Source organism: Megalops cyprinoides, chromosome 8 (assembly GCF_013368585.1).
Source record: "Megalops cyprinoides isolate fMegCyp1 chromosome 8, fMegCyp1.pri, whole genome shotgun sequence".
Taxonomy (NCBI): Eukaryota; Metazoa; Chordata; class Actinopteri; order Elopiformes; family Megalopidae; genus Megalops; species Megalops cyprinoides.
Genome location: NC_050590.1, coordinates 9,446,740 through 9,502,262, shown reverse-complemented (window position 1 = coordinate 9,502,262; position 55,523 = coordinate 9,446,740). Strand labels below are relative to the sequence as shown.

The window sequence follows — 55,523 nt, the reverse complement described above, 5'->3', positions numbered from 1 at the left end:
TGATCTGCTGAAGGGGTTGAGCTTTCCCACACTTGTGATTGCCATTGGGTGTCTGGCATTGTCATAGTACTACATATACATCGAAAAGGTGCATATGAAATCACAGTGTTAGACTGTTGGACTGTTAGGCTGTTGTTTCGGTAAGCAAATTTCATTACACGATTTCCTACTAGGATAAATGTGGTAATGTCAGCCATCAACCCATCAACACAATCAGGAGGAATACAGTGTACATCTGCGCGGAAACTGTTATGTTTTTTTTTTTCAAATAAATCATTTAAGAATTACAATAAACCGTGGACACTTTAAAGAAACGTAATTTTATATATAGGCAAAATAGCCAAGGTGCCTGTATTGATCTCAGCACGGAGAGGCTCATCCTTGACTTGTTACCGATATTGGAAGTTTAATACAGTTAGATCTATATTTAAGAATGTAATGTTATATCATTGATAATGAATATGATTATATCTCTGGAAGTACATGAGTTAGGCTACCGTGTACATTATGCTGTAGTGTATCGTATAATTTAAAGGGGGGTTGGGGTATCAGTAAATTAATTAATGACCACAATATCGCTCAAACATAACGGAGCAAAACTGGTGTTCACTCACCCTCTCAAGAACGCGTGCTGTAATGGGTATTTATTAATTATGATATACACATTTGAGTGAAAGGTCTTGCTGTTAGAAATGCAATGCTGCATTTTAGTGAATGTAATTTTATATACGCTGAATCACTTCACAGTCGTTAAAATAAGCGATGATCTCTGACTATCCTTGCAGAAATTATGACAAGTAATGCGCTGCTCAAAGTAAGTTACCTTGACAGTGTTTCTTGAGGAGACAACGGTTCAATACAGTCAAGCCAATAGGGAAAGAGAACCATAAAATGTATCATGTTCTACCTGCACTACATGCAATTTTCACCACAAAGGAACTGACTCTATTGCATGTCTGTTCGACTTCACTGTGGATAAATAACCCGTGATTATTGTATTTCTTTACACCACAACATATATAAAAACCATTAGGAAAATTCGTGACATTTTAACAAGTTTAATATAATTTGCGAAGAGCGTCAAAAGTTCTGAAGCTTTTAGCCTCGTTCAGAATACAATTTTAGAATATCAGGGTTTCTACCCCTGCCTCGTGCACAATCCAGTATTTTGATCTTAGTGGAGAAGAGGTAAAATGAATACCTTTGAATTGTTTCATTTAAAGTATGACTTTTAGGTAATAGAGGACGTTTACTTCTGACAAAATTGTAAATTTCCCTCAAAGGTTACATGTTGTCAAAACAGTTACGACAAGCAGTCTAGGAGTCTTGGAGGAATACGATGCACACGTCACGGATGTTGGGACAGTGGCAACATAAAAAAAAATAATTAAAAACAAATTCATATCATATTCATGTTTATTAAATTGGGTATGCTCTCAAACTAATTAACATTCTCAAATATATGGCAACCTTAAACACATTCAGGAAATGGTCTGCATGTCTTGATCTGCTTTAGTCAATTTAAATGACTAATTGGAAAAAAAAATGGCTTCATTTAGAGTTAGAGGTAGCCGAATGATGAAACACCTTTACCTTAATAACGCCACAACTGTAAATGTGATCTCCGCGGAGCTACAGGAGCGTGGTGTATTATCAACAGCACCGCGTATGGGAACGCGCCATGATGGACCGAGATGACAAGAATCTCATTTACTCATGCAAATGAACATAATTGAATATGCACACTCTGCACAATAAGTTTAAGGGCGCGTTAGCAATCGCTGCTAAATCGCAGGGACAACTTAAGTGTCACCACTAGAAATGTATTCTCAGACATAGCTAATTGGTCTATATGTGAAACTAGGCAAGGTTATTGGAAACTGTCAGGATCTTTGTTTTGTAAAAAAATATCTTATTTTTAGTTGTCAACACAAAATCCCTCGCTAACACTACATTTACGTTTACATGTATTCACTTGGAAGACGTTTTTTTCCAAAACGACTTACAAGTGAAGTACAGTACAACACAAGTGAAAAACCATACGGAGTCAACAATATTAGAAGCGCTGCATGACCAGGTTTCAATGGTTGGCCGAGAGGGACTCGGCAGAACGGATGGAGTGTGGGCACTGACAACTTTTAAGCTGAATATAGACCTAATACTTACGACCTAATGTGAGGTTTGTTGTATGTAGCTTTGAATGTATCTGTTTATAAACCCAGTACTTTTGGATTTACAATTTTTGGAGGTCCAAATATTTGTAGTCCAAGCCAGTCTACTGTTTTAATCCATCCTATACCTGGCATTAGTATAGAAAAGGACAGGGCTCAGCCCAGAGAGGAAGAAAACCATTTGTAGACAATGAATTATATCCTATAATGAGATTGCACGACAGTTTCACTTGCTATCGGCATTAGTACATATCAGCACAGTTGACTTCATCTGACTGAAATTATATTTCCTTACTTGTAGTTCTGAACCTATGCACTGCTCTGATAAAAATAAATCATGACATTATCATCAATAGACCTGAAAACCATGTTAGCCTAACTGGTTGTACACACTCCTGGTTTAAATCTTATCCATCAGAAGGATAACAATTTGTACAAATCCATCAGGACTCTTCCTATTTTCTAAAGTCAAATATGGTGTCCCAGATGGGTCAGGTTTAGGCCCTCTTCTAATTCACAATATCTCTGATGGCACTTGGAGATGTTGTGTGAAAACATGAAGCGAACTTTCACTGCTTTACAGATGATACCCAGTTCCATGTGTGATTAAAACTTGGTGAATTACTGGAAATTGCCACAGAGGAGCCTTGTCTAAGAGATACTGAACTGAATGGAATTTGTTGCTACAGTGATAAAACAGATATTGATTGTGGGCCCTGGAACTCTATGGAATATACTCAATGACTTCATTCTATATTTAGATTACTACTCCATAGCACCAAATCTGAAAGTCAGTAAGCTTGCTATTGTTACAGATTCAGATCTTTTTGTTAGTAAGAGCATCAAAACATTTCTAAAATAGCTTTCTTGCATAAAAGGAGTAATGCCAAACTCAGTCATTTTCTGTCCCTAAACAATGCGGAGAAACTAATTGTCTTGTCAAGACTTGACTGCTGTAATGCCACACTGTGTGCTTGTCCAACTGGCAAATTAAATGTCCTTCAATAGGGGCAAAATGCTGCTACAAGAATTCTTTGAAAAAAGGAAAATGGATTGGATCACACCTGTCCTGTCTCCTGTACCAGGCTGACTTCAGGGTGATGTTCTTAGCATATAAAGTTCTAAATGCTAGAGAGCTATTATGTCCTTATACATTGATTCATTTGGTAGACACTGTGAAAAAGGATCGTATGTAAGACTTGAGGGCTGCCAAATTACCCCCTTCATCTAGCTAAGTCGGACAGCCCACCAGCAATTGGTCACCACGAGCCTGAACTTGGCACCAATCAGGGCGAATTATTCATCTTCCCCATCAGAACTTCGCCAGCAGCAGAGTGAAGAAGACGTGTGCCATGGGCAGCTGCAGTTAGTTACGAAACTCACCTCAGTGGATCCTTAAGGAGGAGTGGGTGGTAATGCTCGATGACATGAAGCAAGAGAATGTGGAACTACAGCGCCAGACCAGCCAGCTTCCGGAGATCCTGCCCACACTCCAGGAAATGAGAAGGGAACGCTCTGCTCTGCGTGACCAACTAAGGAGCAGGTGAGCCTGGACATGAGTGTCCCATCCAAGCCAGTACGATCACCAGTGCCCTCTCCTTGTCCCTGCACTCAGCAGGGAACAAGCACCCAAGGTAAACACTTCTACCGCCCTACGCCCTCCCCACACGCCAGGTTACCACCTGTGCTTGTCCAGAGAGGTGCACACTCACCTCCGCCCATTCGTGATGCTGAGTCAGCAGGCAGATGGAGATGCCTGGAGGTGTCCACTGCAACGCAGGAAGGAGCACCTTCTTCTCCATCACATTGCGACCTCCCCCCTAATGAGGGACCTCAGTATTACCAACCCGCACACCAGCCAGTGTCCCTAAATCTACAATGGGATTACCATGATCCTCATCACAGAGCTCATTGGGCCTTCTACTCCCAGATTACATGAGCACCACATCTCTCTGGCCCGTCTACCCAGGAGAGAATGTACAGAGGGCCTAAACCTACAATCCCCAATCTTACCTCTCCAGACCCAAGGGAGTTCTCAAGGTTAAGACTTGCCCTGGAGAACATTCTACCTGAAGATGCCACTGAAAGACTCAAGTATCAAATTTTAACTGATCCTTTGAAGTTTGAAGAGGCTCTGCGTGTGGCAGACTCATATAGTAACTCCAGGTCTCCTTTTACAGATTCACTGGCATTGCCAGTCAGACACACTTTCCTACAAACATCGGCCAGTGGACTGTACAGTAATGACCATGCGAAATATATATAAGGTCCTGGCTGGTCAGTATGACCCTTTGGGTTATATCATACCCTACGTCACCAGAGCCAAAGTGCTAGTCTAGTGCCTTTGGGAAAAGAAAAGGGAATGGGATGACCCACGATTACCCGAAGATCTGCTCAGCCTATGGCAAGCTTGGGTGAGTGAGCTTGAGCTTCAACAGATTTCCTTGCCCAGGTGTTATTCCAGCTGAGAAATGGATCACCCAAGCAGCATGAGGGACATTCACATTTTTTGTGATGCCTCAGAACAAGCCTATGGCTCAGTAGCTTATCTGAGGACTGAGAACCTTGAAGGGAAGGTGGAAGTAACCTTCCTGGCAGCCAGGTCCCGCATCGCCCCCAGAAAGCAGCAGTCAATCCCACGGCTAGAACTGTGTGCTGCACTCACAGGTGAACAGCGGTGCAAAGTTCTCAGAACGGAACTGACCCTTCCTATCAGCTGTAACCCCCTTTGGACTGATTCTACCACTGTACCTACATGGCTGTTATCAGAGTCCTGCAGCTACAAGGTCTTTGTAGGCACAAGGGTAGCAGAAATCCAGGACCTGACAGGGTCTGGCACTTGAAGGTGCCGTCCAGTGACAACCCAGCAGACGACATAACACGAGGGAAGTCTCTCTGTGACTTAAGCAGCAAGAGCAGCAAGGGCCACCATTCCTTACGCAAAGAATGGACAGGTGGCCTGAGCAGCAGTACCAGACATGGAAGGAATTCCTGCAGGCTGTAGACCAGAAGATTCACAGGGCAGCCGCTGGAACTGGCAACCTAACTGCAAGCAATTACGCAGATTCAGAGCTGGCCGCCTTCTGACAAGTTCAGCTGGACTCCTTCTACAGTCAGGTAACCCACCTGAAGGCAGGGAAACCAGTACCAGCTAACAGTCATCTGGCTTCACTTGCACCAGAACTCGATACCCCAACTCAGTTCATCTATGTAGGTGGTCGTCTCTGATACAGCAATCATCTTGAACCAGGTGCCATTCATCCTATCGTCCTTGACCTCCATCGGGATCACCAAACTCATCATAAAGGATTATGATGACAGATTGCATCACCCTGGCCCTGAAAATGTGTTTGCAGAAGTGCAAAGGAAATAATAGGTGCTACGTGGACGTGAGGCAGTCCGCCGTCACCAACATGCATGCGCTGGATGCCATAAATGGCGAAGGCGACCAGATCCCCCAAAAATGGCAGACCTTCCCCCATCTAGACTAAGGGTCTTCAAACCAGCTTTTTACTCTACTGGAGTTGACTGCTTTGGCCCTTACAACATCAAGGTGGGATGCAGAACCGAGAAGAGGTGGGGGATCTTATTCAAATGCATGACTTCAAGGGTAGTCCATATTGATCTACTCACAAATATAGATTCTGACTCATTCCTGATGGCGTTGAGACACAGTCACCAAAGATGGAGGCACAGTCAGCTTTTAGCTGACCACTTTTGGAAACACTTTATTAGGCATTACTTGCCCAGCCTCCAAGGCCACCAAAAGTGGAGAACTAAGGCAGCTGACTTGCAAGTTGGTGATACTGTTATGATTGTGGACCAACAGCTACCCCGTGCCTTTTGACCTGTAGGAAAGATTACTCAGGTCTTTCCCGGTGCAGACAACCGGATCAGGTCAGCTAACGTGCAGGTAAAAGAAAAAACTTACACTTGGCCAGTGGCTCGGCTCATCAGCCTCCCTGCTCTACCTGATGGAAGCTAGATCCTGCCTTCCAGTTGCCCTCTGTTGTCTCATTGGTTCCTTTTTTGAGGTTCAACTTCACACAGTGAATTTGAACGTCTAGTTATTTAGTTTAATGTTGGAAGTTGTCTTTGAGGGCTGTTTGTGCGTTCATCTACCAAACCACACAACCACAATCACTCAATAAACAACACTTGAGTGAAGATCAAGTTGTGGTGTTTGGCAACCCCTCATAAGGAAACGGACATCATGTTCTAACTGGACATCCTACAGCGATTCAAATGATCCAAACCCAGCAAGTCCACATCCATGAGTGACCATTAGTTCACTCCAAACTCCACATAATTTTCATACACTTTTATCCAAAGCGACTTACAAGTGAGGCAGAGTACAACACAAGCAAAAAGCCACATAAGTAATCAACAATATTAGAACCACAGCATGACCAGGTTTCAGTTGTTGGCCAGACAAGGAACAAGCTAGCTGGTAGAGTTATAGGTGCACAGAGTATTGTTTTTCAGTGTTAGACATAAGAAGACATAAGAAATTGCTTTAGGTAGTGTTTTAGGTAATCAGGTGAGCATGGAAGAACTGTATTTTCAGGTTTTTCTTGAAGAGAGTGAGGGAATCAGTGGAACAGATGAAGTGTGGAAGTTCATTCCACCGTTCGGGGACAACAGCGGAGAAGGTTCTGGAAAGTGATTTTGTGCAGTGATGTGACGGGACCACCAGACGTCAATCAGTAGCAGACTGTAGTGATCGGGAGGGAATATAGACTTGTAGTATTGAGTTCAGGTAGGGGGGTGCAGTTTTGTGAGACGATCTGAATGCAACCATCAAGGCCATGAACTTCATGCAGGCAGCTACAGGGAGCCAGTGGAGCAAGACAAAGGGAGGTGTAACGTGGACCATGTTCATTTGATTGAAGACCAGACGTGCCCCCACATTCTCTATCAGCTGCAGAGGCTTAATCGTGAATACAGTTAGACGGGCCGAGAGAGCATTGCAGTAGTCCAGTCTTGACATGACAAGAGCCGGGGCAAGGATCTGTGCAGCATGTCCAGATCAGTAGGGCCTGATTTTCCTGATGTTGTACAGGGAAAATCTACATGATCTGGCAGCCATTGAGACGTGGTCTCTAAAGTTTAGCTGGTCATCAATCATTCCCCCCAGGTTCCTTGCAGACCTGGACAGAGTTAGTGTCATTGAGCCAAGCTGTACGGTGCCTCTCCATGACTGTGTTAAATATTTGAAACTTCATGTGTGTAAGAGCAGCGCCTCAAAGCCTGTCTGCCTGTTATGGCCTGTTATTGGAAGTTAACAGTACGGGTGTAATATAAGCAAATCTGTGTTTCTATTTTTCTTTTTTTTTTTGTAGCAGCACTTTGCAACCATTCACAGACGTCAAAGGCCTAAAGAGCTGCACAGTAATGGAATAATCTGTCCTTTTATTTTCAGGATTCAACCACTATTTCAATTTTTAAATCTAGAGTAAAAACCTATTTATTTAATCTGTCCAACAGCTAAACAATGTCAAGTTCGACTCAATGTGTCATTCTAAAACTGAGCTGGAGTCTGCATTACAGGGCTTGACTCAGCACGTTGTTCTTGTCGGGGTCTGACTCAGATGTGCAAATAAGTCAATGCCTGCAGGATATGACAAAATTCACTTTATCATGCAATAAAATGTAAATGTAAAATGTAAAAAGTAAATAAGCTAAAAGTGTCCGTTATGAGCCCTGAACTATGTGCATAACTTTTTTGTGGCCGATGGCTCCCCAGAGGTTGCACACACTGTGGAGGATCAGACCTAGCCAGTGACTATCAAGAGCAAAGGGGACCTAAACTCCAGACAATCCACTCATAGCCCTGAGGATATAAGGCTGACTCCACATTCTACTTCACCACTGTCAGCACTAATTAAACACTCATGTACACGTAACATGTCTGTCCTCACGTTCTTCTCTAAGTTTATCTTGATTACCTTTTGCGAGTGAACAGGGAATATTTAATTCTTCCCCCACTCAATCTCATAAATTTTCTTCTTTATTCCCTCTGGAAAGTGTGCCCCCAAAAGAGCTCTGTGACAATCTGATTGTAAAGGGTGCTATACCTAATAAAGATTGATTGATTAGTTGATATATTGTCATGTGATTCTGGTAAGTATTTAAGTTGGGTCATTGTAAAAAAAAAAAAGTAAATAACATGGTAAACACAAAGTATTCCCACGATGCCATTCATGCCTGTGGTACATGCTAATTCCTTCTTTACATTCCTTAAATTCTATTCTGTCTGCACGTCCTCGACATTGGCCATTAATGTACAGACAGCCTGCAGTTACCTTTTAAAGTCAATGAAACTACAACAAAACCCCATGGCCACATCTTTTACAATACAGAATATTTGGACTAAAAGGATGTCAACCATCCAGGATTCCATGCAATATTATGCAGGGTGTGAGATGATGAGGGGTTTACCTGGTATTATTTCATTTTAAACTGTGACTGCATCCCATATACTTCACTGCATCCCTAGAATTCTAGTAGAGTAAATGTCGAGGCAGATGACACGTCTAACTAGAGGAGATGACCAGATAGGGATTAAAATTTGAGGTGCACAACAGAATCACCACAAAGAACCTCTGAAATCCAACACCACAGTGTCACACCGTTCAGACTGGAAAATCTGTATTTTTACATTTTTCTGTGCACACTTGAATCAAAGGTCAAGACTCTTCTCTCACTGTGTGTATGTCTGAATTCCAAACCTGTTCTTGTTGGGGTATATAAACTTAAAGCATTTTCTTATTCACCTGCAGTTTTTTTCCCTAACTTCATGTTCAAACTGTATAGCTACTTAATAACAGGCACAAACTGATGACAGGTTTTTCCTCATTGAACCCTGAGCACTCAGTAACAAATCCGTTATGACGCAGTCTCATCTTCTAGGAAGAGCTGTAACTAAATGGTATCTCAAACAAAAGGAGCTAGGGGGTGCTTATTGAGATGGGTCCACTAGTTCCTCTCTAATTAGTCCAAAAAACAGAGTGCACTTGTATCAACTGGCACACAGCCGATGGATGCTTATCGATCAAAATGTTCTTCGTTTTTATTTATGCTGTAGAGTGCAAGCGTGATTGAGTTAATGGCCAAGCTCAAGAGGTAAGTTTATGGGCTCACTGTGCCTTCTGCCATATAAAGCTTAAGAGGTAGCCTACAATCTTTGTATAAATCCAAGAGCTCCCTTTCATAAACCACATAAAAGAACGAAATAAACAAATCTTTTACCGTGTTCTAATAGGTTTCAGATATCGGTTTCAATCTTTGTTAGCATTATGTGGTGGCGATAAACCACTCACGGGAACTATGCTGGAAGTTTACATTTTGATGTGTCATGCTCTATCAATTGGCGAGAATGTGTATTGAGAATTGTACCACTTGCAATGTGGAAAAACTGCAATCACAACATTGCTGAACTGAATAGGATACACACACGCCTTTCTGACGTTTTAGTTTCAACTGTGTATCTCAGTAAGGAAGCAACTGGTAAGTAACACTGACACACTTAGACACCCTGCAGCAACTTTCCAGGGACTTTCAGAGGTATGAACTTAAATATGAGTTTCTTGAAAAATTATTGTGCTTTTTCACACATCTATATGAATACTATGTAAATTGATATTATGTTGCTGTGTATATTTTATCTTTTTATTTTAACATTAAAATATATTGCTTGTTATTTGAAAACAACTGCAGATATTTTAGTGACAACTACAGTAATACATCCATGTATTTTGAATGTGGTAGCATATGAATAGTAAGCCATTTAACATTTGATTGAAGTTAAACCATTTGAAATTTGTGGTACCTCAAGAAAGTAATCATTGAAAATCATTAAAAACTGGCACTAGATTGTTGCTTAAATTAAATGAGTGCAGAAAATCACTGTCACTAAACTAGAAAAATACCAGAGAGTTGGTGATTTAAAGGCATCTATGCAATAGACATTGACAGCACGTGATGGACAATTCCACATTTTTCCAGTTTGCTTTAGGGGCATGATGTAAGATGATGATGAAACCAAACTGTTCTCACTCTAGAAAAGAAACATACTATAAGGCATGGTATATTCAGGAATGAAGATGCCCTCATGCTGAACTCTCGTGTCAACCACACTTCAATGCAATGCCTGGGGGCAAATATGAGGTTACAACTTGTGTCACATTGTCCCTGTGTTTTAACAGTTCACTCTTGTGGATTAAAGCTGCACTCTCCTCATTGTTTGGGGAGGAAAACAGGATTCCAGGACTGAAAGAAAAGAAAAATCTGTTGCCATTATGTCTGGTAAGCTAGCACATGGTTTCCTCTGTGACAACCTCTAACCATTTCATCTAACCTTTTTAATATTGATGTAGCACATGACTACATAGACGAACATGTAATAACTTACACAGGATGTTGTAAATTGCTGCAAAATAAGATTGCTTTTTTGTGGCATATATAAAGCACTTGAGGTCCGTTAAACCATAGTATGAAAAAAATTGATCCGTCAGCAGGAAAACAGAATCCCATTCAGTCTACTACTGTCTGACTGACTGATATTGCCTGCCACTTGAGAGGATTTCAAAATTTCAAAACATCTACATTAAAATCACTAGACATCAGGCTTCAAAATATCTTATTTCACCATGCATTAAGGACTGATTTAAGCTCTGGAGTTGTATCATTTCAGTCCCATTCTGCACAACCCCCAGGAGGAAAATTTTGATGATGCAATTTGGTGCACCCAGAAGAGGCGTGCTCTTAAGAGGATAACAGAATGACATGTGTTTGTTGTGTAGAACATGGAGACCCGTGTGGAGCATCGGAGGCTTTTTATTGCCTAAACGGAGGGACATGCTTCAAGATTCCCTCTGTGTCCACACCCAGATGTGTGTAAGTCGCAAATCTCCAGCCACGCCACCAGTGGGGAAAACATTGCGGCACGGGGGGAACTTACAGCCCTTCTCCCCTTCTCTCAGCTGCCACGGCAGCTTCAAGGGCAGCAGATGTGACCAGTTCCAGCTGTTCAGAAGTTCTCAGAACTCTGAAGACGGGAGGCTCATTGCAGCCATAGTGATCGTCGTGCTCCTCATTTTGGTGGTTCTTGCAGTCATCATTTACTGTTCCTGCAAGTATGTATAACCTAGTGGGGTCCTGAAATAACAGCATCCATTAAGGTAGTGGTATTCTTCAGGTAATGTGAATGATGGTAATGTGGGACCATTTATAGCTTGTTTAGTGGCCTGGGACATGATTACTGTTCAAAAAATTAAGAAAAAAGAGTTCTGCTCTCAAGTGGAATATATGAGCATGTTCTGAAGGTTTTAAATGTGCACAGAAGCAGGCTTCCTTTTTCCATAATGGCCACAAAAACCTCTCTCTGAAAGTTTTGTGCATCTGTCTAACAATGATGGAAAGCTGGTTAAAAAGTTTATAGGGATCTGATGTTGCCGATGTTGTTATATATTACTAATGTCAGAGCAGCAGAGCAAACCCCAGACCTTTGCATTTGTATATGAAACCTCTTTCACAAACACTTGCTTAAAAACCCCCCGGACATCGTTGTTTGATTGTTATATCCTCTTTCAGAGTGTGGAGGGAGAGGTCCAAGAGCCTTCAGGGAAGAGCCCAGTACAAGACTGTTAAGCCACCAGCATGAGGATGGCCTTGGGGCAGCTTTTGGGGGGCACACAGTTGTAGAAGGGTCCTGAATGCTTTAACTGCTGGCTTTGGTTTGGATGCTGCTAACACTGATGTGGAGCGAACACCTCTGACCTACAGCAGCAGACAGTCTCCAAATCCATCCTTCCATGTGTCTGCCTTTCTGCTCTCTGCTTTATTGCTCCAGGTTTGCCTCAGCCATCTCATGTCTATGAGCTCTACTTCTTTTCATCAAAATCTGAGAGGGATAAAAAGCAGAGAGACCTACAAACTACACAACATATGGCCTTTCTATAGTTATGTACATGAATGTGTGTTTTATACCCATGAATGTAAGACAGACTTTGTGTCTGTAATCTACTATATATGAAAATGGATGAAAAGTATGAAGATTAATTCTACGGGAATATAAAACTATCACTCATATTCTGAGCAGGTTAAATCTGGAAAAAATGAACTCTTTTTTTGCAGGTTGATGTATTGCTTAATTGACTTTGTAACATATGTAAAATAAAGAAAACTTACAGTTTTTTTATTTAATGGATGAAGAGAGTCCTAAGCTTTATATTGGAATTATTCATGAACTGTGCATCTTACACAGCTATGACTCTTCTTTTAGTCTTGTACAGCCCTGTGATTCTCTCTTTGAGTCACGCACAGCTCTGACTGTAGCGCTTCCTCAAGTCTTGAAATATATCCTTTCCGTCACTAACAGAAATAATTTGAGCAGAGGAATCTGTTAAAACATTTAAGAATATGTTCTTTATTGCTTGGAATGAGGTCCAGCATTTTTTTGGCACCAGAGATTATTTAATAAACACATAGGTTCCTGTCTAGGACAGCCGTCTTAACAGCCTGGAGATGAGTCATTTTGATATGGTTTGATATTTTGATAAGGGCATAATCATATGACATAAAAGGGAAGGAGCTAGAGTAAATAATTTTATATTTAGAAAAAAGGTTGCATTTTAAATCTGGATTCACTCACAAAAGCAGTCATCTCCACCAAATACATAATTAGACGGAGGGCAGAGTTGATTAAATAAAGTGCTGTTTGCAAACTCATGCATTGAATATTCCTCTGCTTCATTTACAGTTTCTGAAATTTGCCTGAACAAGTACTACTCACTGGACTGTGTCATCATTTTGTAAAGAGGCAGTCAGCTGGACAATGGTGAAGTTTCCTCTAAAACTGACAGAAGGACTCTTAAGGAAGTAAAGCAGTGAATGTTCAGTGCAGGCTCAGGATCAGGTAACCCACTCTGTCACAAATAAATCCTGCTTTGCTTTTAACCTGGTCAAACGTGTGCCCCTTAAAACACTTAAGAGTACAAACCATTCATCTTGCATTCTGAAATAGAAAAAGTTAACCTCTGCTGAGCCATCTTAAAAGGACCATTATACTAGGTGTGTTGATTTTATGAAATAAAAAACGCATAAAATAAGACATTACAACATCATTGTCTTCCTTCCTGCTGCAATATAATTTCAACGTCAAGCAATAAAAATTCCAGCCAAATTATAATAACAAAGCAGGTGGAAAAAAGCTTTTATCATCTCCACTAAAACACAACCTGGCATCAGCTTTGGTGCAACCACTGTGAAGTGATAAGTACAGCACAGGGGCTGTTCCATACATGGGGACAGGCTCTCTTTCTGGGGAATGGCTCCTTTTTTTTGGACCAGCATGCCAGGAGAGAGAGATGCAGCTAACCAGCCTTGACTGATCAATGGGAAAGTAACAGCCACAGTTCACCTGAGTAACGAGGCTGCAAACTTCCAAGTGCAAGCTCCTAAATATGGATGTAAAAAAAAAAATGGTGGTCACATTCCATCCTCTGGGTCAGCAATGTGGTGACTAAAGGAGTCACACTTTCACTCTTTTCTTTTAAGCCAAACTCTCTGCTAGTTCAATAGTGAAGAAACTTCCAGTACAGGCAGGACAACAGGCTGAAGTCAGCCTTCTAAAAGATCAGTCTCAGCACTTTGCAGGACCTCCTCATAGTCTGATGGACTATCAACGACAAAGCAGTACATTCTACCTCCCGATTATTACATGTTTACAATTTTTACTTAAGATTGGGACCTACTGACAATTATTCCCAGCAATTCAGATAGGATGATGGGAGCAAGTTCCTCTGTCACTAATTTTACACTGTCCATGCACCCAGTCAACCAGGTAGCACTGACTCTGCAGAATTTTGATGCAACATCTTCTTTTCTGCTAATGGCTTTCATCCCCTCTTTGTATCTGAGCAAGAGAAGCCAGAACTTGTAAGATCTGGGACAGTGTAGTAAGTTTTGCCCTTTCCAATGTTAAAGACAGCTCTGAAAAATTTGATTTCCGGATCCCACACCCCCCAAAGAGATTAGCCCCCAGGGTGAATTGGCGCTTTTTCTCTCTTCTGCAGCACAAACTTCTGGATTAGCAGAAGAGAGCCGGGCTGCCCTGTAGCTCTCCCCCAAGGTCGACGGCATCCTTGCCAAGACACTTTGAAAGCGAGTTGATCTCTCCAGAGCATGATCATTTAATCAATTTGCTTGCAGGAGGAAAACTGGGAAAGTTCAGATGCCTACAGACACTAAGCTTCAAACCAAAGGTCTGCATGTGACCTGAACCTGAAACCTGAGCCTCACCTCACTCATGCATATTCACATCATGTTCTTGCCAAACTCTCTTCTTTTCATTAAAAACATAGCACATTCACTGAAAAAGGTCTGTACAAAACTAAATACATCAACAAATTAACAAAACACACCCTGTCCTTGTTGAGAAAATCACACATTACATGGTGAATAAAGACTGTACAAGTAAACATGAAAATGGCAAATTCCCAATCAACAGTTCAACAAAATGAACAGTCCTTTCTGCAGTAATGGAAGCATTTAACCAAAAAATAAGTTCTACCTGTCTAAATAATTAATTTAATCAATTAATTCTCCATTCAAGCTCGATATGTTCAGTAGCGTTAAAAACACTAATTCCCTCTGTGTAAATGTCATTTATTGCAAATATGCTTTTAGCCCAGATTTAAGACATCAGCACATTCAAATTTTGACATCCAGAAACACTAAGCCTGACTGGATCTGAATCTAAATGCTATAATTGTAATTATAGGCCTGAACCTGATGAGTTTCATCAGGCCGGGTTGGGTGGGGTTGTGGGGCATTACTTCAAACACAGTGCTCACAAAGAGAGGAGCTGACGAGGCAACTCCAAACATGAGCACCAAGCCATATTTTCAAACCAATATAGCAAAATGTATTACATCCCCTTATAACTGAATGGGACTTATTTCTAGTGGAAATTCATCAGAGAATGACACAAATGATTCAGTGAATAAAGGGGTATGTTGCATGAGTTTATTTTATTAAAGGTAGACAGAGTGAGAAGAGACAGTATCACAGTGACTATACTAGGTGTGTATAACAGCATGAACATAACAGGTTTGGGTGGGAAGTGATGTACATCTCCCAATTTTCTGCGGTTGTCATTGTACGGTTGAAAATATTCAATGCTAAAATTTCTTGCTCTCTCCCGAGTGAGATTTCTTTTCCACCACTAAAGAACCACACTTCTGAGTAAGGATACAAGACAAGGGTCTCTACTCAATCTAATCAAAATCTGCTCAACATAAATGTGAGCGTCAACTTTAAGTGAATATTCATTACTTTTTCCAATGCTTGAGCTACATCATGAGTGCAATAACGGTTGATATTGATCAAAACATTGCACAACAGTTGGAAGAAAAAAAAAAACAGTACTTGCTTAAATTATGTTAGTCAAAAGTTAAGGAGAGAGCAAACTGTGGTAAGATTGATGAGGCCCAAGTTTTAGATCTGGCCCACAAACTTTGTTTTACAATGGGACTGTCACTGACAGCCACAGCACGGTACACATTACATAACAGTCGTTACCCACAATTCCAGAAGAGTTCAGGTAAATAACACTCTCAGCCTGCAGTCATACCTATTCTGAAATCATTCAAAGCTCCGACCAAATCACCAGAGAAACAGAATAGGAAATTATTTGCATTTGGTGTGACATCAAATAAATCAAGACACCAATGGCCAAGGCGCAACAAGTTATGTTTGAACTAGTACAAAGGCATCACTGAGAAAGATTTCAGAAGTAAAACTGGCCTGATTGGCTTGCAACCTTCGAGTACATCAATGGAAAAAAAATCCCATTTCAACTGGGACACGAATGAAATACATTTAAAGAACATACACATTTAAGTCTTTTGCTCATTCCTGGTGAACAACCAAACCGTACGCATGATACATGTACGCTGTGTGACATTTCGTTATGCTATGTGTATAAACCAGAAAATAATGTACATACCTAAAAAGGTCAGTACCCTGGCCTTGTATGCAATATGCATCATAGTGGAAAATTGGTATCAGGTGCCTGAAGAAACAAGAAGCATATTGAGAAATCCACATTAAGAGATCAGTACAGTATCTGTACAGGTCCTATGAGACCCCTTTAAATAAGTTACAATTGTATGAAGGTGCTATGGGGGGTGAAAGCCTTTTCTCAATACTGCTGTAAACACACCAATAAGTATGGTTTAAAACAGTTTGTTTATGTATGTCATAAAAGTGATTACTGTTAATGCAGCTAAACAGAAATGAACCAATTAGTCTTCCAGTCCTATCCTGATTTTAAATATATCCTTGATTCGTTGTACATTCATGCCAAATTATACAAATAATCAGGTCTGCGAGATGGAGCAATACAATCATTCTCTATTCTAACATCAAAACAGCTGTAAATGTCTCGTCTTGTAAATGTCTTGTAAAAACCGTACAATGGCCATTTAGATGCAATAATAATCTCAGATGTGTAAAGAGTTTTTTTTTCTTTTTGTTTGTTGATTTCTGCCTACACTACTTGACAAAAAAAAAAAAACAGTGGGAATGACAGTTAAAAAAAAGCCTGCAGGAATGACGTTATGAGTTAGCACTTTGAGTCGAGGGTAACTACATTTTCTTAGAAAAATAGAAAAATGCGAATACTCTGCAAAGCCTCCTACAAAATCCTCCTCTCTTGTCTTTGGGAAGATTCGCACATTCTATCAGACAGATATAGCGCCTCAGGATTATATTCTAGTACAGACTTCAAATCAAAATGCGCTGAAATCACCGACTATTTCGAAAACGAAAGATTTCCCCAACACATGATCCCGGCTGCAATGATCCAGTTAGCCCATTCACACCCTTTGAATGCTCCTACTCTCCGATTTGCCCCACCGAGCTCAGCTTTATGGCCATCGTTCTGGCCTCTGTTCTTACAGTGCTATCCCAGATGAACCAGAGTCATGACTGTGGTGTAACCGTGTTGCAGGCTGTCTGGGTCTGTTTCGGTCAGCGTGTAGTTCCCGGTCACGATGCGATCGCAGCCGATCTCGCCATTGCCAAAGAAGCCAAAGAGCGGAGTGTTGGGGAAGACCTTGCGGAAGGTGTCAGCCTCTACATTGCGCTTGCCGCTGTAGTAGTTGTGGCCACGGCCCACGCAGGCAAACATGAAGCCCAGCGTGTTCCTCTCGGGGATGTTGGCTGACTTCAGCCTCTGTATGGCCGCCTCGGCCGACTTCTCACTGCTCACGTCCTGGTCCAACAGCACTGACGCCCCCTGGATCCTGGAGCCGCTCAGTGCCAGTCCCACCACACCGTACGAGCCCCGGCCGCAGCTTACAAGAGAGGACAGCACAGAGCAACATCACACAGCGTCACGCCTCCTCATTACCTGCCTCCCAGTCACACTCAAGAGAAAACGCGCAACATTTAACCCTTATTTTATGCTATGTAGTGTGCATGTTCCGTTACACGGTTCATTATGTTTCTATTAGCGTTATTAAGCTTCTCATAGTTTTCACAGCCGCATTTGCTATACTTTCTAACGTTAAATCACTGTTTCCACAAAGCTAACGTTAGCTAGAATTTTTCCAATCTAGTGTTCTGATCACACCAATTTGACCGTACATGCAAAAGGGCTAATCACACTGGTTTGACCGTACGTGCGAAAGGGCTAATCACACTGGTTTGACCGTACGTGCGAAAGGGCTAATCACACTGGTTTGACCGTACGTGCGAAAGGGCTAATCACACCGGTGTGACCATACACACGAAAGGCTAATCACAGTGGTGTGACTGTATGCGCAAAAGGGCTAACAGCGCTGGACTGCTTATGTTCATATTCATGTGGGTCTGCACACTTTTTGCTATGGTTTAGCAACAGGTCCACCAGCCTGCTTTTCAAATGTGACCCAATTAGCTGACATGTTGACTAGCTGACAAATCTGATTTGACAAGTGCACAGATGTTGACTTCTCGTTCCACGACTACAACCGATCAATGCCAGGTATGCCCCGTCTTGAAGAACTGCACATGGCCCACGAAACAGTGAAAGGGCGAAGATGCTGAAAGCTAATTACAGCTCCACAGGGTAATGGAGCACAGAAGATCGAACAACACTCACCACTCCCTTGAGTGGGTGAAGACATTCTCAACATGACCTCCTGCGATGAGGGCACTGCTTTGTGCCAGGGGCTCAAGGACCTTGTTGAGGAATCGAGCAGCTCCAGATTTGAAGGCTTCATACCCAAACAGAAGGACCACACGCAGGTCTGGGTTACCAATAAGCCCTGGTGGGGAAAAAATAACAAATAAGGGGAGATTTAGTTCACTGTACTTTGGAATATTCAGCGCCGTCTGCAATACATTAAACTGCTGTCCCTTCAAGTTCAGCTTCCATTTATACATTAATACCACCTGACTGCTGTGGCCTGATAGCCTTTGGCAAAGTAACATTAAAACACCAAGCCAATATGGCTACTATAAGGGATATCTCCATTAATCACTCAAGTCAAGTGGAAGGAGAGCTTTGTATCCATTCACTGGCACTTAACCATGTGACATCAACTGCAATTCTACCCATGACAGCACCCAGTATAATTTGTAAATGATCATTACGATTAAAAAAAGATTAGAGGCAATGGAGAAGGCTATTTAGCAGGACTAGGTGCTGTCACTCTCTGACCAGCAGGTGGTGCTGTGGGGTCCTCATGTAAAACAACTCCTGCAGTAAAAACGCAAGTACAAACAAACTCCTTTCATTCATCAGTTTCATTCTGCTCAAGATGTATATGGCTAACTGCAATGCCCCTAATCTCAGCAGTAATACAAGAGAAATCATGGTTAATTAGGTGTGAAGGGAAATGCCAATCCTTTAATAACAAACAAATGCATCTCACTCTCTGTCTCTCCCCATCTCATTGCAATCCGTTGATTTTGCTGAAAGGTTTGACCGGCACTGTACAGGCATTCACTTGTGGATGAGCTTAATGCATAGACCAGTGAGATAGCCTAGCTGTTTGTAATATCACACAGATACTGCTAGATTTATAGCAAATAACATCAAGCTGACAAGAATGAACTAAAAACACCTGTATATTTTACTCTGTCTGAGAAAAACTCATAACTTTCTTAGATCTTCCACGTCCAACAAAGATACCGGTATCTTTGCCCATATTCAGTGTTTTTTCTAAGATGAAAACATTTGAAAAGGTTTTCAAGAGCATTGGGAAAGCTAGATAGTGCACCCACCTGCATCTTCCAGAGCAGTTTGGGAAAGGCTCTGCTTGCAGAAGTGGAAGGGGCGAATGGTCACTCCATCTATGCTGGGGAACATGAGCGCAAAGCCAGCCTCGCCATCCTGGTGCTCTTGGGGCATGCTGGAACAGGAACCACTGGGGGTCACTAGAAAAATGTGGGTGGGGGGGAGAGATGGAGAGAGAGAGAGAGAGGGAGAGAAAGAAAGAAAGGAAGAAACTGTCTAGTTAAAGTATATACTACAGTAAGCAGAAACTATGTACAAAGTATTTTAAACACTTCTAATACTCAGAGATGATCAATTACTGTCAAAGTATAACTAAATGGTACACCTGTGCCAAGCACATTTTGGTTTCATGTATCATTAGTACGACAATTCAATACAGGTCCCTTTTCTCTTGTGTACTGCCACTCTGTTTGAACCTTGTTTACATTCCCGCTATCTGAATGATGATAAAAGGGCCCCTATTTTAAGATAAGGGAACAGTGCACTGTGTTCCCGAAGCCGTATCTGCTATCAGCAAGATGACCCCAACTGGGCCAAATTAATTTAATTCCATCTTTACTGGCAGGCTCTGCTACAACAGAAATACTGCTATGCACAGCAATTCTCCATTGCCTCAGATCTCACCATTCACCGAACTCTCAGAACATGGGACATCCAAAATCCCATGAAATTACTTACTGGTTTTTGAGGTTGTCCATGGATGCACTTTTCCGGAGTGCTGAGCAGTTATATGGCTTCAGATTAGGGCTGGGTGATATAGCTGTCGCGATATATAGAATAGCTATTTTTAGCGCAATAACAGCCATCCCTGGTACGTAGCGTTAGGTTTTTTCCCGTATTTTTTTCCCTGATGTGGGAGCACACCTCCAGTTTTCCAAGGCCATGTGAAATGCTTCCGGGGAAAAAAACACCACTCGTATCTATTCAATGTTGATATCACAGCAACAGCACTATGCTGCTTCTATGTGGTAGATAGAAACACATGGCTACAAAGATAAAGAGTGAAAACTAGGGCTGTCAAGCGATTAAAAAATTAATCTAATTAATTACATGCTTTATGATGAATTAATCTAAATTAATCTCATATATCAATATTTGCCGTGAGAAGCATTTTATGTTCAAACTGTGCTTTATACAAGTTAGTTCCAACCAAGTAATTTCATTGGACAAGAGGCATTCCATGAGTGCTGATATTCATAATAACAGCACTGGCACTTTTAACTATATATGTATCACTCTGTTTTACAGATGTTCCGATGCAATCGTTTATTACACCAATGTGAACTTAATTCGTATTTACTGTCAGTGCAAATGTTTATACGTTTCCATGTATGAAATAAAAGAATCTAGATAGCCTGCAGTTGGGTATGATAAATGCTTAAATGCACAGTGACATATGGGGTCAAGGGGCATCAGAGAGTGGGATTAATCTGCATTAATTTTTTTGATGCGTGATTTTTTCTATAATTAATCAATAGAAATTAACGCATTATTTCCGCAACTCTAATGAAAACATATGCTATGTGTTTTTCAAAGCTAATAGGTAAGTTAACCAACATGTAGATACAAGTGATATTTTTCGGCCCCGGAAGCATTTCACTGAACTTTGGGGGTGTGCTCCTGCATCAGGTATGACTAAAGGGAAAAAAATATGGGAAAAAACTTAACCAGGGATAGCTGTTACTGTGCTAAAAATAGCTATTCGATATATTGCAACAGCTATATCGCCCAGCCCTACTCCAGATCCCTATTGTAATCTCCACTGAGGGACTTTATAGCTTTTATTTAATTAAGGCAACAAGGCCAGGCCCTCATATGGCCACTTCCAGAAAGCACACATATACGACAAACACTTTCCTACACTGGTTGTCCCACAAAGCAGACAGCCACAGATCTGTCTGTACACTCTTTGGAAAAAAGGCATCGACTCAAAACTCTCCTGTATCTTTGCCAATGACCTGCTGCTGCCCTCTCCAAGGTACATATGTTATTCAGAGCAGTAAAAGACATGCATCCTTACAGTAGGATCAAAGGACAATCTATCTGAACACAAGGCATGTCATTTCCTTCCTCACAGCTCCACAACAGGAAAAGATATACGTCTTGGAGGCTACGTTGACAGGCAACTCGCTCGTCTGTGATACAGTTAAGTGAGCTGGTAAGGATTCAAAACGCTCAGCTAAATGAGAATGTCGCTCTCTCTCAGAATGGTGTATGCAATGTTCGCCTGCTCTGAACACACTTGTATCCTGCCAAAAACTGACACTGGCTCTCTAGTAACAACAAAAAAGACCCTGCTGAACAAAGACAGACATTTGAGGCCAACATTTATGCTTAGGTCAGCCATGTCAAGGACCGGTTTCCACGGCTGTTTCTGTGAACAGATATTTCTTGTTCTAATGAATGCAATATGAATGCATTCCAAGAACACTCACTTGATAGTTCTTCTCCATCCACTGATATCACCTAAGCAACTTGCAGGTTCCAGACAAATCACAGGATGCCTGATAGTGATGACATGAAGAAACCCTGTCTGACCTATCCAACCCTATCATTAATGGAATGAAGGGGTCGTCATCTGCAAATAACACAGCTGGGATTGAAGCCAGGCACTGAAGTCTGGGATTGAACCCCATCTGAAGAGCTCAGCAAATGGTTTTACCACCAAGCTAGTTAGGAGCTAAGTTTCTCAGTATGGTTAAGCTGGTTTCAATTAGCTGAGATACACAGGTGAGCCTTCACGGAGCTGAAGAGACACCAAAGCAGGAGGCTCTTACACACAACGCCTGGAGTGGCAATCCCAAGAATCTCGCAGCCTCTTGGAAACAGCATGCTCAGCTCCTCTGCTGGATCTACACTGTCTGCCTTCCTGGCTGCAAATGGAAAGAAACGGGTAAGGAATGGCACACACCAAAGGTCATGCTTTGCTCCCTGACGGACCCCTGCAGTTTTTTTCCTTGCCCTGAAGAAACAGCTATAATTGACTTCTGCTTAAACCTATCTGCTGCCACCCACAGTCAAGAATCACTATATATAGTGTTAGCGTGATCACATTTTCCAACAGTTTCAATACAGCAACTAACACTACCTCCCTCTGTCTCTCAGTAGTGGTGCGATCTGCCTACATACTTTTCTGTGATGCAGCTACCTTGAAGGGACCAGTTCAGACTGCCCTCAAACAAAGCCAATACACCATCTCACAATGAATAAATTTGTATGTGGCGATACATTCAGTCATCTGTCTCATGCTTGACTGGAATGCTTGCTCCAATTAAAAACAAAATTACCAATCAAGTCTTACCTTTCTTCTGCCTGAGGCAACAATCCTGTCCGTTAATGGTCTCGCTGTCCACCATTAACAGAACTGTCTGGGGCAGCAGGTAAATGTTCTGTAAAGTTCCAGAAACAGATTAAGTAACTGATAAACTATACGCAACTGATGAACATTTTGTGAGCCATAGCCACTGTACTAACAGACATCACTCCAGCCACTCCTGTCATACCCTACAAAGCATATTTCGCTCAGGCTGGTGTCCGAGACAATAACATGGTGGTCAAAAGGTGGCCCAGTGGACAACATCACTCCTCACCTCCACCTCCTCCACCAAATTCTTGCACAAGACATGCCCTTCACCGCTGCCCGACCCTGTCGAAGACACCCAGGTCACTCTCTGCTGCGTCCTCAGCACACGGAGGGCGCAGTTCCTCCACAGCCTGCACACACTGTCATTGAAGACATAAAGGCATTACGGTGAGGGTTACAACTGCCATGGAAACCAGTGCACCAAACGCCATTCTGTTTCATGGTTGTGAAACTGTGCGCCATGCTGGCTCCTCTGGACTTCAACCTCTCTGGATATTATCCCTCATCAGCACCATGGCAAAAGGTTGCACGATCTTTTGGATACCTTCTGAGGTTGATGTCCTGGGTGCAGTGGCCGCGTCAAAATGGTAAAGGTGTCCAACTGACTGTGCCAGCCACCTCGGTGGTTCAGTTCACCCTTTTGGGAACGCTTAGGTAACCTTGCCGTAAACGTACTCAATGTAACTCTAAACCCACTGTCTTTCACAACTGCTACAACACTGCTACTTGCGGCTGCAGCATGCGATGTCTGGTTTGGGTTCCATCGGAAAACAACGAGGAACAGTAAGACAAAACAGATCTCCTCGATTTGCCGGTGAAATATACCGCAAGAAAGAACATGATAACATACTGACATTCGGACAGTGAATGCATGTGTGGAAAATAAGTGGTATTAATTAGTGTACCCGCTTCATTGGATAATAAATATATTAACTATACTGAGTTCATAAACCTCTTTTATCACTCGACTAGTGCAAAGTTTAAACGATCAATTTTTTTGAACGAACGTTTTAATTGTGCGCTGCTTCTTATCTGATTGTCTTACTAATTAGATCTAACCAAAATCGCATCCATATTCAAAGGCGGTACCAAGGCGTTGCTACACGTAAAATACTAGCTACCTAGAAAGCTAAACCCTCTCTTCTTCACTGCCTTAAAGCTACAATACAGCATAATGTACCAAACTAAGGATATCTATCGCTAAACCGTATACAGCTAGTCACAATAAAAGCTATCTAACTACAAACATTTGACTGTACTGTGATTATCTAACTAGCTAACTAGCTAACGCTACCCAGGTCATTACTTTCACTTTTGGACTTTCTGACTTGCAAACGAAGCTATTAGTCAGCCAGCAACAATGGAGTCAGGGAAGCATTTCGGGAAACACTTTTTGAAGTGGGAAGCGACCCAGACAGTCTCCCTGAATGCGTTACGCGGTAATCCAGCCAGGTAACTCGCTATCTAAGCAGGAGTCAGACCGTTCAATACAGCTGGCTATCAATCGTCGATAATGTGCCACTTACCAAGCAGTGCGGAGCAATGATTTGGTCGGGACAAACGTCAGAATTCTCTCCACCACTTCGGCCACATTACTTAAAACATAACCTGCTTTGCTTCCAGATGCTGTGCATTGAAATTCCACATTTCCATCCATATTTTCTACAGAGAGAAACGCTTGATCCATTGGATTCGTCGGAAAGTTTAACCTTTGAACCCCCTATTCTGTCAAAAGACCACGCATTCGTTCCTTCTTTGTAAAGCATCTAATTGCTGCCCCCTAGCGACACAATTTTGAGTCCTCCACAGTTCCGCGTTCTCCGATACGAAAAAAAATAACATTTACATAATTGCATCCCTTTTGATTAATACTTTACGTTTCAGCTGAGAACAGGTACTCTGAACAAATCTCATTTTAAAACCATGGTGTTTAAATGCAATAAATAAATAATTATACACTCGAGTTAAAAATATTTTTATTCATTTTAACTGAGATCGACCAGTATGTAAAAACAACTTAAAAAGCTGACAACAATTCACGAGGATGCTGCCAAAGTGGTATCAACATCAATTTCATAACAGACATGTGTGCACACACTCGCACACACATGGCCCTCAGTGCAGAGTTCTTAGTCTCCTTTGGCTTTGTCGAACTCCTGTGCAATCTTCCAGGCAGTGCTGTTGAGTCCCACAGACTGCATGTTGGTAATGATGGTGACCACAACTCCCTGAGGGGGGGCAGGAGGATCTCCACGAGACAACACCGACTCGCTAGGCAACACCAGGAGGACGCTGCTTGCCCCTACAGCTCCCCCTGTGTGTGAGACGTAGTGCCTGCGATTCCTGCACATCCCGTATTTCTGCTGCTTCTCTACCACCAGCCAGCCCATAGCGTATTGTCCATCTTTGTCCCAAGAGGCCTCTGTTTTGTCCACTGGGGCCCACATGTTCCTGGTGGTCTCTGGCTTGAGAAACCCAGGCAGGAGGCCTCTACTGTCTTTCACATGGGCCATCTGGTAGCTGTAGAGCATGGCATTGCCGAATAGCAGCAGATCTCCAACAGTAGAGAGAAACCCACCACCCGCCCACTTATAGGAGTTATCCACGTAGGGGCAATTCACAATGCGACCTTTTTTATTGAAGTTGTAAAATCTGCAACAAAAAAAAAGGCAGCTGGAGTTTTGAGGAAAAAAAACTAACTAAAAAATATAATTTCAACAGCTGTCCTGATTCTTTAATGATGTTTGTCTGTTATCAACTTTGAAATAAAAATGACTTTCTCTAAAAAAAAAAACAGTCTTTGCTTCACAACACAAGTCTCGGAAGCCCAGCCACTGAATATGATTTAAATTACGATACACTTGCACTTTGCCTGACATATCATAACTGACCTGTAGTAACAGTAAAATTGATTAACCTTGGACAAGCGCAAATGACTCATTACCTTGAGCGGTGGTATATAACGGGGTTGTTCTCATCTGGCACAGTGTTCAGCATACCGAGTTCCCGGAACATTTTCATCATGTGATCCAAGAAGCGCTGGCCAACCACTCTCTCTACTACTGCACTGAGGAGGGTGTAGGCATGAGTAGAGTAGAGGAAAGTGGTACCTGGGGAGAACAAATACCGCATGCTGCTCATCCCTACTACCACGCTTTATCTGAGAACATGTTCCCATAACTTGGTGCACATCAATACTGCCATACTTTTGACAATACTGAAACAATGCTTTCTATTTAACATTTACTGTTTCAATGGTATACATTCTTTATGCAGCTGTGCGATTGTGGGCTATTGTTATTCACCAACCACACAGCTTACCTGGTTTGAAAATAAGTGGATCATCTTTAAACAGGTCTAGAGCCTGCATTACACTCTCAAAACTATCTTTCAGGTAGTACTCCTCCTGGTCAAACTCCTTCTTCTGTGCCTTCTTGGTCTCCTTACTCTTGGTGCCACTTTCCTCGTTTTTTAACTTGTCTTCACTGACGTTTTTCTCCTTCTCCGGTGGCTTCAAAAGTCTCTTTGCTTTCTCCTTCTCTTCTTTCACCTTCTTTACATCCTTCTCGTAGTGACGAATCCCACTCAGGTGGGACAGAATCATCCGTGGAGTTATTGTCACCTGGGAATTCATAGGGAAAAATGTATGCTTCATCCATTTACATTTTCTGCTGGTGTTGTACTCTACATCGCTTGTAATTCCCTTTGGATAAAAGCATCTGCCAAATGAATAAATGTAAATGTACATTTGCAACCAACACTAAAGCAAAAATTACAGTCAGACAGCGACATCTTGTGGGGAAAGAGGGGTGTAACGGATCCTCTACAGATGTCCTGATGTAGTTAGATTACCTAATATTGAGAGGAATTACATTCTGTTACATTTGGCTATATATAACTTACGTCTTCTCCCTCAAACTGTTTCTCTGGGAATTCAGGAACGTATTTCTGCACCGGTGCGTCGAGATCCAGCCGGCCTTCCTCCCAGAGTCTGGCTACAGCAGCGGCCGTTAAAGGCTTGCTAATACTGGCGATCCTCATCACTGTCTCTGGGCGGCAGGGCACCCTGTTCTCCAAATCAGCATAACCCAGACCTTCGCACAGTCTCATGTTAGACACACACCTTTCTTCAACAACACAACAAAACCCTCACCTGCAATTATATCCTAATTGCAAAGTCTTTTAAAAACACCAACCTTCACACCATACCATCGTCCCATCCACCGACACCCCTACTACCATCCCCGGGGCCCCGACTTCATCCTTTCTCAGCGGGAAGAAGAAAGGGACAAGTGAGACTGAGACATATAAATCACTTAAATTTCCATGCAAGAGGAAAGCTCTCTGAAGTAAAAAAATGCTGTCTGTATCAAATAAGCTAAATCGTCAGCTAAATGGCTCCCCATAACAACTGGCAGCTATCATTTCATGACAGATGCTTCAATAACCGAGCAAGCTACTCTCCAAACTTTTAAACTTTCTGCAAGGAGGTACCGTTAGTAACCTGGCTAAACTCCTTGCTTTAAGCTAATATTTTGAGATGAAAATAAATAAATAAATAAATACAGATTTGAAAACAGCTTAAATTACTTCTAGCCTGTTCTAGGTATAGAAAATGCAGTTTTGAGATTCTATTTAACGTTAGATCCGTCCAACGTTAAAGTCCACAGTGACATGTAGCTATAGCAGCCAGAATCGCTGTCGCCTGTGTCCCATGACCACTGTAGCGTAGCCTACTGCTGTCACTGACCACTATTCCCGCAGTGTAAACAAATTAGCGAGGCGCTGAGATTGCACTTTTAGACAAAGCTTATTATAATAATAATCACAACAAAAAAAGCGTTTGAATACCTGTACCTTTATCCTCTGAAGCAGGTCTCGGCTGATTTCTATCGCCGCAGTATATCTCAAAGACCTTTTGCATTCTTCCTCTCTTTTGTCGCACTCACAACGTTCGTCAAAGTACACATTTTTAAAGCCTAAAGCCAATACAAAACCAGCACCGAGCCCTAAAATCCAAACCTTTGATTGCGTCACGTTAAAAAACTTAAATGTGCGCTGTCGTTGCGATGTGAATACGCTTCGACTCTGTTCATAGACAATTGACTGTTGCTTGCGGAACGTGTAGTTATTAGCTTTAGCTGTCCACAAAGACGAGAAAGAGCGTGCTTTCTGCGGGAGGCCGTCTTTACACCTAAAGCCTAAAACATCCAACGAAAATGCGAGTAACCGCGACATGTTGAACGGCCAAACATAAAGTATTTTAATAAAAACGACTACAAATAATACATAACTAACTTGTATGATATAGGACAGAAGTTACTCCACAACAATTCCTGCGCCACTTAGACCGTGCCAAACGTCACAGGCTAAAATAATCAAATCCCGACTCAGACATCGCATGAAGAACGCCGAATTTAAGATTGAAGATTGAATCTGAAAGAACGTGCGAAATCAACGCACATTGGCAGCAACGAGTTTACCCGCGCGTGTACGTGTAACAATTATCTTTTATACGGAGTGGAAAAATTGTAAATGTCACTAAACTGTGCTTTCTTCATATTTTCCTTTTAGGCTACTGTAAAAGCCTCAGCTCGACTGAAAACCCTCGGGATATCACTGTCAATTCTGACGTGCCTGATATTATTTCAACCACTACCTAGAGCTGCTAAGCAGAGAAGTGCTGTTTATACATACACCATCAACGTCAAATTGGTGGTGAGCCTCACAACAGCGGTTTGGGAGGCGGGAGCACAACAGCGGTAACTCCCTCCTAAATATGCGTCGGCTCCATTGCATACCTTTAAAACGGATTAATTTGCCGCTGCAAGCAGTTTTAAAATCCCACAGAGAACAACTACCTTAAAAAAGCCTAAAAAGTTATCCTGTTCCATAAATGGCAATGCTGTAGGTTACATGTTGTATAAATCGTGCCGCTATACATTTTATCAAATACCACATTGAGCCCCCTTGATTTTACTTCGGGTGTATCCATTTCATGATGATATCCCACTGTGCCTATACATCAGCTAAAACCAAACTCATGCACGAGGAAGGAGTGGATTTACCGAACACAACCACAGGAAAACAAATTCACAGTCTGGAATTTACGGCGAAAGATTGTCATACTACATACAGTATAATTCAAGGTGAAACTGTCAAGATTTTGAATCCAATTCAATTGTCAATAATGAATGTAAAATACAAATGTCAAAATAGGGCAAACAGTTCTATCACAGTTACTTCAATGCTTCTAAGATTCAATGGGTTAATTATCACTAAACAGCGATTTTTTCCCCTGTCAATAACCTGTGAATTGATTAGCATAGTTGGAAAGCTCCAGGTTTTGGGGATGCATGCACGGGAGTTAAATCCAGGCCAATCGTAAACTGTCTGAGCGAACTTTTTGCTTGCTTGTCGATGCCGCAGTAGTCATATGTTCTCCGCTGTAAATGAGTGGCACACGATTGTCCAGTTCTGCCAAAACTCAGCCCCATGGAATCTCATGACTGGGCAGCGGGTTAGTAAACACAACAAGAGCCTGCTGCAAGAACACTGTAAGTGTAATTTCGATTGCTCTCGTTGATAGAAGTTCTGCTTCTTTTTGCGCAGTAGACGAACCCTAGAAATATTAACTGAGTGCGCTGCGCTCCGAAGGAAAGCGCAATACTTTCATTTTCCACTAGATGGCACTAATAAGGGGACGCATTAAAGTGGTCGTCATAGTCAAAATGCCCGGGGTCTTCTTGTTTTCATAGATACACTGGAGTTCTGAAATGAGCTAACCTCAGTGTTCTCCCACATATCAATCCATTGAAAATGGTTTATTACATCCATTTGCACCCATTATTCATTGATTTAACCATGACAACTAAGCACACTTTTGAACATAAATGATAAAAAAACAAAACCAAAACAAAAACAAATACCATCTCTGAATGAAGTAAAATTCACCTAACAATATTTGAGCACATGAACGTTTCAAGTATTTGCCTTCTTCTTCTGAATGATGATGGTGGAAATCAATGAAAGCTTGAATTTAACATTAAAGTTCTTATATTTCAATCCTATTCAGCTTCCATGTACTAAAAATGAAAGCCAGGACAAAACAAACAAACAAGCAAACAAAAAATCACAACAGATTACCCATGAAGATCACTAAGAACCCAATATGGAACCCAATCGTCTGAAAATATTGTGTGGAATGCCAACAACAGTGCCAAAATAACATGTTTAGCACTGACAAATATAACTTGGGGACATCTCTGACACGCAAATACCCACAGTGCACAGTGATTAGTGACGCCAATGCATGCCACTAATATCTCATAAATTATGATTTACTGCTTCCGTTAGACACCCAGACTACAGCTAATCTTTTCTGTCAAATAGCACAAGATATGCTGCACAACCTGTGTCCTCAGCTGCAGACAGGCTCGAGCTGATCTAATAGTTGACCTCTCAGTTTTTCTCCTGGAGAGGGGAAGTGCTAACAGATCAGGTCCACATTTATGCAATTACTTTAGACAAGTTTATATGGGCAAAAGTAACGATACAAAAGTGAATGACACTGAGTTAATATTGTAACATTTCATTTTCCTTTTCTATCAGGAGGAAGGGAGGTGTAGCAGAGCTACTTTGTCTGGCGAATCAGGGCCAGTGCTATGGGGGTGCTTAAGGGTGACAGACAGACGGACCTCAGTGCACCCCCAGTTGTCTCCTTATATCCTAATGTCTACATATGTTTTGCCCCCCCACCCCCCTTGGACTGCAAGTGCACCCCTCTGTATTTTTGCCATTTGCCAAGCCTGTGGTGAATCCCATCTCACCATGGTACTTCTCACCTTCAGCCTCAACTTCTCCTTGTCACCCATATTCCTGACAGGACACAGCAGCAGTTGAAAGGTCTTGCACTGATATGTGGGGCCATTCTGCACCTACGCTAGAAAGAGTTCAGAGCAATACTCACTTGACATGCCCTTATGTCAATACTCGCTTGACAACATGGCAGTGTTGAGATGGAAGTCAAAATACAGACAAGTGTTTTCACCCCACCTGTAACTGAATCCTCACCTGGCTGTGACCTCGTGCAAACAGGACTGTCAACACTGCTGACACACTGCTTTCAATACTATCATTCATGTTTGCACGTTGCTTAATGTGAACCGGCAGGACCAAGAGGAGCGCTTCACATACTGCATAAATTTGGTTCACATACAGCCGATGTATATAATATTTAATTTAGTTATAGTTAACCGGATGTTTATGTGAAAGAACACACTACTTAAAGCTGGCTTTGGTGATGCCCCTATGCACCGCATATGCTGTATATCCCCTCTTTGTGCCTCTGTCTAGTGGAAGTGGCAGCCAGAAAACCCAGACAGGCTGTTATTAGGATGCCTGGTGGTCGCTGTGGGAAGCAGCCGCTGATATCCTGACAGCTTCACTCTTCCTGTGTGCTCGATGCTGATGTCCTGTGCATTCCATCTACTTATGATTTGCTAGCCACGGGTGGAGGTGTTTCGTCATATGTTGTCTGTTGTTTTTTAAACTCATTTTTAAACGGTACAATGTAGTGAACAATTGGTTGCTGTGCTGAACGCCAGAAACAACTAAACTGATGTTAGCAGTAGCAGCGAGCTCACCAATGTGACATCATGAATTTGAATTGTCATAATTTATCAAAGGTGGTAGGTGTTAGTTGTCTATGCAAGACTAACTTTAATTTGTTATAATGGAAGGCTTTTTTGGCTTTATAAGATATAACTTGCGTAAAATCTGATCAATGTTAGCTATTGTCTTACTGGAACTGAGGAGACTTGGCTAACTTTTGTTAAATATGTTGCCACTAAAGTTATATTGAACGAGAGTTAGTTAACGAAAGTTAGTAGAATATTTTCACAGTTTTTGAACAAACTGCAAAAATATTCTACATTAATTTTGAAAATTTTCCTGTTAATAACTGGAAAATGAACAAGTTTAATTTGATAAGTTGTAGGACTGTGGTGATAGATGATAACAGATGCTGAGATAATAGATGAGAGATTATTTATGGGACATAATCATCTATTATCTCTCATCTATTATCTCAGCACCTCCTGGACCTCTGAGCTGCCTACTGCAATTTGCAAACCGCAGCATTTCAGCTGCACGGAGAAATATCATCTGTCTGGAAATCAGATTCCTTGGTAATTGTGTCACTGCCTGACAGGCATTTGAGCTGACCTTGAGAAAGTCCCTGCAGTGTAGGTATGTTGGATTGTCTTTGAAAGGTTTACCTTTCCTTTTTTATTGAGCTTATTAAAATTGTCAAACCTTGGTGTGTTATTTCATTTTGATTCCATTTGGGGCCTGATATATGGTTGGTTTTTCCAGGCTTTTTAAGATCATATTTTGTATCCCGAGTTTTCACCAAATTCTCTTAAAATTCTAATAGAATTCTTTTTTATTATTTCTGAAACTGAATGTTTCAGGTTCTGGTTATTTAGGGGTTAAATGGAACCCATCGCTGTTTCTGCTTGTTCCGCTTGGGGCCGGATTGGCTGGCTGGCTGTCTCTCTCTCTCGGTTGGTTTACTGAAGCTCTGGCTGCAGATGGAGAAGAATGAGAGGAGTTCATATGCTGTCTTGGTCATACAAGGATTCACAAAAACACTGATCATGTCCTACCTACCCAGTGCTCAGCTGTATCCTTCTGAGTGGCAGGTGATGAGCTAAATGGAACCTGAAAAGCAAAATCATTGAGAGGCTTACAGGGAGACACCGAAACGGTGTAGTGAACACGCCAATAGTATTCAAGCTGTATTGTAGGTAAATGTCACATACAGAGTACAAAAGATAGCGTTACTGCAAATCAAACAAGTGAAATAAGTCAACCTAAGTTAGGGTGACCATACGTCCTCTTTTTCCCGGACACGTCCTCGTTTAGAGACGCATGTTTTATGTCCCAAAACGAGGACATGTCCAGGAAAAAGAGGATGTATGGTCACCCTACCTAAGTCAACTTAGAACCTTAGCAAATGCTTAACTTAGAGGAATATACTCATACAAGACACAAGATAAATGTAAAAGTTGCATGGGGAGTACTAGTACTCATGTACTAGTATTGGATAGACTTTCTCACCAGGATCTGGTCGGAACGCTGCCTCTGAACTCCGGGAATCATGGCTGCCTTCTGCGCCCATTCCCTACCAGCGGGTTTCATGCAACATGGAGAGGATAGGGGCTTGCACGTGACTACCACCAAACAATTTGCAGGAGAAAAGAAATTAAAGTTAAGAAATTGCAACATAAGAACACAGCATGTTCGTCTTTTCAATTACGTTTGCATGTTTTCAATAATACTTATTTATGTAACTGCAAGCAAAATTACAATAACATTTAGAATATTAGCATATGTATAACGTCATGTATGCAGAACGCTTCAAAGTGTCTTGACTGGTACTTACTACTATGGAGTGTGATCACTGTGCAGGCTCGTCTTCTCAGTGTCCAGCCCCTTGCGTTCCTGATCACACTGATCCCCTGCCTCCGTACCAAATTCTTCCATCAGCTTAATTCACTCTTGACCACAAACGGCCACAATTCAGACATAGGAATTTACAAATTAATAGGTGATAAAAAAATACATGAGTGTAAAGTACCTTCCAGCTCCTCTCTGTGTAGCTGTTCAGCCAGCAGCTGGTCCTCATACTGGCGCTTTTACTCCTCAAAATCAGCCAGAATATTCTTCAGCTGCACCAGAAGACAATTACCTGGTTCTTAACTGTTCACTGCACAGTATCAACACATTGTACAGCTATCTGATGTGAGAGAATACAAACTGATAATGATCCGGAAAAAAAAAACAACTATGGCATCTGTAGTATGTGAAGGTATTGACTACAACTGTGTGAAATACAACTTTTAAATACATTTTAATCTGTTCAAAAATGGCACTGAATTAAAATTAGAATCTACCCTCAGACAAAAAGAGGACAGAGTTTCAGATAAGCTCACCCTTTCTTCTTTCTGGGTGTTCTTCTCTCCCGCTTTGCATTTCTGCTTGAGGAATTATATTTACTGATTTATCCAGGGCATGTGAAGATGCCACATTTCTGACATAAACATCTAGAAGAGAACAGACAACGATGTAGGATCAACATATTGCAAGGATCTCAAGAGAAAATCAACTGAATGCAATATGAGCAGGCCTACCAGTTAAGCATGTAATACAACACTACACTGGAAGTGTATATTTGTTTATCTGATAGTTGTGTGCAGTTGCCTCTTATACAATTAGAGGAAAACAACTAAAATCTTTGAGAGACTGAGACAGAGTGAGGGAAACTGAGTGAGTACTACTCCAAGTGCCGTACTTTATAGAGCATCGCACATTAATGGGTGGGTGGCTTGGGCTTGGGCCATTGATGGATAGGGCATTTGAATTTCTTTAAATATTCATAAAAAAACTGAATTTCACCAACAAGGCAGAGACTACAAAAACAGGAGGATTGAATGGTAGGGGATGAAGGGTATTGTGTGACTTTTGCGGCAGGGCAAAAGCCACATTGTGCAGGGAATCACCTCTCTCAACAGGCTTCAGCTTGCTAGGGCAGCCACGGGTGGTTTGCTTGAGGGTCCTCCCAAATTTAGCCAGCTCGTCACCGACATCTGTTAGTTCAGCCAACCCCAATAGTAATATCAACAATTTAGTCCTACAAACAGGATGTAAATCATTGTTAGAGGCGAGACTACTGAACTCACTATCTTAGCTGATGAAATCCAGCTACAAATTGACAGCCATTTGACAGTTAATACATAATCTGGGATGGTTACCCATGATGATGCTCATCATAATTTATATAAAGTGGCCTTTGGTGGTTACTGAACTCACTTCCTACGAAGGGTGGAGGCTTCGGTCTGGGCCTCTAACATTGCCCTCTCAGATTCATAGGCAGTTGGCTGGAGGAAAGATAATGAGTATTCTGTCTTCATTAAAACATTACACCACAATACTACATAATTGCCTTTTTTGAATAGCGACTATGTCCTTCTTACCCAGTTCTTCTCGGCTATTTTCTCCATCTCTGCAACCTGAGGAGACACAGGTTTTAGTTGGTACAAGTTCAGAAACAGCTCTGATTCACACAACTCAGGTGAACCCTACAAACACAGCCCAGTGGTTTGTTCAGGCTGACCGCCAGCTTATGCATTTAAAAAACTCATGTTCCACTGGACACACCAAAACAATTAGTGTAGTGAATGTAGCAGCAGTTTATATTCTGTATTGTGTAGTAATGCTACATATGAGGTACATAAAAGTGCACAGTAAGAATAAGAATCACTGAAATTTATCAGTTGATGTTTAAAACATCTACGGCAAACCAATACATATCCTTTCTGTATTTTCCACTTAAAGTAACGTTTCAGGATACCATCATACTGAATAAGTGTGGGTTTTGTAAGGGAGTGTGCTGTATTAGTACTGGGTGAGCTGACTCACTTCGGTCTTGAGGGCAGCCTCAGTCATGTTGTTTTCCTTAAATTCACCGACCCTCTCGTCATAATCGGCGGCAGTGTAGCAATGTGGTTAAGGAGCAGGACTCGTAACCGAAAGGTTGCCGGTTCAATCCCTGCTGGGACACTGCTGCTGTACCCTTGGGCAAGGTACTTAACCCACAATTGCCTCAGTAAATATCCAGCTGTATAAATGGATAACATTGTAAAGAACTGGAACCGATGTAAGTTGCTTTGGATAAAAGCGTCTGCCAAATGAATAAATGTAAATAATCCACAGTCCTATCCTTTGGCCTGACAGAAACTCGCTCTTCTGGCCATTCTGCCTCCTCCTTAGCGGATTTTCTGCAATACAGACAGCACAGGGTCTTCAGGCTTATGCTATACAAGTCATTAATTTCAGATCCTGCAGTTTTCATGTGTCCTACGCCACAGTTACACGAGAGAAAACACAGCTCTCCACCGCCGAAAGGTACAGTTTATGAAATTACAACAAGCATATGATGAATGGAAAATTGTCCTGCTCAACAGTTAAGGTTTTATATTTCATAAAGCAATCTTTTGCTTTCTTCTTAAACAAATCTGAGGGTCTCTATCTAAATGATGTCCATAATGCCAAGGTCTTGTATTTTAATTCTCTGCCCATGTGCCATGTATGCATATAGCATATAGTCTTTTCCCATGACAGTGTCTGGATCAATGCTTACTGCTGCAGAGTGCTGCTCTTCAGCTGGCACATCGTCTTTGCAGTCTGAAGCTCCATTTGCAGATCCTTGATCTGGCTTCCGCGTGCTTCATTCTCGGCGTTTACAGAGGCAGAGCCTCTCTGAAGGACGTCCATTTGTCTACAGTACAAATAGTGACAGTGGTGAAATTCAAGGAAATTTACATGTTAGCTGATGACAATAAGGACTCTCTGCATAATGTACCATCCAGTGGCTGCCTCTGTCCATGCTTGGACTGCAGCTCATCCTGATAGCAGTCTCTCTCCCTCTCAACCACAGAGAGAGTCATCTGCATCTTCTTTCAGAAAACACATGCCTGAATCTGAACTGGCCTCAGTATACACCACACACATTTGATATGAAAGTAGACAACTAACCTTAACATGTATCAATTACTCAAATTGCAAAGGATAAAAAAACAATAAATATCTTGTGAAGCACAGGAGGTATACAAATAGCTGTACAAACCAACCTTTATGTATAATTATACATCTTATCTTATCTTCTGTTTGTGAAATTACAAAACATATTAGTGAACGGAAATGTGTCTACTACTTGAGAAAAGGCACAGCTTTACTGAAAAACTCACCATTTTGACTCTTTTCAAACACTTCTTTAACAGATTCCTTCATGAAATATGAAATAGAATACATGTAAAATATTTGAAATCGAGCAACTTACTATTTCTTCCAAGGACAAAACCATACCTGATGCCAGACTGGAAGAATGGGGTCAAGAAGAATGTTCTGTGAGGGAAAGGAAGACAGTAGGTTAGCCACTGCACATTCTACTATTTTAGAAAGAAAGGGAAGGAGAGAGACTGGTCAACAATTATGGACAGCAGATGGCTCAAGAGTCCATTTCTTCAGCAGGGGTGTGACTCATACCTCCTTGAAGGCTGCAGGCAGTCTGTGGGGAGTGACAAATTCATCAGAGCTGAGATGGATGGGAGAAGACTGGGAACGATGGTCTACATGGTCTGAGGTGAGGGAATGGGATCCAGGGCACAGGTGGTAGGTGTATGTGATGTCAGGAGTTGAGCAATATCAACATCTGAAAGTGGAGAGAACTTAGAGAGAAGAGGAGAACGGGAGGGAGAAAAAGATGAAGAGGAGGGAAATGAGGGCTGTGGTGACTGGAGGCACTTGACTGTCTGTAATCTGGTAGAAGTGATCTGCAAAGTCATCTGCAGAGAGATCAGACGGGAGGGGGGGGGGGGGGGTGACTGAAGAGTGAAGAGAAGACAGAAAACAGTCTACATACATTAGATAGTGAATTTTGAATCTTAAATTCATAGAAGGAAGCCTTATCAGAGGTTATGCTTGATGAAAATGCAGATAGGAGAGCTTGATAGTTGAACAGATTGGCAGAGGAGCTGGGTTTTCCCCATTTCCATTTTGCACATCAACACAAGGTCCAGTTCTTGAGGAGTGAATCTGTTAGCCATGGACAAGGCAGAGCGAGTCATGCTGGCCTATAAGTAAGAGGACAGAGAGAATTAAGGGAAGAGGACAGAGAGTAGAGAAAGGTGGATGCAGTGAAGACAGCAGAAAGTTTGTTGAAAGAATCAAAGTGCAGAAAAAACTGCAAGAGAAAGCTGAAAGTGAGAGGTTATACACCATTTACCTTTTTGTGGTTTCTACACTCTCACCAAGTTGCAGCAATCCATGAGTACACTTGTGACAAACATTACAAGCAGATGTCAGGCACACATGGATCAAAATTTTGTCAGGACCAAAATACCTGTTGGAGAGATTATCGTTTACACCGTGGCACACAACGAGCTTATGGCTGGTTTTCTGTCGAACAAACACAGTGTAATACTTTAAAATCAGCTAAAAGGTCAGGCAAGTGGCAAACCCACCCATGCATAATTATCTAAGTTCATTTCCAGAAACGGTACTTCAATTGGCACTATTTTAATCTTACTTGTTAAGTGGTAGCTTTTTTCTGTATAAAAATCTCATGTCTGCAGGGGACTGTTGGTGTGAAATTGATGAAGCTGGTGTTTAAAAATGGGTATTCTAAGCAAAAGCAACAGCGCTTGTCTATATGCACCTACAATAGTACCCAATTCAATCCTTCCACAAGTCTTTTAGCCATAAAAATCAAGATGAATTCACAGGCCTGGGCTGTCACAACCGCTACGCTAAAAGGATCTTATTGCAACCTATTAAAAGACTAGTAAAGATCACTAAATTAATTTATGCAAATCAGCATTCAACTCCACACTAAACTGTAACACTACAGTCAACTGAGAAGTTTCTTGTATCTAGGAGGGTTGACCGTAATGCTATCCAAACTGAAGTCGTGCTTGAGTGAAGTGAAAAGGGAACATACAATAAAAGAATCTTATGGCTGTTACTAGTAACCAGGTTTCACTGTAGGCCCCATTGTAGATGTTCTGCAAACAGTTGCAATATTTGACCGGAAGAAATGTAGCAGATAAATTAAAACTTTCAGTAAGTTACAATTTGTGGATAAAAACCCTAACCAAAAGTGTAGTTTATATTTTGGACAGACTTAAAAAATGAATACAAGGACAAAAAATTACACTTTTTTTTTTATAAAATGTCAAAAACATGTTTTATTTATAACCTTACACAGTTGTCATTTATGGTATATGAGGCACTAAAAAATTGGACCTCTACATAATTACAACAAAATGAAAAACTATTTCGAACCTTACGTTCAATCAGGGCAAAACAATCCAGAGATACATCTTGAAAAATAATCTTGCCATATATCTTGTAAAGAGTTTCAGGTTTTAGAGTAAAACAAATATATACTGAAGTGCAGATCCCTTTCTAACCATGACTATATTGGCACACAGCTAAGAAACTACTAGCTATAAACTTCAAATTCTCATTCACCAGTTTGTATGCACTCTAAGCTGTTAATTCTTCAGAGCTTTATATGATCAACTTCTTTCCTTCACAGTAGAACCTACAGAGGGATAGATTTATCCTATGCACGCACTCCAAAAGCAATATTTCAAAATAAAGTAAAAAAACATAAATTACAAACAACAATAATTGGTCTCAAAAAACCTTGGCTTAAGTCAGGACTTAATAAATTTAAAAGTTTAAAATTATTCTGTATAAATTGAGAATTAACCTAAAATTAAGTGCAAATTCTGAAAGCTTTTCTGAAGGAAAATGACCAGTGTGGAATGGTTGTGCCACATTTACTACCTATAGAACTTATAAAAAAAAAAAAAAAAAAAAAGATTAAAAGAATGAAAACAATTTTAACAAATGGCACAAAGTGCATTCCACCTGATAATTCACCCTTGATTACAAAATGCAGACAGCTTAAAATGATAAATCAGTCTGAATGAATACTAGCGTTTTCAAATTCCTCTTGGCAAAGAAAAGTCCTTCCCTCTCTCAGATTTATTCCTTTGTTGAGCTCCACTGGAAGTGGGATGGTGTGAATGTGAAGCTTCTGGTCATTCTTTTTCCACCAGGGAAAGAGAGGGGAAGGGGGAGGGATGAGTCATGGCAAGCGAGGTGCAACTCAAAAAAAAAAAAAAAACGTTGATGGCAGACCCCAGACTTTCACATATTGTTTAATTCCATTAGAGTCTGATCCAACATCTGGTGCATAGCGAGGTTTTCTTCTTTAGCGTGTGCAAGTTTCTCTGTTAGAACACCAAACAAAGACATTAGAAAATCATGACACAGTATCTGTCTGTGACACAATCAACAGCATGCAGCACAAACCTTCAGGCCTCAAATGACTTGATTACAAATATAACAGTTAGTGGGCAGGCCAAAAAAACAAAAAAAAAAAGTTAGCCATAAGAAGCAAAACTGCAGCATCTATGTATATCAGGGGCACAGTTTATCCAAACCTGCATGCACACTGCACAGAGCACTATGTAAATTATTTTAGAGACAAGCATTTCACTCTGGCATTGTTCTACAGTAGGATCTCCCTTTCCCCCACCTGCGCACAGCACACACAACAAGCCTCACAGCACAACTGCACTTATATTCTGGGCATGCATTACATTACAAGGGAGATATGCAGTTCTGCATTCAATATATGAGAGTACAATAAACATCCTTATGACAAGATTCTATCCCCAGTCTTATGTAGGAGATAGCAGGCACCATTCCTGGGTTTACATTTTGATTCATTTGGTTTCTTTTGCCATCCTGTATTTTTATATATTTCAATCTGATTAACCCACATTTTCTTGAACACCATTAGCCATAATAAGGAAGTATACAGATGTAACAAGATTAAGGGTTTTAAAGAAACTGAACATCCAGACTATGTCTAATCCTCATTCAAGGCAAGTCTTAGTTCATTAGAGAGAAGGCGGTTTTTCTCAAGTTGCTGGTAGAGCCGGTCTGGACAGCCGGAAAGCAGGTTAAGGTACGAATGAAAGAAAGAGAAAGAGAGACAGAGAGAGAGAGAGATCAGAGCTGTTAGCATAGAAAAAATGATCAAGTCAAAAACTTATGTTTACTCCACTCGTATTCTACCTCCTCTGTGAGAATAAAATAGATTTTGGGAGCAACTCTAAAACAAACCACTCAGATCAAACATGGTGGTGTACACCATAGTCTTGGCAGTCTTCACTCATAGGGAAACACCATTTCACATGTTAAATGACATAGGAGAGCCCCAAGACAGGTTTTGGCAGGTGATAGACCTTACTGTACTGACCCTAAAGTCTTTATCCTTTTTTTAATGGATTACACACAGGCAGTGATATTAATACCACAACACTCTCCGATTTTACCTCCTACAGTTTGTAAAGTCAGTAGGCTCAAACGACATGTGCCTAGATTCCTAAGCTTTCATAAAACCAAAAGAACATTTTACATTTTGAATTTCTCTTTATTCTCTGACAGAGACATCTTGATTTCTCTGACAGAACACATTTTTCTTATAATTTAATAACTTTCCTAGTCACACACCTGTTAAATGAAGGTACAGTTTTTTATATTCAGTCTTAGTAGCTCAACATACTATGTAAAACAAATTTGTCTCACTTTTCCTTTGGATAATAGATATCACAATAGGAAACAGCTGCTGGTGATGTCAGATTACGCAGCTCAGTGGCTGTTAGAATATGAGTCAATGGCATTTGTATTTATGAATGATGGAAACTGTGTTGTAAAGTTAATATCCTCTCTCAACAGCCTTTCAGTAAAGATGGATCAGGTCAATGACAGGTTAAGGACTGCACAATATCTGGTTTCACTTCACACTGAAATAGCACCCCTTGTAAGGGTTATAAGGTGATTAATAATTCTGAAGGAAAACAGGATCAGCCCATTATTAAGGTTGAGAATAAACAGGGAAGATTTGGACATAGAAAGTACACCTAGAAAGCAACATAATTATAGTTTCCTCTGATACTGGAGGTCTGCACTGTAGTATCTTGATGCTCATCTAATGTAGAAAAGTAAAAAAGGTTCTGATAGTAGCAGGCTTGCAAAGTTTTTAATCCTGATGTGTTAAAGGGTTCTTTAATGTGATTAATGATAAAGTTAAATTTCTTACTCAATCTGGCCAAAGGTCAACTCTAATTAGATCAGCCATTTATTGTGCTTTGGGAGCGGTTTTAATGGTAACATTACAACCATGCAACCTCAGATGACCTGTCAGCAACACTTATTCTAAGCTATAATTACCTGAAAGTGTAAAATAAATTTAAAAAATGCAATCAGAAGAAACATGCATAGTAACAATTGGTCTTTTACATCCAGAATTTACAGAAGTTAAAACTCAGGAGCTCAGAAGGCACTCCTGATGTGTACTTATGAAACACAGCATTCAGCTGTAGTTGAAACAAGACTGAAAGTAGCAGTACCACACACAGAAAAGAGCAATACAGGGAGTGACTGAGCCCTGGACAGCTTTCACTGAAATGTTTTTCATTACCAGTTACTTGTCTTTCAGGAGAACCCAATGGGCAGGGTTGAGCAATTAAAATCAATTTAATGTGTGTTTTAACTGCTTAATATGGCCCAAATTTGTCTACAGAAGCAGCAGCAATTCCCCCATCTCACTAAAGCCAATGGTTTTAAGTCTTCTCCACTGCTGAATTTTGACTAATTCACAGGGATGGCAATGGTAACCCCCCCCCCCCCGTGAATCACTCCACAGAATGTCACCCTTCCAAACCTTTTCCTCTGAAAAAGTTAACCCAAACCTCTGAATAACTAAACACCGCAATACGTTGGCATTATTTGAGTATTGCTATTATAGATGTTCAATGTCCAATGAGGTTCAGTGGTTTGCTCCTTATAGTCAGACTTGAGGTTTGCTCTCATCTATTCTCATCCTAGTATTAACACTCCCTATGGTGTTACTTGTTACCGATTATACTTTAGATATAACCAGATCTTTACAGGATTTTGAAGGGTAATGAACATTACTCTTCTGATATTTGTCAAAGCTACTAGTCAGTAATATATTCCAGTGAGTAGACCCAAGAATTGCAAGAAGAGCATGTCCTTTTGGCATAACGCCCCCACATGCAGCTTTACATACAGTGTAAACAGATTGAGTAAAGCCAAAGTCAGAACTACAGACAAGTCCAGCAAACAAAGCAAGTGACCACTGACAATTAGACCCACAATAGCAGAAAATCTAGACCTCCAAATTAAACAATATTTTATAATCACTTTGGACACCTTAATTTTTTTTTAAACCACAATTTAAATTCAGACAGCATGCAGTTTTTTTTTTTTGGGGGGGGGGGGGGAGGATTAAAGGGAGGAGAAAAAAGGATGGGTATTTTCTGAAGGCCACTTTGTTTGCAGATCCTCTCCGGCAAAAAGGGGAGTACACAGTCTGTGTGGAGGAAAGGCAGAACACTAATGGAGAAGCTGAAAAATGGCACATGCGCAGCAGATAACAGGAGGCAGAACAAATGAACAGGGGTCAGAGCCACAATACATGCTGGGAGCTACACACCAAAACCAGAAGGGCATGCTTTGAAATTCAACCCAGCTGTAGAGTAATGGCTCAAACATAGTGATCATGACCTAACAAAAAAAAAAAAAAGAAGCAATCACCTAGGATTTGTGGAGGACTGGGTTTAAGCACAAAAACATGGAAGTCATGTCATTGAGGGGAATGGTCCAGCTCCTTTCTGATGCCTTTGTACTTCAGTTTCTGTGCATAAAGATCAGTGGAGCTGGAGGACCAGGGTGGTGGTTGGGGTGGGGTGCAGAGGGAAAGTAGTGTGCACAGAAAGCATTGTGTATGAGAACACTCCCAAAAAAAAAAAAAAAAAAAAAGCCAAAGAGTTGTGTTGGAAACAGGCATAAGAGACAAAACCAGAGACCACCAAAGTGCAAGATTTCCCACAGATGCATGACTAGTAACTGACAAAACCCAGACTTGGAGTGTCCCCAAAAATTTTTAAAAATGAAATTACTTTTAATAAAGTCATACCTTCCAAGTCATCAACAGACTTCTCCAGCTTGGTGACTGATCTCTCTGCAAACTCTGCACGGGTCTCAGCCTATAAGAGATTGATGCAACTGTCACTTAATACCAAAACACATGGAAAGACAATGCTCAGTTCTACAACCCACTTTGTGGACTCACCTCCTTTAGTTTATCGGTAAGGACTTTGATCTCCTCCTCATACTTGTCCTCCTTCTGCAAATACTGTAGGTGAAGAGGGAAATCGTGTCAGACATCCAATGTATACCTGCCCAGGTACACACATAGCACTTCCTATAGGGCAACAGGACTGTCTGGCTGAACTTGGACATACCTTCTCAGCCTGGGACTCCAGGGACTTCAGGTTGTTGGTCACAGTTTTCAGCTCTTCCTCAAACTCAGCATTCTTACTGGTGTTGTAGATGGTGGTAAGGTGGAAGGAGTGGAGGAAGGGATATCAATAAACAGTAACAGACAGGGGATTGAGGGGAACAAAAATGTTATTGGGGCAGTGAGGCTTTGTGTTGAGTGGAAAATAAAGTCCTTACCTTTCCAACAGATCGGCACGCTCCTCTGTACGCTCTAGATCACCTTCAACAATGACAAGCTTACGTGCCACCTGAAAAAAAAAGGGGGGGGGATCAGCAGTGACCTAGGTGGGGCCTGACAGCTATGAGGCTCTTCTTGAATGGGTAATGAAGTGGAAACTAACCTCCTCGTATTTGCGATCCGCCTCCTCTGCGATGTGCTTCGCCTCCTTTAGCTGGATCTCCTGCAACTCCATCCGCTCTTCATCCTTGGCAGCTCGGTTTTCAATAACTTTCATGCCTCTGCCAGGGACAGAAAGGATAGCAAAAGCACCATTTTCATATTTGCAGATACAAGTGAACAGTCAGATTTATTACCATTCTGGCTTGGGGGGGGCACTACTCACTGAATTTTTTTAATGGAACAGCTATTTTGTTCAATCAACAGTTCTACCCAAATTCAGCTTCATTATGTATACATACATTCTCTGTGGCTAAATTCTCAAGACAGTGAGGAAGTGGAGGATGCATTTAGCTTTTATAAAGAGCACCCTTTACTGCAGCAACCACACCCCACACACGCATATGCACACATGCAAACAAACAAACCTCTCGCTCTCATCTGCGGCCTTCTCGGCTTCCTCCAGCTTCTGCAGGACCGCAGCCAGTCGCTCCTGGGCACGGTCCAGCTCCTCCTCCATCAGCTGGCATCGTCTTGTAAGAGACGCGACATCACTCTCAGCCTAGGAGTGCAACAGCAGACAACGGCTCAGAGTCAAACTGCAACATGCTCAGGAGCACGGATAGGAACACAGGGCAAAGACACAAGCATATTCACAGAAACATGAAAATGCATAAGAAAGAAAAAGTGCATGTAAATTTCAGCCCACACACTTGTGTGCATGAACACAGAAGGATATCAGGAAACATTTAAAGCAGAGCAGCTTAAGTCAGGTGACACTTTCACACCTATACCCAGTAGGCGATTTTATGTTAGCAGAAAAGTGACCAACACACATCCCTTGTTAACCTGCCATCCCCCCTCTCCATCCCCTAGTTAGCAGCAGTGTGCGCTGGGTGTGCATCTGCCATCCCCCCCTGTTAAAAATGAACAAATCACCTACTGCATATACCCTCCTCCTGTGTTGATTGGTGACAATGGAATGACTGCTTGAAGCCTTCCAATACAGTGCCACACCTCCCACTCTGCATCAGAGCTCCCAACACTGGAGTGCTAAAATTACACTGAACATTTCAATGCAGGGCTAAAACGAATCAGTTGACCCCAGTCACAAGGGCTCCGTACCCACGCTCTAGGCTGAAACAGATTAACGTCTGTGAAATGCCACAGGGTCTCCCATTGCTCCGGTCAAGTAGTAAAGTCACTGCCCACCAGAACATGTTAACAAATGCTGAAATTGCCCCAGTATCAAACCTCGTAAATCTAGCCTGCATTGATGAGGCCACTGCATCCAGTCTTCTACTACGCACTCCACCGATGTTAGCTGTAATTGCTATACGCACGTATCAGCTCCTTCGGTATAAAAGCCGAAAGCGTCAAGCATGCTCTTTAAAACTGCACGACACGTACTTAGATCGCTTTACTACCAAGGTAATTCAGTTACTAGCCAGCTACATCACATCGAGCAGCTACCAACCTCATTTTCACTGCCAGTGCAGCATACTGCAGACTACAAAATGCACTACAACGTGACAATTTCAACGTTTGCATTGCAAAAATGCACGACGTATAAACATTTTAGCGTCCACCGAAAATGCCATTATGCGTTAAGGCTTACTTCTTCTCTGGCTTTTCTCTCTAGCCCTAGCTGTCGCTGGAGTATCTTTGCTTTCTCTTCCGCAGCGTCCGCCTGGTCTTGCAAGGACTTAATTTTCCTTTTTATGGCTTCCACGGATGATCCTGCCATCATTTATTAACGCTCTCTGATGCAAAAGAAAAGTATACCAGCTTGGAGACGCTCAAGACCATCTGTGCTAACACCCGGAAGTACCCCGGTTTTATAACCAATGTTAATGTTCCTACGGTCTGCGTGTTGATAATGAACACCACCTGCTGGCACAATTAAGGCAATGCACCTCGGTTGATGACGTTCTCGTTGCACTACTACGACGACTTACGAGCATCGAAGTCAAGATACAACATTGTTACCGTTGAGCTCTCCTGATTCAAATTAAGAAGCCTAAATCGAAAACTGGCTGAAGAGAATTAATTTTTTTCGGTTCTTAGGAGGATGAAGCTGCATGAAAATCAGATTCCTGCCAAGTCACTGCCATTGCCATCGTTAACGGAACACACTGCTGGGCGGACCTTACACCATACACAAGGCTTCAGCTGCATAGTAGCCTTAAATACACCACAAAAAAGTCCATCTTTTGTCAGTGTAGATACGGATAACTACAAGGGAGAATCTAAAAGGACAACTGCCATAATCGTTCTTCTCATGACTCCACCCTCAAACCCAAAAAGCTGTGCAGACAAAAGAGTGTCGTCTCCTCTAACCGCACCTGTATTTCACTGGACCTTAACTGGCAGGTGGGGCTAATTAACCAATGGCTGGCTCGCGCAGGCAGGCGATTACAATTAAACATTTAAACCTGCTCAGCTGAAACTGACACAAGCTAAAGTAATGAAAAGGTAGCAACTGAAAGGAAGACTTGGATCCTATTAAAACATTTAAACAATTAACAGTTTTGTGGCACAGATGAATGCTCTGCTTCACGTTTTATTACACTAGGCAAGCTGATTATATCAATTAAGAAGCCTAAATCTAGATATGGCTGAAGAGAATGTTAGATTTTTTTTCCCCATTCTTAGGAGGATCTTGCTCAGTCTCTTTGGCCTGTAGCACCATACCAGGTGGGGTCACAGTGTGATTATTTGTAGTCTAAACTACTACTGTCGCCACCACTACTGTGCTACTTCAGCCAAGTCAAGTCATTATAGAAAAATATCAACAAAATTAAATTAGGTCATACGCAAGTATATCTTTCAGATGATGCAATAATAAGACAAACAATAAATAGGCATCTTCAGATACACAACTATCGATAGTTTTTGTTATAAGCCTGTCATATGGTGGTAGGTCCTTGCAAAATATGTAATCTAAAATGCATTATTTAAATGTTACAATAATCACAACAACAACCATTTGGCTACTATGTCACCTAGTGGGACTTGGGTTTTTTTAATAGATGAAATGAAAGATTTCCATAAATGCCCACAATCATATATATGTGGATGTGTGGATATATAAAATATGGATATGTGATTTGGCGCTGTTATTGCTAGTTGGTTTCTAACTGAAAATCCATGAAAGTGAGACAGTAAAAAGCCACTGACGGCCATTTTCGTACGGTCCACTGCTAATGTTGCTTTTTCAGCTGCCTAGCTGAGACAGCTATTTCACCTTGAGTAGGTTACTGCCTGCAGTAGACTCGTCCGCAATGCGTCCATCCTCTGATGTCAGGGTGTCTTGTACAGTGTACATATACTTGGCATATTTTTCTTTAACGGCGCATATTCCATAAACCCCCCTAAATCATTATACACGAACACGACATATTTCGACATTTCGTCTAGGACTATTACGAGAATGTTGGTCCCACCCCCTCCCCCTCTATCGTTCATTCATAACACGATCTGTGAAATGCACCCAACTAATACGAAACTTTTTCTGTCAATGGCTATAAGTGGAACTATTTGTTTGACGCCAAGTGTTTCAGGAACAATAAGTTACATAAACAACAGGGTTACAAACAGATAAAACTTACGCGCACCTTTGTAAATGCTAACGGCCTGTGTGAGGCATAGTCTCAGCGACTAAGATTTAAATTTACTATGTAAAGCTCTGTCCTGCTAACCTTACGCTCGTTCTGCAGCTGGACACGACGCTCCAGGAAGTTCAATTTTCACTGTGGAATCTTCTCTTCATGTTTGTATGTTTAATATCGGCACCGGTGCTTGAGACGAACTTGGATTTCTATCAACAGGCTGTTTTAAACAACAGCGAATAAAGAACACTTTGATTTTCTTTCTGGCAAATGCAAACATACACAATGACTGTTTTGCTGTGGGTAATATTTGTGGAATAAAATGACATTTTGCCATGTTTATTTTAACAACACAAATTATGTTGGAACATCTTTTCTAACAAAATTTTCTAAGTAATGAATGTAAAGGAACTGTGGAGCTACCGTGTGCCATACCTATCGTAACTCAGGTGAACTTGTGTAAGTAAAAAGAAAAAAAAAAATCGACACATAATACATATTGCACTGTTAATATACTTACAATAAACCACAATCGCCAGAGTGAGTAAAGTAAAAGTGCGTTTTGTGAGACAACCTTCTACTTACATCGGTGGCTTTCTTGTCAGCCAGCTCCAGTTTCTCCTGTGCATCTTTAAGAGCCTCTGAATACCTTTCCAGCTCATCCTCAGTTGACTTGTGTTTCTTCTGCAGAGCTACTAGATCATCTTCGAGCTGAGTTTTGGTTTTAGAAGATCATTTCATGGGGTGTGCGGCGGGAAGCGCAGTGCGTAAGCGCACAGGGAGCGCGAGGCGCATATAGGCAAAGAGAGAGGAGAGAGAAGTTAGGGGAAGCTTTCCACGACTAGCAGAATACCTTTGCGGCCGTCTCTTCAGCGTTGAGCAGCTTCTCTTCAGCGATCTGGAACTCGTCGAGCACTTTATCTCTTTCGTCTTCTGTAGCACGCAATTTCTTTTCCAATTGACTTATTTCATCCTCTAACTAGATATATGTAAAAACGAGAGTTCTGCTTCAAATCACACATTCATAATACATAACAGCTATCACTTATTCAAAAGTATATAACTATATTATATTGATTTAAAATTATATATCCCATCATCCAAGCCCCCCCCCCCCCCCCCAACACCCAACAAATATGTTAATAAACAACAAAAAGTTGCCACATTCAAATAATATATTTTGTGTTTCCTCAAATCACATAAGCTTTCAGAGACTGTATTTAGTTGTTTCAGTGCCGTATTCACGCTCGGCGATCGTCTGTGAAATAATCCATTCGGACCCATGATCCATCAAGTTTGGGCATCGCACGTGGAGCAGAGGTGCCGACAGTTGCGGTTTCTATCGATTAATCGATTATATTCATTTCCTGAATGAAAAATGCAGACCTGTTTGCTTCTGTCCTCTGCCGCCTTCTTTTCACCCTCAGCCTGCTCTGCTCTGTCCAAGGCATTTTCCTTGTCGAGCTTCAGCATCTGCATCTTTTTCTTGATGGCATCCATAGCTGCTTATAGTTCACGCAGCTATCAGAAGTGGAACGGAGGAGACTAGTCGTAAGGAAAGTCTAGACCTTCTGTGCCTAACAAAACGCCAGGAGGGAATGAAATCTGTTCCTGCCTGTATCCCGTCAAGTATGTACTTTCACGGGGCGGCGACAGAATTGTTTTGGATATCCAATACGTCTTTGGAAACCACATCCATCCTTCCGTGTGCCCAGGCTTCTTCGTGCGTCTGCGAGGCCATTCGCTGTTCCCAGATGTTTGATCGTTGATATGACTATATAAGGGATACGATGGGCAAAAGGACAGCTTCCACCAGGACGATGTGTTTGTGTTACAAACGCTGTAAAAAGCATGGTCCCGGGAAGATACTGCACTTGAAATATGGGGATTTACTGGTGGAGGAAGTGTAAGTTCCGGAGAATTACTACCTACGTCTAATTAAATTATGATGTGAGAAATAACCCCACTGCATCAACATTGAAAGAGTTTCAAATATGTGCACATTACTCAACACCCGCATTTAAAAGTTCAGTTTCCAAAGACTTGTTCCAGGACAACTTTATCTTTTCTATGAGTTAACACGTTTTAGCGACTGTGATTTCATTTTACAATTCACGCAAGTGTAAAGCATTTTAAGCACGACGCAAACCTTGACTGATTTATACGGGTTCTTTCAGCTCAGTATTGCACTTTTAACACCATGTGACTGCGTATCTATACTTAACCTGTGTCCAGTTCGTTGTTTGCTGTATCAATGCAAAAAAGGAGAAAGACTGAGAAAAAGCCAAACAAGCAAAGACGCATTGGTGGTCTCATCCCCGTGCATGTTAGAGCTCTATGGAGAGGTATTTTATCAGGTGCACTCACGGACACCGTCATCCGCGATGCAGGCCAATTAGCGGAGGCGGAAAGGATCATGTCGACAAGCCGCTCGAGGCATTGTTCGCAATCTGTACGGCACACGATACGGATGTATTGCTTTGATAGTCTATCACACAGCTTGTCGGCCTGTTAGTATGTAACTACTGTACCCACCAGCGCTGTCCGATTGGGCACTGTGGGAAATACGAGCTCTTCAGCATTTCAACAGCCCTGCCTCTAAATGTTAAGTGCGGGCAAACGTTGGGCAGCTGTCAGGGATATAGCCTCCCCTCCCTCCCTCAGTCTGTAATGTTAAGTTTTCATATCCACATATGCCAAGTGCATCCCATTAAAGTTTTCGAAGGGGCATGGTTTGGAAATCACGCTGTCCTCAGATGCTCACAGATTAAGAACAAATTCAACATGAACCTTTGAAATGGTTACAAATCTACCTTTAAAGAAGATGGTGAGACTTCCGCTATAAATACGCAAGAGCTTTTTAAACTTGCAGTATTTTAATCATGACTGAATCTCAAACCTAGCCCAGAGTGTTTATGTTCTATATCCCAGTTTAAGGAAATATCTTTACATTGCAATGACTTACAACAAGGAATTAGATGGTTTTAGAACATAATTTCGTTGTGTTCATGATATTCCATAATCCTGCAAGTTTGTTATTGTGGAATTAAATTATATTTTAAATTGTTAATTGTTTCCGTGGTTGAAGGGATCTCACTCAAGAATTGTTTTAAGCCTATCTGTATTATTTGTCTTTCTTGGTCCTCTTCAGTTGCCTTGCAGGGTGTTTTTCAGGTGTCTTTCACTCATGATACCTGCATTGGTCGATACATTTTTGCTGAGACATCACACCGAGTGTTACGGGCTAACCAGTATGAGTTTAGCATCGAAAATAAGACAATTTTAGCCCCCATTTGGACTTGTTAAGACTACTGTCTTATTGTAATGACTGTCATCATCAATATAAAGAACAGAGAGGTTTCCTAGTCAGAATAATTCCCCATAATACATACCATAGCCTTTTCTCCTTAAACTTCAGATATTAATTTGTAAAAGGAGCCATTTTGGATACTTGTTGTACACCTTGGATTGACAATTGATTCGCCTATACCAAAAACACCTATTGCAGAAGTGTGGACACAATACTGGACATCTGAACAGATAGGTAACTAAGCCTGAGGTTGCAAAATATTTGATGAAAAGACAAGCAAACAGCAAAAACATGTTAACATTAAAAGGAAAAAAAGGAATTGAATTTGGTTATCCTGTGGAAGGGCTTCAGACTAACTGATGAATATTACATATTACTTTAATTGGGAGTAGTTCTCCTAGAGTGTAAGCTGTTATCTGTGGACAAAGTGTTATCTGTGATGGACTGTGTCTCCTTTACCCCCAAGCCTTATCACCTGCGCATCATTCATAAAAGCTAATAATACTCCTGCTTACAGGCAGTGCTGTGAATCACTGCGTGAAGCCAATTTACCACACTCTGTTACTGCCAAACAACATAAAATGTATTCAAATAAGGGATAATGTTTTAAAACTCCACAATCCAGCAGCTATTTTTAAAAAAAAACAACAGAGAAGGAAAAATGAGCTCATCCCAGAAAACTTCAGTGATGATCAATCCATACTAAACAAACAGGAATGCTCAAGGGAAAAAAAAAACAGATTTAGAAAGCACACATTGATTCTGCACTGGAGGATTGCAGTCCTCAGAAAGCAGGGATGATGATGTTTTGACTTCCTCTGACATCTTGTCTTAGGGTTACTCTTGCTTCTGCACAGATCTTGGCTGAAGTATACTGGAGTAGGATATTATTCCTTATGAAAAAGTTTTATTGTGTCCTGAAGGGGAGCTGCGATTTGACCTTGACAATAATGGTGACTTTTGTGGTAGCATTAGGTTTTTTCTCTGGCTGTGTATGTGTTTTTTGCCAGTAAATCTGACACATTATTTGAAAGCCAGAGAGCACTTAATCATTCATCCTCCCAAATAAGTTGTCCTGCAGAGAAGAAATCAGATTTTTGATTTCCATTAAAACAGACTGAGGAGGTAGTTGTATATATCTGCTCCCTATTCTTATCTGACCTTGCAAGGAAGCTATGTCAGAATAAACATTCAACTGCTTTGATGTACATTTTGTTACATAATCAATGTCCAAGTTTTTAATGTGCACATCTCCACCCAAGTCAAGCCGTCTTAGGAGATTTAAAATGATCACATATTGTAGAAAATATAACAGTTTAGAACTTTGAAAGGGGGAGGGATATCGTTCATTAAAACTGAAACACAAACTGACAAATGTATGTTGACGAAATGATTGTGTTGTCTTTTTTAGGACCATAGTAATTTAAAACAAAGTCTTCTTTGTCTACGCAACACGTAGAATTTTGTTGTAATACAAATCAATCTGCATAACTCCTTATTGTGCATATTCTAATTCTAGAACAGCCAGATAGAGCTGGATATGCAGGATTTGCAGTGGAATTCTGAGAATGAAAATAAGCTCCATTATGAGATATCAGTAAATGTTTTGATTGAACATACTGAAACAGTAAAAATAGCCTTGGGCGCAACTAGTGTTGGTTTGAAGCGAACAAAACTGCTGTGAATTCTTTTGAAACTCTAGGCTGTATCACTGTTTAAGTTTTTTCCCCACCTAAGTCACTTGCAGGCTACATTAAAGGCATTGGGTATCTGGAGGAGGACTTCAGGAAACGAAATCAAAGGAAGTGAAGGTTCACTTTCTGTACTTTGATCTAAAAGGCATAAAGTTGTTTTTGTAAATGTTTGTTGAGACATGAAAAATAATGTTAGACAAACATTTACTGTAGACAATAGAGAGGTCTTAATGAACTCTTAAGATATTTTTTAGGGAATAGGAGCAACAGAAAAAAAAAAATCAGTGTTTGTACTTTGGCATGTTTGTAGTCTCTGTCTCTCGCTCAGTGTGATTAAAGTCGTTTAGCACCATTGTTTTCTGCTGGAATGCAGCATGATACATTTTTGTATTTCTGCCACAGAAATTAAGTAAACTATCTGTTTCATCCCTGAAGCTGCGTAATTATCGGTTTGCTTGAAATCCAAGAATTCAAATTGCACTTGATAATTGGGTACTTTTGTGCTGTACAAAAGTGTTGGAAAATCTACAAGGACCATGCATCAGCTGCAAGAGAAATTAAGATGGCTTTTCACCCCTATGTCACTACGCATTTTGAACTTCACAGTGAATCCTAACCTGCATGTTCAGTTTGTGTGAAAATATTTTTGCTTCAATGACACACATGCATATAATACATAAATAAGAATAAGGAATCCAATGCACCCACTTTGTGGTCAGCGTAGTACTTTGGCTGGCTGAGTTTTTTTAAAACCTTTTTCATATTTTGTTAAATGTATTGTACAACAATATGTTTGACAGTCATAAACATCTGTGAACACAGCTTAACATAGCTTATCTTTAAAAAAAAAAAACTAGTAGTATATGGTAGTACACTTGGCATCCCTTGTCTAGTCAGGTTGCACAAGCTAACTTGTGGTCGAGCTTGAATAGCGTTATGCTGACCCTCATTGGTCTGGGAGTGTTGACTGACACTGTTGCTCAACTTGAATGGATACACTTATGTTCTGTTGAGCTGGAAGTCGCCCTGGATAAACGTGTCCTTTGAATGATTGCAGTGTAATATAATGAAATGTAATGTAACAAAATTCATCACCTGGCTGGCAAATTAACAAGTGGATCACATCTTAGGTCCACAGAGAACAAAGTCTGTGGTGGTTTTTAAAGCCCCCACATGCTGTCATCAGCAAATTAATTAAAATGGGCGAGAGCCATCGGCCTCTTACTAGATGGGGGTTTTGCACAACTACAATGCTAAACAGCATGCCTCATAAAAACTGAGATCATAATAACTCAACCCAGAATCCATACAATCCCAGGACTTTGAATCAATAGACTGCAGCCAGACATCAGGAAATGGGAACCCATGCAGTTGTGGCTGTCTTCGTGTGGTTGATCCAGAGCTCATGCAAGCTCAGATACTGTCCAATATTTTATTCCGCCCATTCTTCTGCAACACCATGAGGTTGTGATTACTGACATATTTAAGTGGGACAACAACCTACTCACTTTGGGAAAAAGAAAATGGGAAATTCAGAGGCAGAAATAAACAGATTAAAGAGTGTAACTACACACCATGAGAGTTTCCATTAAAACGGGATATGTGCACAGCTCCTTTGCCTTTCCGTTGATTTTACATCCTTGTGAAAAATGAAGATGATGCTGAACCTCTATCACCCTCCCTGGATCTAGAACAATCAGAGCTTCCTGCGATTAGAGAGGGTCCAGTGACCCTATGTGGCCACAGTGGAGCAAGCTCTGAGCTTGTTTTTGAGTTTGTTTATTTGAGGCCCAAAGCTCTCGAGAGACCAGCTATGGGACTTGGTCAGATCTGAGAATACTCCCCAGCTTCCTGTCTGTTTCTCGGTCTTGACTTTCACCATATGAGGAAATGCGTTTCAAACTCAAAAAGTACTATTAGTACACAATTACACATGTCGATTTTTTGGCAATGACATTATACAACCGCACTTCAATCGTAGATCACAATACTCACCAACGGAGGAAACAATACTTAAAGACAATTTCATTTAAAAAAGATTGCATGCTTCATAAAATTGTTTGAATATCATTATTTATCCTTGGGTGAAATTCACTTTTGTCACAACTATCACAGTGCATCAGAGTTCACCTCTGTTTGCAATAACCAGTGACTACAGATTCCTCACAGCCACGCAGAGTTAGAAGGTGCTGTTTTTGTACAATTCTGCCAGATTGACCAGCATCAGTCATCTAATTGCAGACATTTGGCTGTCGCTGTTTCTGAACAGCTCACATGGTTTTTCTAAAGCCAATTAAAATTTGTGCTGATTGGGTTTTTAGTTTTTTGTTTTTTCTATTTGGAAAGAATCTCCCTTTGAAATCTGTAGAGGAGCAGAGAGTGTGCCTCTTCTGCCTACTGGTGCCATTACACAGAGGCGTGAGAGAGAAAACTGTCAGGTGGAAGAGTCATATGATAATTTACCTGTATATGCCAGTCTGATGGGACTGAACACAGCAGTTTCTGAATAGAAACAGGGCAGCAGCAGTCTGTGTCATGCAAAGTGCCTTTGGCACTACCAAAAGCTTAATTGAAAAGGGCACATAGCGTTTACTGATGCGAGAATTCCCCAGTGGAATGTGTACGAGTAACGAGTGAGAAACACCATTACTTTTTTGACATTACCCAGAGTCGTGCTTTTCTAAATGATCATTCATAGCACAACAGGCAGATCAGACCTGAACTCTGATCTAAT

The 55,523-nt window shown here is 41.2% G+C and overlaps 4 protein-coding genes and 1 long non-coding RNA gene across 11 annotated transcripts; 1 reads left to right on the top strand and 4 right to left on the bottom strand.

The window, feature by feature from the left end:
• Positions 1–10,471: 10,471 nt before the first annotated feature.
• LOC118782267 (pro-neuregulin-4, membrane-bound isoform-like) lies at positions 10,472–12,031 on the top strand. The gene is made up of 4 exons (XM_036535575.1): positions 10,472–10,478; positions 10,976–11,069; positions 11,156–11,308; positions 11,766–12,031. Exons 1-4 carry the CDS (start codon positions 10,472–10,474, stop codon positions 11,833–11,835), a joined length of 324 nt encoding a protein of 107 aa, XP_036391468.1. The 3' UTR covers positions 11,836–12,031.
• Positions 12,032–15,147: 3,116 nt separating this feature from the next.
• fbxo22 (F-box protein 22) lies at positions 15,148–24,512 on the bottom strand. Its single transcript, XM_036535217.1, has 7 exons — positions 24,352–24,512; positions 23,052–23,184; positions 22,763–22,850; positions 22,239–22,334; positions 19,449–19,601; positions 18,322–18,487; positions 15,148–17,533 (listed from the first exon to the last, which is right to left on the bottom strand). The coding sequence occupies exons 1-7, from the start codon at positions 24,510–24,512 to the stop codon at positions 17,140–17,142; spliced, it is 1,191 nt and encodes a 396-aa protein (XP_036391110.1). The 3' UTR covers positions 15,148–17,139.
• Positions 24,513–24,833: 321 nt separating this feature from the next.
• Positions 24,834–28,219, bottom strand: lactb (lactamase, beta). 2 transcript variants are annotated; one of them, XM_036535387.1, is made up of 6 exons: positions 27,677–28,219; positions 27,022–27,088; positions 26,729–26,919; positions 26,147–26,447; positions 25,770–25,935; positions 24,834–25,477 (listed from the first exon to the last, which is right to left on the bottom strand). In XM_036535387.1, exons 1-6 carry the CDS (start codon positions 28,061–28,063, stop codon positions 24,955–24,957), a joined length of 1,635 nt encoding a protein of 544 aa, XP_036391280.1. In that variant the 5' UTR covers positions 28,064–28,219; the 3' UTR covers positions 24,834–24,954. The 2 variants fall into 2 exon arrangements, with proteins under 2 accessions (XP_036391280.1, XP_036391281.1); XM_036535388.1 differs by having other exon boundaries at positions 27,683–28,219.
• Positions 28,220–32,307: 4,088 nt separating this feature from the next.
• LOC118781609 lies at positions 32,308–33,052 on the bottom strand. Its single transcript, XR_005005116.1, has 3 exons — positions 32,948–33,052; positions 32,498–32,548; positions 32,308–32,412 (listed from the first exon to the last, which is right to left on the bottom strand). It is a non-coding gene; the product is annotated as an uncharacterized LOC118781609 (long non-coding RNA).
• Positions 33,053–39,255: 6,203 nt separating this feature from the next.
• Positions 39,256–49,407, bottom strand: LOC118782419 (tropomyosin alpha-1 chain-like). 6 transcript variants are annotated; one of them, XM_036535773.1, is made up of 10 exons: positions 49,172–49,400; positions 48,639–48,764; positions 48,371–48,496; positions 44,603–44,736; positions 44,179–44,296; positions 44,015–44,085; positions 43,801–43,876; positions 43,629–43,691; positions 43,473–43,542; positions 39,256–39,690 (listed from the first exon to the last, which is right to left on the bottom strand). In XM_036535773.1, the coding sequence occupies exons 1-10, from the start codon at positions 49,283–49,285 to the stop codon at positions 39,608–39,610; spliced, it is 981 nt and encodes a 326-aa protein (XP_036391666.1). In that variant the 5' UTR covers positions 49,286–49,400; the 3' UTR covers positions 39,256–39,607. The 6 variants fall into 6 exon arrangements, with proteins under 6 accessions (XP_036391666.1, XP_036391661.1, XP_036391664.1 ...); XM_036535768.1 differs by lacking the exon at positions 48,639–48,764 and having other exon boundaries at positions 39,264–39,690; positions 49,172–49,399; XM_036535769.1 differs by lacking the exon at positions 48,371–48,496 and having other exon boundaries at positions 39,274–39,690; positions 49,172–49,399.
• Positions 49,408–55,523: the final 6,116 nt, after the last annotated feature.

Coding starts and splice junctions, on each gene's coding strand:
- LOC118782267 (XM_036535575.1), top strand. Junction 11,070..11,155: donor GTGTCCACACCCAGATGTGT/GTAAGTCGCAAA, acceptor CCCTTCTCTCAG/CTGCCACGGCAGCTTCAAGG. Junction 11,309..11,765: donor ATCATTTACTGTTCCTGCAA/GTATGTATAACC, acceptor ATCCTCTTTCAG/AGTGTGGAGGGAGAGGTCCA.
- fbxo22 (XM_036535217.1), bottom strand. CDS start 24,512: ATGGATCAAGCGTTTCTCTCTGTAGAAAATATGGATGGAAATGTGGAA. Junction 23,185..24,351: donor TCATTGCTCCGCACTGCTTG/GTAAGTGGCACA, acceptor CTTCAATGACAG/TGTGTGCAGGCTGTGGAGGA. Junction 19,602..22,238: donor TGCCACTCCAGGCGTTGTGT/GTAAGAGCCTCC, acceptor ACATTTTTCTAG/TGACCCCCAGTGGTTCCTGT.
- lactb (XM_036535387.1), bottom strand. CDS start 28,063: ATGTCGCGGTTACTCGCATTTTCGTTGGATGTTTTAGGCTTTAGGTGT. Junction 27,089..27,676: donor TTCAGAGGATAAAGGTACAG/GTATTCAAACGC, acceptor CCGCTGAGAAAG/GATGAAGTCGGGGCCCCGGG. Junction 25,936..26,146: donor TCCACTTATTTTCAAACCAG/GTAAGCTGTGTG, acceptor TGTTCTCCCCAG/GTACCACTTTCCTCTACTCT.
- LOC118782419 (XM_036535773.1), bottom strand. CDS start 49,285: ATGGATGCCATCAAGAAAAAGATGCAGATGCTGAAGCTCGACAAGGAA. Junction 48,765..49,171: donor CAGAGGACAGAAGCAAACAG/GTCTGCATTTTT, acceptor ACATATATCTAG/TTAGAGGATGAAATAAGTCA. Junction 44,297..44,602: donor GCCGCAGATGAGAGCGAGAG/GTTTGTTTGTTT, acceptor TGTCCCTGGCAG/AGGCATGAAAGTTATTGAAA.